This window comes from Melitaea cinxia, chromosome 4 (genome assembly GCF_905220565.1).
Source record: "Melitaea cinxia chromosome 4, ilMelCinx1.1, whole genome shotgun sequence".
NCBI lineage: Eukaryota > Metazoa > Arthropoda > Insecta > Lepidoptera > Nymphalidae > Melitaea > Melitaea cinxia.
The window spans coordinates 18,814,244-18,884,902 of record NC_059397.1 but is presented as its reverse complement, the minus strand read 5'-3'; the positions used below and the strand labels follow the sequence as shown (position 1 = coordinate 18,884,902).

Below are 70,659 nucleotides of genomic sequence, written 5' to 3'. Positions count from 1 at the left end.
AGATAAGATATGTTCAGAAATTACAAAGGAATGATGTGTATACTTTTCCATCAATCAGTATTTTATAAGGAAAAAAAAAATGTCAGCGTCGGACCACGTCCTAGTTTTACTAGGCAGTTACAGGACTCACAGGACTGTCGATCTGTAGTAATAATGAAAAATCGCCTGTGGTATTATTATAATGCATGCCTGATTAACAAAAGGCATGGGCATTTTGAGCCCGTGGATGTATATTTTTAAATAAAAATAAAAATAAAAATAAATGTTCATATTAGATTTGGTACTGATCATTCTTTTAGTATATGTTAACATCTATTTATGGTACAGACAACGATTCATCGGCACGGTCGAGATTACAACCTCAATAAAAAAATTAAGACAGTAGGAATTACACATATCTCATAATAAACTCTGAACTTAAATCTATACAAACACTAATAATACGACAAGTATACGGTGGTGCCATTATTAATACAGATAATTAAAGTGATTACTGTTCTATTCCCGGAAAATATACTCAAATTAGCACTAGAGCATGATGGGGCTACTACCGGAAAGTATACTCCAATTAGCACTAGAGTATGATTAAGCTCTTTTCCCTTTACTGTATAGATTGAAGATCTTACTTCGTCCAGCTGTGGTACGTTACGAACTGTTTCAGTTTAAGTCACTGAGGTAGGGCACATCAGGTAATATCCCCATCTGTTGATTGTTATCTGGAGCAGCACGTCTGGGAACCTTGACCTTGGAGAGGATTACAAATAAATAATACTGTTTTCCAGCAGTGTTGTGTTCCTGTGGTGAGTAAGGTGACCAGAGCTCCTGGGAGGAATTGAAGGGTAGGGTCGGTAAAACGATTGCTATGTTTTTAGTATTGTAGTTCTATTACGGTAACCGCTTACCATCAGGTGAGCCGTACGCTTGTTTTGCCAACTTAGTTGTATAAAAAAAGGTTAAGTTAGCCTAAAAGCTTTTCCCAACTAAATAATGTAGCATAAAAATATATAAATGGCTTGTAATATACTCTTATCCGAGTGTAAGGCAACAGTTTATTATCTGTGTCAGCATTATGTAAAATTAGGCTTGTTTTTCCCTATAATAAAACGGAATGAATTTATTTTTATACGCAGTACCTGAGCAGAGCCGCCATGTTTGTACTTTTTATTACACACGTGTAAGGGAAGATGTCTCTTTGAATATTATTCTTGCAAATCTGTTTCAGTAAATTTTACGGAGAAAACAAGGAAATCGTGCAATAACTTCTTCGACATTTACTTTGATATGAATGTCTTTGTTTTTTGGGTGGACAATTTTGGTTCTATTTCAGTTAGTGTTATCTTCTTTTCATTGTGATACAATTTGGAAAGTGATTAGCTGTTTGGCTGATTTAGATTTTATAAGTTATGTAGATACATTTGAACTTGGTTTTAAATATAAGAGTGAAAATAAGTAACTATTGGATAACATTTTTAATGTTACAATAACGGTAATGTTAACATAATGTTTTTTGGAATTGAAACATTGCAAAGTAACGCACCCAAAATCTACATCAATTTTAACATCAATGTCAAATAATAAATGTGTGAAGAAAACTTAATAACCGCTCTGGTGTTGTGGTACGTGTAGCCACCTAAAACACCGACAGGTTGCGGATTCGATTCCCGCTCGAGATGGATATTTATACAAATATTTCTTTCCGGTTACGATGTCCTTGTGGGTCTCGCCATCGTGCATCGGAGAGCACGTTAAGCCGTCGGTCCCTATAGTTATCATAAATACCTAATAGTGATCGTTACTCAAAGCAGGGAACATATATCTGCCAAACCGCAGTGGAGCAGCGTGGTGGTTTGAGCTCCAATTCTTATTCTACATGGAGAAAGAGACTTTTCCCAGCAGAATGTTATAGGCTGAATCGTGTCAAATAGTTAATTTTCAATTTTTAATTTTTTTTAAATTTTTTAAATTATTTGTATTCTGAATTTTTGAATTTTTTGATATCTGATTTTATTTTTACTTTATTTAATTTTATTTTTATTTATTGATTTTTTTAATATAATTTTGTTTTGTTTTTTTATTCTACATGTTGTTTTGTTGTACTAACCCAATATGGACTTTAAATCTAGTCTGAAATAAAGTATTATTATTATTATTATTATTAAATAAAAATGCATTTTATTGTATTTTACTCAGCAATAAACGTGAATAACATTACCTAGATCCACCATTTCTATAATATCATCGTCAATGGTTCATAACACACGACTATCGAGTCGTGTGGGATACTTTAGTTTCAACTGAGCGTAAGTGCTTTTTACGGTAAAAACTTATAGATTTCAATTTAGATATATATTTTTGAGCGTTCATTTTACTGCGTGAAATGATATTTTAATGGATGGTAATAGGAGTTTAAAATGGTTGTAAAATAACAGTTATTTTTAACATTTTCGTTCATGCGAGACTTTTAAAATTAATGGTTCTTTTATTAATATTAATTTTTATTTCGTTTTTGGTAATAAACGTGATTTATATAATATACAGCGTGTGAAAATATGATTTGATATATAAATGTGTACCTCTTTAAAAAGGAGCAACTTTTTTGATGTCATAGTAGTTTAATATGAAATGTTTCGTCAATCATTTCGTGTTCTGCTAATGTGATTTTTAGCGTTATATTTTAAACCTATGCTGGAATTAGGTTTAAAGATTATTTATTCTCATAAAGACAAATAATATCACTTACATGAGAACATAATTTAAAACATAAACAAACAATTAACAGAACATTCGTTGTCGTACTTACATTTTTCAATTGTAAAAATAATACACAAATAAATCACTGAACACAACCCAACCAGATACCCCGAATCAACAACACCACGACTTGAAACTAACTACATATTATATATTCCATTCTACATATGTACATACTTAAACAGATATTTTTGTAACAATATAATTATACAGTCGCTTTTTAAATAGATTGAATGACTCAATATTTTTTATGTGTGAGGGTAATTTGTTGTAAAGACGCGCACCGTCATAAGTTATTGCAGTTTGACCGAACTTGGTACGGGTTCTAGGCAAAACAATGAGACTTGCGCGTCTAGTGCAGGGGCGCCCAACCTTTTTGCTGCTATTAAATTGTAGTTCGGTATGGACGTTTTTATTAATAGTTTTATGTATGAAAGTGCAGGTGCTGTAATTATATAATTGTTTTATGCTCATTAACTTAGTTTCGCGATAGATTTTTTCAGTTGATGTTCGAAATTTAAAATTGAATAACATTTTTATTATTTTATTTTGTATTACTTGTAGTTTTTCCAATCGTGTTTTGGCAGTACTTCCCCAGATTTCGATTAAATATAATAAATGTGGTTTTATTAGGGAATTATAAATCGTGAAACGTAGTTTACGTGGTATACACCTAACATTAGTCCGTAAGGAAGCATGAAGTGATATCAATTTACTTATCAAGTGATTAATGTGAACGTTCCATGTTAAATAAGTATCCATGTGTAAGCCAAGATATCTTTCATGAGTTTTTTCTTGTAAAGGTCTGTTATTTATTGTGAGAGGTGTGTAATTTGGTATTAGTTTGTTTTTAGCTTTGAATAGTATATAACTAGTTTTAGAAATGTTAATAGTCAAAAGATTGTACTGAAGCCACTCATGAAGGACATCGAGATCGTATTGGGCCTGAGCTATAAGATCGTGAATTGACGAACCAAAGTAAAAAAGGCATGTGTCGTCAGCGTAGAGAGTGATATTACCGTTTAAGCCAAGTTCATGCATGTTATTAATATAGACTAAGAAGAGCAGAGGGCCTAGTATTGATCCTTGTGGAACTCCATAAGACATAGGTAGTGGGGGACATTGGGAGTTACAATCAATTTTTACTATCTGTAATCTGTTCTCAAGGTACGATTCAAACATCTTTAAAGCTTTACCGACAATACCAATGGCTTCCAGTTTCTTTAACAGCAATTTGTGACTAACGGTGTCAAAAGCCTTTTTTAAATCAATGAATACTCCCAGTACAATGTTTTTTTTATCAATATTATGTTTAATTTTGGTTACCAGATCAATTGTTGCTGTGAGTGTGTTACTTTTAGGCCGAAATCCATACTGCCGGTCAAAAAAGAAATTTATAGAATTTAAGTAGTTCAGTAGCCGTGTATGTAGAACTTTTTCAAATATTTTTGATAATATTGGCAAAACAGAGATTGGTCTATAATTTCCGGGGTCTGTTTTTGTTCCTGATTTATAAATAGGTGTAACTTTAGCTATTTTGAGTGAGTCTGGAAACGATCCGTCCTGTAAAAGTTTGTTAAAGCTAATTGTTAATTGATTTTTTGTTAATTCTTTAACACATTTGATTACTTTTGTACTGACGCCGTCCACACCGACACTACTATTTGATTCAAGTTTGTTAATGATGTTAAGGATTTCCCTTTCAGTACATGGTTCAAAGTCATTCATCTGAGAGTATCGTAAAGTTGGTTTTGGCAATGCGTGAATATAATTATTATGGAAATTTACAGGAATCTCATTCGCTAAACATGCCCCTATGGTAGCAAAAAAGTTATTAAATATCTTACATATTTCATTAGAATCAGTGACTTCTACTGAATCAACAATAAGTTTTGAAGGAGCGCACCTCTGCTTTAATTTATTATTCGCCAAGGTATTCAGCATGTTCCACAATTTTTTAGGAGTTCCACTGTGTTTTTCAAATTCTTTCTCATAATATAACTTTTTTGTTGTTCGGATCAGATTGATTACTTTTTTTCTTTTGGTGTCAAACTTTTCTTTTAGGTTTTCGTCGTCTGGGTTCTTCTTTAGTTCTGTCCACATTTGGTTTCTTTCATTGATTTCTGCTATTATGTTTCTGTCTATCCATTCCTTTTGCGGTTCATTGACAATTTTCGTCTTTATAACTTTGTGCTCTATTGTTAGTTTTTTAATTAGTTTCTCCAATTTTGTAAAATCATCGCTTAATTCCCGCATTCCAGATTTTTCCATTGATTCAAAAAGTTCCTTGTAATTGATGGCTTCGTATTGATAACGTTTCCTGGGAGGTGGTTTTATTTTCTTGATTTCCACGTATAGTTGTTTGTGATCAGATAAAGATGAGTTGATGGTTATCACATGAAAGTTATCTTTCTTTAAGTTGGTGCTTATATGGTCTAAGAGGGATTTTTTAGTTGATCCTTCCCTAGTGCAGTACTTTTTGGTAATTTTATTTATAATCGTGTATCCTGTTTGCTTCAAAAGCTGATTGTACTGGTCGGTTTTTGAGTTCTTTGTAAGTAAATCAATATTAAAGTCACCGAAAACTATTGCTCTTCTTCTATCTTGTAGTTGCGATTCATATACTTCGAGAAATTGTTTAAAATCAGTATTTCCTGGATTATAAACGATACCCACTTCGAGTGCATATTTCTCCAATTGTATCCACAAATAATTATTACCTCCCACATACACTGACTCTGATAAACTATGCTTCAGATTATTATGAACGTATGCGGATACTCCACCTCCTATAGTATCGGTTCTATAGTTGTAGTAATGAGTGTAGTACGGTAGTTGAAATTGCAATGCTTGCTCTTCATTACGTATCCAGGTTTCAGTTAGTAGAACAATGTGTACTCTGTTCGGTATTGCCCGTAGGATACATTTGAGTTCGTCGAATTTTCCATCTTTTCGTATACTTCGGGCGTTGAGGTACAGGAACGTAAAGCGTGATTTATTGATTGGGAATTCCCGGTAACTGTCTAGTAGCTCATAAGTGTTACTGCTTTTGTTAAAGGTATTGATTATTGTGTTTACTGTGTGTAGTTTTTTGTTACTTTTATGATTGATGGTGTTCCATTAACATATTTGATTGTAAGATCAGTCTCACCATTTTCTTGACGTCGCTTCAGATCTTCTCTTAGTTTTCTCATATACTGTTGTTGAGTCGGTGTTTGGTCTGAAAATATTTTTCATCCATCTTGTAATTTATTTCTCTTGCGGAGTAGTTCTTTAGCAGGTTCTTTAGCCTCGAAGCATACCTTGACACTACGGCTCTTGCCTGGTTGGAATTTGCCAATTCTAAAGACCTTTGACGGATTTGGAATGCCAGCGCCTACCTGAGAGATTATTTTAAGTACTTGAGCTTCGTCTTTTGTTGATCTTTCGTTGGAGTTAGAAGCAATTGGTTCAGGTAAACCAAGCAGTATGATATTTTTGTCTCTATTACTACGATTTTGCATCTCTTGTATAATTTGTTCGCTAGCAAATAATTCATTTACAGAGGTAGTGGGTGAAGTTTTTGAGGACATTTTGATGCTTTTTATGTCAGCTTCAAGAGATTCTATTTTGACTTGCATTGAATTAATTGTTCGCTCGTTTGACGATTTTATGTCAGTAATTTGGTTTTTGATATCGGTGATATTCTCTTGCATGTTTTTCAATATCTGCTCATTTGACCCTACATACTTTTCTAATAGAGAGCCGATGCGAGATATTTCCGATCTCATTTCTTTTAAGTCTTCTGAACACGAGCACTCAATATCACAAGGCACTTTTCGTTTCCGAAATGTGATTGACGGTTCCGAACCTACATTACTCATCCTCGACAAATCAGGGTGCGACCCACCGGTTGGTGACCTCTGGACGCTCATGTTCTTTGTGTTACGTCAATCAGTGCTTCGATGTACCGCAAAGAGTGAGTGAGTTAAAAATATCAGCTGTACGTGTTCCGCGGGGGTGAGGCCGGCCAGTGGGCGCGGTGGCGGTATCGTTGCGGGGGTCCTCTTCACTGATGCGCAGGAGCGTAAGGTCACACTACGTCAACAGTGCACACGCAATTTAGAATTTTAACTACTCTGATGTAAAGAAGAAATTAAACTTGTATTGATTTAGCACAATTTTAAAAATACTTGTACACGTCTGCTCAGTACGACAACGAATTCGAATTTAAGTCTTTTAAAGACTTTTTTTTTAATTCATGGCAAAAGGCTATAAATTCGTACTATATAATAGCTGAAAAGTTTGTTTAAGCGCGCGCGATGAAGGCTTTAGGCTATATAATATCACGCTACGACCAATAGAAGCTGAGAATTCATAAGTAATGTTACTAAAACGGGAATATATATTCTTTATTGAAAGCTTCCATTGCTTCCGTGCGTAAACGTTTAAATCTTAACAAAAGCTATGAATTGTTAAAAAAGTCCGCGATAGCATATGTCTATCTCTTATTATTAACTTATTATAACATTTTTTTATGGTAATCAAGTTTGTTCTAAAAAAAGTATTAGTTGTATGTAAAGTCAGTTTACGGACGATAGTTGAATGGAATTATTATCACTGAATTATTTCGAGCTGCTAGCTCTGACGCCGCGCGTGAAGAAAGATAAATGTGTCACAAGCTAACGCTTAGGTCAATCGTGCCTCTCAATCGCCTGTTCCACGCTCTCGCTTGCACGCTCAGGCTCAGGCGGAACGTGACACTTTTTCGTGCGTGCAGCCGGTGTTCATCGATTTATAAGACGTCATCAAGTTAATAATGCACTATTTGCGAAGATTGTATTATTTGATTTTATAGACATTATATAAATCCTTACCCAAATAAATACATTAATCATCACAAGTATTTACTTTTGTATAAAATTGTCTTTTACATCATCAGATTGCAATGAATGCCATATAATATATTATAGTTTTAAAATAAAAGTAATAGTGACGAGTCAACATCGACTCTATATTTACAAATAATCAACTGCAACTGTACGTAGTCTGCACCACAAACCAACTGTTACTGTCCAATTCCGTGGTACTGTTATTTCGCGTATTATTGTAGCCTCCGACCGCATATTGCAGATTGTGTCCGCGAAATTGTTAAATACTATCGGATTATCTATACGAATTATTCGCGCGTATGTTAATGTACAACGCAATGCAGTAGTTACTTATTAAAAGTTACGTGTGAATAATTAAACTTGGTACCGTTTTACTACCCTACTACTATTAGTACGTACTGGTAAAGTACGTGGATTAAGCTCAGATACTACGTGGAAAAGGGGCCAAGCCCATGAAACAGGATCATAGCTGAATCGTTATTGGTACTTGGAAATGTATTAGGATAGATATTTATATTTATTCGTTTGTTTCTGGTCTAAGTGTTTGTCTCTGTTTGCTTTTCCGATAGGTTGTTGATTGACGAACAGAGGTCCTGGATTCATACACACACACACACACGACACACACATGTCGTAATACATTTCGCCATCAAACTGTGTTGACACTTGCGAATTTGTAAATTCAACACAAAATTTAATACGCTATTTTCCGATAGGTTGTTGATTGACGGACAGAGGTCCTGGATTCATACACACACACACACACGACACACACATGTCGTAATACATTTCGCCATCAAACTGTGTTGACACTCGCGAATTTGTAAATTCAACACAAAATTTAATACGCTATTTTCCGATAGGTTGTTGATTGACGGACAGAGGTCCTGGATTCATACATACACACACACACGACATACACATGTCGTAATACATTTCGCCATCAAACTGTGTTGACACTGGCGAATTTGTAAATTCAACACAAAATTTAATACGCTTTTTTATTTTAATAAGTAAATATTATGAAAAAAAATATATATACAACCTCTCTTAGATGAAACAAGCAAAAATATTTCAAAATTCAATGTTCAATTTTCTAATATTTCAATTAATTATCATACAGACTTAAAATATTGAGTAATTTTCTGAATATTAAAACGCTATAACTGGTTATTCTATCAGACATTCTATTCAAACGACATATACTATTTCTTTTATTCGTATTTATTTAATTACATAGCGACATCCATTGTTTAAAAATTACTTAAATTATAGTTTTAATTGTTGATAAATTGTAAAGGAGAACAGCGGGAACAGCAGCATACGGTGTACTAAATTCTGATATATTTATTATTTGAAGCCCCGCGGAGAAGCGTCTTATATTTTATCGTTTCATGTTTACATGTATATTATAGTTATATACATTTTTGTAATATGACGCAGTATATGAATAATATGAAGAGTAACCTTTTTTGTATAATTATGATGTATTTCATCATTATCATTACAGCCTATACAGTCCACTGCTGGACATAGGCCTCCACAAGTTTACGCCAAAAATAACGTGAACTCATGTGTTTTGCCCATAGTCACCACGCTGGGCAGGCGGGTTGGTGACCGCAGTACTGGCTTTGTCGCACCGAAGACGCTGCTGCCCGTCTTCGGCCTGTGTATTTCAAAGCCAGCAGTTGGATGGTTATCCCGCCATCGGTCGGCTTCTTAAGTTCCAAGGTGGTTGTGGAACCTTGTTATCCTTTATTCGCCTCTTACGACACCCACGGGAAGAGAGGGGGTGGCTAAATTCTTTAGTGCCGTAGCCACACAGCACTTATGTATTTAGTAACAAATAATTGTGTTTGCTCGCAAACGAAAAAACAAACCGACTTCAATTACATCGACAAGTAATAACAACGTAAGCAGACGAAAAAAATTAACAAACGCACTAGTCGTCACTACGATTTTCGAGAGTTTCCCTATTGAGTAACCTCAGCCTTTTTTTAAGTCGGTTAAAAAAAGTGTACTTAAATAAATTAAAAAAAGTTATGGACTTCTGGATCTTCTAAGACTTTAAACTTAAAAAATAAACAATGTAAAAAATGAAACAAATAATAAAACTATATTAAGTAACCCGTTCGTTATCAAAGTAGGATATAAACAATGAAAATATTTTATTATTATTTATTATTATTATTCTTGGGCTTAATGGCTTTCAGTTGTGCCCTGTCACAACTGGCACTGTCGATTTCGCCAATGTCACGTGGGATAGAAAAGACACGAAGGAGAATGATCAGTGTGGTTGAGATTGTAAGTTATATTGATTATTGCAGACAGAGAAAAAAAAAATAGTCAGGCTTTTGTTGTTAAACCACAACCTGAAACAACGGACAATAACATTAAAAATACATATAATATTTGAGTTATATTATATATTATACACACTAAGAAAAGAAAAAAAACAGGACGTTCACATAGTCTACCTACAACTTAATTTTGTTAATTTCTATATATTTACACAAAAATGCACAAAAGGGACTAAACACAAACGCTAACAAACATTCAACATTAATAGGTCGAGGAATTTCACTGGGAAGGATGTCATAGATAGGATGAAGGAGTTTGGGGCAATTGAAGAGGATGTGGGACACTGTACCTTCGTCAAGGCCACATTCACACAGCGAGTGGTCGCGAACTCTTATTTTTACCAGGTGGACAGGTGAGCACGTATGTCCAAGACGTAAACGACAAATTGTGGATGTGACTCTGCGGCTAGCATGTCTATAAAGAAAGAACCAAGGGCGTCTTGGAATGTCAGGTTGAATTAATGAGTAAAACTTACCCTTCTCCGATTTTGATGAATTCCAATGTGAGTGCCAGGATTTGTCCATCGAGGATTTGGCTAGGGAACGGAGGTCTTGAGAGGAGATTTCAAAATGATTGATGCAACCAGACTGTACAGCAGCTTTAGCGCACGAATCTGCTGTCTCATTTCCAGGAATGCCAGAATGGCTTGGAATCCAGACTAGCGCGATTTGAATGCCCTTGTGATGACACGAGAAAAGAGCCTCTCTTATCTTTAAAATAACAGAAGATCTTAATCTGCTACGAAAAGGATTATCTTTAATTGCATAAAGGCAGCTAAGGGAGTCAGTCAGAATAACAGTCTGTCTTAAGTTATGGGAGAGGGAATAAAGGATAGCTTCGAGTACTACTAGTCACTACGATTTTCAAGGGTTTCCCTATTTAGTAACCTCCGCCTTTTTTTTAATCGGTTAAAAAAAGTTGTACTTAAATTTAAATAAAAAAACTTATGGACTTCTGGATCTTCTAAGACTTTAAATTTAAAAAAATTAACAAAACTCGAAAAAGGAAACAAATAATAAAACTATATTAAGTAACCCGTTCTTTATCAAAGTAGGATATAAACAATGAAAATATTTTAACCTGTCTCCATAACGTCGAACGTACAATACGTTTGACGCGAATAACTGTAATAGAACGGCGATTTCAAGAATATATATTTTTATCGCACGGTCCTATACGGTTGTCGTACTTCAAAAGCTATGTCTCCCCATCGATGGTTATTATGATACGTATTTTATTTCAATAGAACCCGCGAAATGTGAAACCGATAATACGTATAAAAAACCGTTCGAAATACCTTCACTCGATGATGTTTTAATCAACAAGTAATGTGTGTACAGTATCATATGTATATTTTTCAACGTTTAAAATTAAAATTGAGGTTTTCAATATTGCCCTGAAAATTATAAACTTTTTATTTAACTTTCAACTGTATAATTTATGTTAATTTACTACCTTATAGCTCTCGGCTTCGTCTGCGTAGGATAACACAGTTTCGAATGTTCCGTTTTCTTTTCTCGAAATATGACTTTTTGTCACTCAGTAATAACGTAACATTCTCATTAAAAAAAATTTAAAAATCTATTCTTTAAATTTTGATTCTATGCATTATAAAAAAAAGAAAAAACCTATATCAAATTTCCCTCTTTATATTTACATATATCCAAGTAATTGCAGTCCACTGCTGGACATAGGGCTCTCATCTTCATCCAGCCTCCATCTTACGTAGATAGTCGGTTCAGCGGGCTGGAGGACCATCCACACTGCATTTGTGCGTGTGTGATTTATATTCTATTATATACATAAATATATGTATAGAACTACATTTAAATAAAAAGCTTTATAGACTTAAAACGAAATACTTCACAGAATTCTTTTTCTTTACCTTTACATTAATTACACAATATTTAAGCAATCAGAATTAAGTTATGCTCTGTTCTTCATATTTTTAATTACTGTAATTGGACAATCTTCTCCCGTACAACGTAACAAATAAATAAAATAAATGAACGTTCTAAGATCTACTTATATTATAAAGCTAAAAATTTTGTTGAAAAGTTTGTTTGTTTATTTCATCGCGGTAATCTCAGGAACTACTAGTTGGAAATCAAAAATTATTTTTGTATTGGATAACTCTTTTACCGAGAAAGGCTATAAACTATATTTTCCTCAAAAAAAAACCGTGAAACCGTGGAGCACAGCTCTGTGCAAAGAACCAACTCTCAACTACTCGAAAATTTTTGGACAGTCAGAAGAAAATCGTGACACATTCATTAATAATTCTACCCCAAAATGACACATTGACAAATCAACCGACCCTCTCACACGAGTGCCTCGTCCATATTTTGACATCAAACCCTTCAAAAGAGTAAATATAATAGAAAAATATATTTTTAGGTAAAAAATGCCCAATTCAATAAATATGTTTAGTAATTTAATCAAACTATTCGATATCTTAGGCAATTTAGACTTAAAATCTTGTTAGGTTTTGATCAGATCTATCATATATTTTCTGTAAGATGCGAAGCTAAGTTTTAGTTTCTGTACTGACAAACTATCTTCCACCAAAATTTGATCAAAATCCGATGAGTACCTTGAGTTTACCCTGATAATACATATTTCGATGATTTTTTCTATGACCACTTTCTTTGTGAAATGAAATGTCAATGAAAAATTGAAGTTGGCCTTTTTACGTATACTGTACTTGGATGTATATTTTAACCGACTTCCAAAAAAGGAGGATGTTCTCAATTCGACTGTATTTTTTTTTTCATGTAGGTTACATCAGAACTTTTGACCGGGTGGACCGATTTCGACGAATTTTGTTTTAATCGAAAGGTGGTGTTTGTCAATTGGTCCCATTTAAATTTATTTGAGATCTAACAACTACTTTTCGCGTTATATTTAATAATGCGTTTTTACTTGACGCTTTTTTCGTCGACCTACGTTGTATTATACCGCATAACTTTCTACTGGATGTACCGATTTTGATAATTCTCTTTTTTGTTGGAAAGGGTCCCTAGTTTGGTACCATGATAAGGAAACCAGGATCTGATGATGGGATTCCAGAGAAATCGAGGGAAACTCTCGAAAATCCGCAATTACTTTTTACCGGGTGTACCGATTTTGTTAATCTCTAATATATATAAAAGCGAAAGGTCACTCACTCATCACGAAATCTCCGAAACTATAACACCTACAAACTTGAAATTTGGCAGATAGGCTCCTTATAGGACGTAGACATCCGCTAAGAACGGATTTTACGAAACTCGACCCCTAAGGGGGTAAAACAGGGGTTGCAAGTTTGTATGAAAGTCCTATGTTTTTGAAGTAACAGACTTGAAATTTAAAATGTACGCTCTATAGATGATGAAAAGGTGTCCGAATAATATATCTTTAGAAATAAACTCCCTTTTGGGGTTAAAACGGGGGATGGTAGGTTGACTCACTCATCACGAAATCTCCGAAAATATAACACCTACAAACTTGAAATTTGACAGGAAGGCTTCTTATAGGGTGTAGACATCCACTAAGAATGGATTTTATGAAATTTGACCCTTAAGGGGGTAAAACGGGGGTTGGAAGTTTGTGTTAAAAGTCCCATGTTTTTGAAGTAAGAGACTTGAAATTTAAAATGTATGCCTTATAAATGATGAAAAGGTGTCCAAATAATGTATCATTAGAAATCAACTCCCTTTTGGGGTTAAAACGGGGGATGATAGGTTTACTTACTCATCACGAAATCTCCGAAATTACAACACTTACAAACTTGAAATTTGGCAGATAGACTCCTTATAGGGCGTAAGCATTCGTTAGGAACGGGTTTTACGAAATTCGGCCCCTAAAGGGGTAAAACGGGGGTTGAAAGTTTGTATGAAAGTCCTATGTTTTTGAAGTAACAGACTTGAAATTTAAAATGTACGCTCTATAGATGATGAAAAGGTGTCCGAATAATATATCTTTAGAAATAAACTCCCTTTTGGGGTTAAAACGGGGGATGGTAGGTTGACTCACTCATCACGAAATCTCCGAAAATATAACACCTACAAACTTGAAATTTGACAGGAAGGCTTCTTATAGGGTGTAGACATCCACTAAGAATGGATTTTATGAAATTTGACCCTTAAGGGGGTAAAACGGGGGTTGGAAGTTTGTGTTAAAAGTCCCATGTTTTTGAAGTAAGAGACTTGAAATTTAAAATGTATGCCTTATAAATGATGAAAAGGTGTCCAAATAATGTATCATTAGAAATCAACTCCCTTTTGGGGTTAAAACGGGGGATGATAGGTTTACTTACTCATCACGAAATCTCCGAAATTACAACACTTACAAACTTGAAATTTGGCAGATAGACTCCTTATAGGGCGTAAGCATTCGTTAGGAACGGGTTTTACGAAATTCGGCCCCTAAAGGGGTAAAACGGGGGTTGAAAGTTTGTATGAAAGTCCTATGTTTTTGAAGTAAGAGACTTGAAATTTAAAATGTTCCCTCTTTAGATGGTGAGAAGGTGTCCGAATAATGTATCTTTAGAAAGAAACTCCCTTTTGGGGTTAAAACGGGGGATGGTAAATTGATTCACTCATCACGAAATCTCTGGAACTATAACAGCTACAAAGTTGAAATTTAACAGGTAGGTTCCTTATAGGGCGCAGACATCCGCTAAGAACTGATTTTACGAAACCCGACCTCTAAGGGGGTAAAACGGGGGTTGGAAGTTTGTAAGAAAGTCCTATGTTTTTGAAGTAAGAGAGTTGAAATTTAAAATGTATGCTCTATAGGTGGTGAGAAGGTGTCTAAATAATGTATCTTTAGAAATCAACTCCTTTTTGGGGTTAAAACGGGGCATCGTAATCTACATATGGATGTGTGACGAGGTGTCCAAATAATGCATCGTAATCTATATATGGATGGACAAAGATGAAATTTGGTAGTGAGGTAGATTATAGTTAGTAGACGTCCGCTAAGAACGGATTTTGCGATATTCCACCGCTAAGAGGATGTAATGGGGGCTTATAGTTCGTACGAAACATATAAAACACCTATAAGTTCGCTTAATAGGTTATTTATACTGCAGCCTAAAAATAAAACTAAAAGTGTGGTGTATAGAGAGGTTTTATAAAGTTTTTATAAAATTATACTAAATTGTGCCTTTTAAAAAATTACTCAGTATGATAAGCATTTCAAGTCACTTAAATAAAAAAATAATTTGCGTTAAACAATTAGTGTATTATAAAACAAAGTCCCCAAAAGTGTATGTGATCGATTCCCTCAAAATCTACTGAACAGATTTTCATGCGGTTTCACCAATAGAGAGAGGGCTTCAAGAGGAAGGTTTACGGAATAGCTAAGCCGATCTTGATGAAAGTTTCACTAGAAGTTTGCCGGAAAAACATTGTGACAGACTGATTTCAACGCGGGCGAAGCCGCGGGCACAGCTAGTTTTTAATAAAATCGAAAGCTAATGTTTATCATGTGGTCACATATAAATTTTATCGAGATCTGATAACTACTTCTTGAGTAATCTTTGATAACGCGTAGTTACTTGACTATTTTTTAGTCGATCTACGTTGTATTACTCGTCGATGTAATCAGTTTTTTTTTCGTTTGCGAGCAAACACAATTATTTTATTTTTTTTTTCAAATATATAAATCCACCTAATTATCTCGATACATCTCCCACGTAACAAGAATGTTAACTTTTTACCAATGTACTCCGCCCGTCGTTATTTATAGGAGCTAACAATCAACCAAGTTAATCACCAGCCCGCGAGCTAGGAATACCTTCTGTTAATTTAAGCGTACCACACACGCGAGAATAAATAGAGGCACGTCTTGACATAAAGGCACTTCCTTCACTTGCTGCTACGAGATAACGCATTAATTTATGTATTGAAGTAATTCTTCTTTACGCAAGCTTGACTTGAGGAGTAAGCTGGTGAATGCGTGACGAGAGCGTTACAAAAAGTGTGATCAGGCGAGGCGAACGGAAGTTGAAAGGGAGGATATAAGTAAGTGAAGATAGAAAAAGAGAGAGTTATGTTTCGTGATTTTTACTTCAGTCGTGTGGTCCAAAGCACACGGGTTTTTTTACATACTTTTACACAAGAATACGAGCACAATATATGGCACAATATATGAAAGTAATCAATGTGTATGCCAATAATTTACTTGAACAACTTTATCTAAAGAAAAATATTAATTACAGCTCGAAAAAAAAAAGTCATAAATAAGAATTCGGCTGTTTCTTGCTTAAAAATTAGCGCTTTTTACTTTTTCACAGAAAATTTAAAGAAACTAGAAAACACTCAAATAATAGAAGTACTTGATAAAATTTTTAAAGTTTATTGGTTAGTGGTGTAATTTAGACAACTTTCTATTTAACTGACAACGCACATGACAAACATTTGTATTGGCCATACAGGTGTTTGCCGTGGTCTGGGTGTTTGAGCAGTCCTTGTGGGTTTCCCCACCGTGCCTCAGAGAGCACGTTAAGCCGTCGGTCCCGTTTGTTATCATCTACGCCTGTTAGCGATCGTTAGTCATAGTAGGGAATATATCCGCCAACCCGCATTGAGCAGCGTGGTGGATTAAGCTCTGATCCTTCCCCAACATAGGGGAAGAGGCCTATGCCCAGTAGTGGGATATTACAGGCTAAAGCGCGAAAGTGCTACTTAACTGACAGCTGCTACAACTCTAACGCTCTACTCGAGAACACATCATAATCATCGTTATTTTACTTTAAAATGAATCTAAAAATATTAATAGTATATTTATCGTGTCAATTCAATAGTGTAGCAACGTTGTGAAAAAACCTACACGCATCAGCGGTAATATTTTGCAACGTATTTCTATCAACCCGCATTGGAATAGCGTGAATTAGGTTACCATTATCCTTATCGCTAGCAGTTGAAACGTTCCCATATTTCGGATTTCAATAGGATAAGACTAATGTCAATTTCTGTAAAAGAAAATGATTTTTGAAGTAACTTCTTTACGCACGCTTAGCTTGGGAAGTAAGGTGTTGAACGGAGCAAGAAACAGAGGTGAGAGCATACATTTTCTTTCTCTCTTTCTCTCATAGCTAGTTATGTTGTCCAAGGTTGTCTGGAAGAAATCGCTTACTTAGCGATAAGACCACCTTTGTGCATAATATTGTTTTGCAAATTTTATTTTTAAAGATGTATGTTATGTTAGCTTGTAATATGCACTATAAAGTATATTCCTTCTTCTTCTTCTTCTTCTAGGTTTCGTATATCTAAAACACAGTGCAGACCTATTGTGAAGAAGTTTTACTTCAGCCGAGTGGTACACTCGTTTTTTTTATATGATTAGAATGACAAACAAAGGTACGGCACACCTGGTGGTAAGTGGTTACCATAGCCGATAGACACCTGCAACGCCAGGATTAAATGATTTTAACAATATTTAAAAAGTTTGTTATTCGTCACTCAGCACGAGTCAAAAGTCATCAAAAATCAAGGAGTCAATCAATATTCAAGGAGGCTTCAAAATCACTTACTATTGTATAAATTAGTATAATTTTTGAATAAATTGATTATTAGTGTATGTGAAGCAGCTCATCCCAACCATTGCGTTTGCAATTATTAGTTAGTTAGTTAGTTAGTTTAGTTAGTTTAGTTAGTTATTATGTTGTATATGTATGTGTATTTGTACTCGATAATTGATATTGTTCTAGGTGACACTAATTGTCACTTCTCTGTGTACACTTCCCTACCGCTTTCACTACGCTGTGCCCTATATGCCCAAAGGTTGTCTGGAAGAGATCGCTTATCTAGCGATAAGATCGCCTTTGTACACTGTTTTGTTCATTGTTGTTGTGTACAATAAAGAGTATTATTATTATTATTATTAATAAAAGGACAAATTACTCAAAAACACAGTATATTGTATATTTACCACCCATCAATTACACCCTATTTTATGTATAATTCAATTATTATTCTGTCAAGTTCAATTTTGTTATAAAAACGTTCTAGCTCTATAAAACACATAAGCCATAGTGGTCTTCTCAATTTTTTAGGTAGTTCGTCAAACCCCGATGGCCAATACGTGCGAATTGTTACAAATTGACAAACGGTTCGACCGTTCAGGGCCATTTCCCTCACGTGTACCTTGTTTTACAGATTGCCGGCCGATTCCGCAGCGTTTGTTATGAAAATACCCTCAGGGCTGCCAAATACCTGAAATTACTGGAGTTGTTCGGTAATTTGCGGCAAATTTTAAAGTTTTGTTCATTTATTTTATTTTGCACGAAATATAATTTGTTACCAGAATATTGTACGGATTCTTAACTTTTGTGAAATCGCCGAAATTATCTGGAATCCGTTGTATTTAAAGTTTAATTGAATCTGGTCTGATTCGTTAAGGTGGTCTGATTTGATATAGGTTGCGATGCCTGTCATTGTTGTAACCTTCAGGATTGCCAAATATTTTAGAACAACAGAAAGTATCTTCTAAATAATTTTAAAGATATGCGCTCGGATTTAAAATGGCTGGCGATGCTCTGGTATTAAATACAAAATTAGCCGTAAAGCTACTATGTTGGAATAGCTGAAATAGTCCAGAGTTCGTCGATGAATTTTAAACTTACGGTACCTTAAGTATTTGAATATATTATGATACAGATTGTTGTTATTTGAGAAATATAAACTCTAGAACGTTTGTTATGTGTAGTGTAGTTTCTTTTACAAAAAAAAAAAATAATTAGTAAATAATAAAATAAATATTTACAACTCACACACGGTCATCTGTTCCTAAAGTAAGCAACTTAATGCTTGTGTTATAGGTAACAGCCGACTGGTATAGCGACATTTTTTTTTGATAAACATAAATATTAATACTACATATATAAATAAATACACCCGGACTCGGGGTGGAAATCGAACCCATAATCACCGGAACAGAATGCAGGGTCATTTCAAACTGCGCCAATGAGCTAGTCAAAATTAGTCTAGTGAATGATAATTTTATTCGCGCTAAACTCCCAGTCCAGTTGCGTGGCTGATTAAGATTTAACCTTTTTCCTAATAGGAATCTGATTCCCATTAGGGTTATTTCAGAAATTTAGAAGTTACAGTTCAGTAATACTACACTGAGCTATAACAATCTATATGGATTTCAATATATCTATCTTCTCCGAGGTTTTAGAGTTAAAATATCAAATGTTCTTTGCTAGCCGTTTGTTAGGATGGAAATTTTTGAGTGTGATTCCAACTCATATTAAAAATATTTTATCGTTTTTTTTTTTTTTAATATATTATTTTTGATTAAAATGAACTTGTCACTGTTATAAACTAAATTATTTGCAATTGTGACGTCACAATATTATACTATGATAACAACATCTCGACAATTAATAAAGAAGTTGATACGACAAAATATATAGGAAAGATATACGTGGAATGAATACGGGAAACATGAGTATCTTAATTAGAAATGTAATATGTCTCAAAAGACAAATAGCGTATAATAAAGAAATAGCGCTCACATCCATCACACTGGGGTTCCGTCACATTGAAGACTGAGAATTACCTACATATTTCCCGTCAAGAAATGGAATAGGCCCAAGGTTTGCTGAATTTCCGGATCTCAACTCTCTCGTCATCCATGACTGCACTTGTAAACAACGTTCCATTCAACTTCAGCATACAATTTTAGACCCTATTCAGTTGTAAAAAGGCTCGACACAAGTGTACATGATAAGTTTTGTATATTACAGTTTCGCGGTCCATTGCTTTTGGCAAGTGTCACTGTCTGGTGACAATACGCCGTTATTACTATTAGTAGGAGATCCGAACTAGGGACAAACTTAACCCATCTGCTTAATGGATGTAAATTATTTTACATTTATTTTAGTATATTAGAAAAAAATGGCAAAAGGGTTGGCTGAATTTTTTTTAGGCAGACATTTAATTCCAGATTGAAAAAAAATGTTTTTATTTAAAAATGCATCTACGAATTCAAAGAATAAATTAAATACACATCGAGATCATGTAGCATGTAAAAAATGCAAACGTTGGGTTATTTTTTATTTTCCTTGCATAACTAATGGGTTGGCAGGTAAAATGAGTAAATTAATATTTATTGATACTAGTTAATTTCACTTGTGGGTATATGTTTTATAAATAAATCTTACATCAAAATTAGCGCTGTTTCATTGCGAATACATAGGGTTGCCTGCTAAAAATCTGGTTTGATTGGCGGTTGCCGAGTGTAATATAACCTGGCTAGGATTTTACAGCCAAAATTTTCGCGATTTATCTTTAACATAATCAAGAAGATAGTTATTTAATTTTTATCCATCAAGCAGATGAGTGAATATAACGGTGTAGTTCGGATTTTAGACTACACTTAATGTCTGTGTGTAGCTCGTCCGTGACGTCACAATACCGGTAATGTAGAATTACATAAGGCGGAACTAGTAGGATCTCAATTTGAATGTCTTCGAACTTTGTTAATTGATGTTGTAATGAATTTTAATATTATGTACTTGCATGTAAAACAATATTGTTAATTGTGTGTAACTTAGAGTTATGGGTTGGCAAAATTATCTACTTTTCTACAATCTTAAACGTTCTATTGAGGCCTTAGGCTTGATTAGGCTTAGGCCTAGGTTGACTTGGAGTTAATAAACACCTTTAATACTAAATAATAATATATTTTCTTTCTTATTTTAACCTTCAAGTCGTCAGGTAGTTTAAAATATGCATGCAACGTGTATTAAATTATAATAATAGGACATTATATCGATGACACTTCGGCGTATTGATCACAGAAGCTAATGGGCTAAATATCGCAGTTCTGATCCCCGCACATGACAAACATTTGTATAAGCGATACTGATGTTTCTGTTGGTCTGACCGTTTGTGATTGCTTTCTGTGTGTTTTCGAATTCCTGACAAAGTATTAACATCTTAATGGGGGCATGGAAAGTAAAGCGTTTATTTATAGTATATTTTCAGAATATAACAGTAATTTATTTTTTTAAGTAAACCTTCTTTTCGCATGCTTGATTTGGGGAATAAGCTAGTTATTGCGTGATGAGTTACGTAAAGTGTGGTCGGGCGAGGCGAACGAAGCAAGAGAAAGAGAGAGAGGTGCGAGCACACATTTTCTTTTCCTCTTCTCTCATAACCACTTACGTTTCGTATTTGTAAGACACAGCGCAAGTCTATCGTGCAGAAGATTTATTTCAGTCGTGTTGTCTAAAGCACACTCGATTTTTTGCAGATTCTCCTTATTTTAATTTACATTTCTTCTCGTCTAAATTCAATTTTTTTTCTTTTATTGTTTCCATTGACATATTTTTGAATACGTCTTTCATGAAGGCAGTGTTTGACATTGTTTGCATTATAATAAAAATTTTGCTCACTACTGGACATAGGCCTCCACAAGTTTACGCCAAAAATAACGTGAACTCATGTGTTTTGCCAATAGTCACCACGCTGGGCAGGCGAGTTGGTGACCGCAGGGCTGGCTTTGTCGCACCGAAGACGCTGCTGCCCGTCTTTGGCCTGTGTATTTCAAAGCCAGCAGTTTGATGGTTATCCCGCCACCGGTCAGCTTTTTAAGTTCCAAGGTGGTAGCGGGACTGTATTACCCCTTAGTCACCTCTTACGACACCCAAGGAAGAGAGGGGGTGGTTATAGTCTTTAGTACCGTAGCCACGCAGTATAAAATGAAAAAAATTGCTCACTTTATCTTTATTTAAGATTCCAAAGTACTGGCTTCAAAACCGTGCCTAGCCTAAGCTAGGGTAATAATTTTGGAAGTCCAATTACTTTCCCTCAACTCCGCGAAAAATATAAATAATATCTAAGTGCCTATGCGTACATCGTAAAAATTAATTAGAATTTATATGAACGATTATTAACACGACAGTCATTTATCATCAAGTAATCTAATTAGGTTAATAATGTAATAATTATGTAATAATAACTATAAATTTAGTTTTTAATTAATTAATTAATTAACTTGTTTAACGTTTTAACCTACAAATACATATTATACAGTTGAAGTTAAGCCAAAGAGGTACATTGAAGACGTTATTAATCAATAATTAGCTATGCGTGTTAAGTCTATTACTGTCCCATAACATTTTTTTTTTAATTTTAATTTTTTTGAAGTAAAACTTCCTTACGCACGCTTGACTTGTGGAGTAAGCCGGTGAATGCGTGACAAGAGCGTTACGAAAAGTGTGATCGGGCGAGGCGAACGGAAGTTGAGAGGGAGATATAAGTTAGATGGAGCTAAAGAAGTTTTACTTCAGTCATGTGGTCTAAAGAACACTGGTTTGTTTTTTTATACACTTTTGGGATGTGAAGAATCAGGGTGTGATAGCGTCGGGGTCACCAGTTTGGGAGGTGTGATGGACAGGGTGTTAAGTTCCTCATCCACTACTGAAAAGGAAAGATCCTCCGACCAGACGGTGTTGTGTCTGGTGGGCTACCGCCCAGACGGTTGTTGTCAGGATCTTGTATATATATACTCAATCACTTTGATAACTTTGATAGCGCGATGTAGGATACGTCAGTTTTCTCTAGTTTTACATGTCGCGTGATAGATGTCGCTACACACTAATACAATGACAAAGGTCTTTAATTTGATATTTATTGAGGCTAGGATATAGCAGAAAATATCCTGCTTAAAATCTGGAGCAGCACAAATAGGGAAGTACCTTAACTTTACAGAAGGCCACACGCTGTATTAGCCATGAGACCGCCTGTGGCAACTGTGTCAACTTGTATTTTCCTGACGTCATGTATTGATAAACTATAAATGGGTGTGCGAAAGTATAAATAATTAAAAAAAGACATCTTAATCATAGGTGACTTTATAGCTCAGGATTTAGGAAAAAGTAGATTGAAAAAAATATGATGATGAGATGAAATCACGGGTATATTATTATACATCTGGTCACTATTTAGGCTATGACATATTACGTCACTTCACGTCGTTAACGTCAATATGACCCAATATTAATACAATAACCCGTTTTCACTTGATATCTGACCAAATATTATATTAGTACCAGAAAATAATGAACTATGAGAGTGTAATTTAAAGGCAAAAAGAAAGCGTATTATATTTCATACAGCTATAACGACTAACATCGTTCAGCCCTTTGAAGCTGTGAGCGTAACTTATTAAGAGTAATAAAACTCATAAATAAGGCTTAGAAAATTAAACCCAGCCAGGGACAACCATTGTCCGATGACAATGTCGAGTATAACGTCTCCTCAACGTGGGATATTTTAAAACACTTTTGAAGAACTCAAGATCTCGAACATTCTTCTAGTTTGTAACCGATTTCATAAAAGGGGGTTCTGAAGTCTCATGTTTTTTTTATGTGTGTGCTGTCTCTTAACTTTTTACTGGATGAACTGGGTTGAGTGGATGTAATCGACAGCTAGTGTGTGTTGTGTTGTGTCGTTGAAATTTAATAGAAATTTGACGATTATTTTGTGAATTATTCCTAATAATGCAAATTTAACTGACAATTTTTTTCAACTACCTACGGGTGTGATATTCTCGTTTTGTTATTGATGGAAACTGAAGTCAAATATTTCATATTTTTTAATTATAACCTTTATAGATGATGCTTATCTTGAAAAAGTCTGTCGACCGTGCGTTTTGTATTGTCCAAGTTACAAATGCACTTGTTAGAGGGATGTACTTATTTTCTACATGTTACGAGTATTTCCCCAGCGATATACCGAAGTAGCAACAATGCATTTCCTTGAACAACTATTTCTTTAGAAACATAAAAGTTTACGACTATTTTTAGGAAGTTAAACGTTACAAATGGATGAAGAACGAAAAATATAGTGACTATTCGTAACGCAGTAAATAATTTCCTTAAGAGGAAACGTATTTTGTTATCGAATTTGTTTTGAAATATTTCGTATGTCAATTTATACTGATGAAAACAAATTCTAACTTTTAGAAGTTACACCGTACCGTTTTGTAGTTACACTGACAGTATCACAAAGACTAACTTTGGGTTCTTTTTTTAAGAACTTGACAATATAAATAAAATATTTATAATCAAATTTATATTTTAGTGTACGGCGTTTGTGGCATCAAAGAATAGAATCACTATAAAAAATATAACAAATGAATTGAATTAGTTTAGTTTGTAAAACTACCCACATTATTGTTAATTGACTAAATCTGTATTCATACTTAACACTCCGGACAAATCCCTGCCATTTTTGGAGTGCATTAATGTAATTTTTTTTAATGTAAGATGAGTTTAAATCTATACTAATATTATAAAGAGGTAAAGTTTCTAACTGTGTTTGTTTGTAGGAGGTAATCTTCGGAAATACTAATCCGATCATGAAAATTATTTCACTAATAGAAAGTTACACACTATTCAGGAGTGACATTATAGGCTATATTTTATTGTGATTGAACAAAAGATTCAGTAGAAAATATGTAAATCAAGCCGGTGAAATGCGAGCGAGATGAAAACTTTATAAATTTATAATAAATAATATAAGGCTTATTACTAGACTTTATTAGTAACGTAAAGCCTTAGAGCAGTCTCCGTTTACTGAAACTCGTTAAATGAAAGATAATACTGATTCTTATTTCGTTAACTTCGATATAAAATTATTTACAACTTTTCAGACATTTTAAGCCCCATTTTTACATAAAAACCTTTTTAAAATAATCTGTTCGTTTATTATTTTATCCCATGAAAGGATTATTTTAAGGAAGTTTATCCTAAGTCACAGATTTTTCAATGACGATGTCGTCAAATTTTTCTGTACATAAATATTCTCCAGAAGTGATTCAGTACTTTAAAGTCAAATTTTAATTTTTTTATGAATATTTAGACCATGCCCAATCAAGTATTGGCTACAAGACATATCCAGCCTTTCGAAAATTCACAACGTCAGCGCAGAATTATTTAGAAGCTTAGGTATCATGGGCAGCTAATATTTATGATATAAGAAAAAACAGAAAAAATTAAATAATTGCAGTTTTGACTTTATACCGATTAATAATCCAATAAAAACTGTTGACAAAACGTCTTCGATGTAGAGCAGAAGATCTTGTTACAGGTTTATCACAAGTATAAATGATAATCGCGTTAAAATAGTACATCATAATAATTTCACCGAAATGCTTTCACAGCCATATTCGATCAACAAAAGCCTATCATGACCTGTGAGTTATAAGGAGGGTCAAGTCCATTTCCTTAGAATCACTTTTCTATTGACTTTCAAATTAAGAAAATAACCTAGGAACTAATTCGTTTTAATTAAATTAATTGCTACTTAGAATTGAATAAAATATCACTACATTTTGTTTTATTTGTATCATAATATTAGAGTTATTTGATGAATAAACACATCATTAGCCAAAAATGTTTCGAACAAACGAACAAATTACTGGCAACATATGTGATAAATGATACTCGAAGCTCGATCATCGACTGAACGATGACTCCGCACATTCTTCACTCCTAACGAGACTTACTATTAAGTTCAAATCAATATGCTGCACGTCAAGACTGCAACATACGGACGAGAATTTGTTTAGCTAGTGATAGTGTTTTGTCGAGTGAATGGTGTCAACCATTTCAATATTTAATTGAAACCCTACCTCAGCAGAAAATACAAGTAACTTCCTTAACAACTAGAGTACCCATCTGGGGAACTTCCACCTCCTAACTAATTATGTTTTCAAACATAAAAAAACTGAATACAAAAGAAATCATCAATACCAGTACACCCACTAAAAAGTTACAAAGTAACACATATTGAATGATTGCATTTGTTTGCAAACGAAAAATAACCGACTTCAATTACATCGACAAGTGATACAAGGTTGGTAAACGAAAAAATAGTCAAGTAATACGCATTATCAAAGATTACTCATAAAGTCGTAATCAGATCTGGATGAAATTTAAATGAATTACATGATAGGCACCAACTTTCAATTAAAACAAGAATCATCAAAATCAGTACAACCAATAAAAAGTTATACCGTATAATACAACGTAGGTCGGCGATAAAATACATACGATAGATATAGCCCAAAAAATTGCTTGTCAGATCTCCATAACTTTAAATGCGACTAAATGACACCCCCTCTCTTCCCGTGGGTGTCGTAAGAGGCGACTAAGGGATAACACAGTTCCTCTACCACCTTGGAACATAAAAAGCCGACTGATGGCGGGATAACCATCCAACTGCTGGCTTTGAAATACACAGGCCGAAGATGGGCAGCGGCGTCTTCGGTGCGACAAAGCCAGCCCTGCGGTAACCAAACCCATCCGCCCAGCGTGGTGACTATGAGCAACACACATAATGCGCCATTTTTTGGCGCAAACTTGTGGAGGCTTATGTCCAGCAGTGGACTGCGATAGGCTGAAATGATGATGATGATGACTTAATGAGAAGCGCAAAAAAATTACAATAGAATTGAGAACCTCCTCCTTTTTTGGAAGTTCTGAACCTGTCTCTGTTTTTGAAGTTAATTAAAAATATCATAGTATATTATGACTAAGTAATGTGGCATTTCTTGTGGTGACTTGGATGGCCAGAGCTCCTAGAGAGATCTAGGTATATCTAGGTGATGTAAGCGATCTTACAGGCATCCGTAGAAAACCGATGCCAACAGAATTACCGTGCGTTATTTTACCATTCTAGTTGTAAATAAATTAAATTAATTTTAACTGACTTAAAAAAAAGGATATTGTAATTATTTTTTTAGGTGTATCAATTTTGATAGTTATTTTTGAATTCGTAAGCTGTTGTTTTTTCATGTTAATTAGTGCGAGATATGACAAGTATTCTTTGAGGTATCCCTAATAATGCGAATCTGAAGTCAGATATATTAACTTGCAACAAAGACAATTATTTATTTAAATGATCAGATAACATTTATCTGTAAGCGCTCTCATACTGGTCAAATACTGTTTCAATTCATTTCAGTTCATTTTATAGAACAATATCCAAAGACTTATTTCAATATAGAAACACAAAAGCCAATAAAAACTATCGACATATAATCTTACAACTATTGAATCAAGGTCAATAACAACTATTTTGCATATTTCATTGAACTCGTCTGAAGGACAGACAGACACACTCAACTGTTACCAAATTGCTTGTAAACTTTGTTTTTGAGGTAACAATAACTTACAATTTAATGTTCTATCTATTTGATACATTATTTACTTATTTTAACTGACTTCAAAGAGGGTAGGTTTCAATTGGATAGTATTTGTGTGTATACCTCATAAGTTTTTACTGGGTTTACCATTTTGATATTGTTTTTGTTCGAAAGCTAGTATTTGTCATTTAGTCCTGTTTAAATTTGTTCGAGATGTAACTAGTGCTTCTGAATCGTCCTTATGTAATTTATAGTTGTTTTTTTTTTTTTGCGAGCGCTTAACGTTTAGAATTCATCTATTTCAATGAAAACTGCAACAAATGTAGACGACTGTTTTCTTTTCATAATTATATTTCATTAAAAAAAAACATAAGTTAAACATAGTTCGGAAAGTTATCCTGTAGGTAGATACCCTGTTGGTAGAATAAAAAAAAATGTAGCTATACCAGTCAACACAAGCATTAAATTGCTTACTTTAGGAACAGACGACCGCGTGTATATTGTGTAGATATTTATTTATTATTATTATTGTTATTTATCCGCAAACCCGCATCGGAGCATTATAGCTGATAAAAGTCCATCTTATCACATAAAGAAGAGGTCATAGCTCATTAGTAGCATTAGGCTATTTTATTAACCGACTTCCAAAAAAAGAGGAGGTTCTCAATTCGACTGTATTTTTTTTTAATGTATGTTACATCAGAACTTTTGACCGGGTGGACCGATTTCGACAATTTTTTTTTTAATCGAAAGGTGGTGTGTGTCCATTGGTCCCATTTAAATTTATTTGAGATCTAACAACTACTTTTCGAATTATATCTAATAATGCGTTTTTACTTGACGCTTTTTTCGTCGACCTACGTTGTATTATACCGCATAACTTTCTACTGGATGTACCGATTTTGATAATTTTTTTTTTGTTGGAAAGAAGATATCCCTAGTTTGGTACCATGATAAGGAAACCAGGATCTGATGATGGGATCCTAGAGAAATCGAGGGAAACTCTCGAAAACCTGCAATAACGTTTTGCTGGGTGTACCGATTTCTATAATTTTTAATTTAATCGAAAGCTGATGTTTATCATGTGGTTACATATAAATTTTATCGAGATCTGATAACTACTTTTTGAGTAATCTTTGATAACGCGTAGTTACTTGACTATTTTTTCGTCGATCTACGTTGTATTACTTGTCGATGAAATTGAAGTCGGTTTTTTTTCGTTTGTGAGCAAACATAATTATTTAAATAAGATTAGTCTGGCATATTCTGGTGTAAAGCAACAGATAATATTAACAAATTAGTTAAGTATCGTTTTCACAATTAGCGGTTGATTAATTTAATAACAAAACACATCATTAGCGAAACGGAAGGGATAGCTGATGCGTGTCTAGTTACTACGTCGTAATAATATTAATACAGTGTAGTTATAATTGAAGAGCTAATTAATTAAATTCGAATGTCTATTATCACTATATAGTATAAAACAAAGTCGCTTCCCGCTGTCTATCCCTATGTATGCTTAGATCTTTAAAACTTTTTTAATAGATAGAGTGATTTAAGAGGAAGGTTTATATGTATAACACATGCATAATATGGTAGAGAAACACTGATCATTTTAGAAGTTTCTAACTTGTCTTTTTTGTTGATAGATTCAGCATCGCACCCGTTCGTAGCTAGGGCGGGTCGCTAGTAATATTACAAAGTTGGAAAGTTTTTGTTTAAACGTGCTAGGAAATATTGGATCGAATGAGAAATACATTTTGTATGGAATAACCCAACCTACCAAAGAAGGCAGTGAAATCGCGGAGCACAGCACACACAGACAACCCGCACCCTACACCAGATCAGTTTTCGTAAATTACTATTTAGTGATTATCATCTTCACACAATTTTTAAAAGAAAAGTCTGGTTGTTTCGACATAAGAGTCTCAGAATTTAAGGTCGGAACCAATAAATTCTTATACCAAAAAAAATGCTGATTTAATTTTACGTTCATTTTGATTTTAATATGTAATTTATCTGATTGGTATTTTTGTTGCCTATACTTATATGATATGTGATTTGATAACTTAACTGTCACCACTTTCTAAATCTTTAGCATACTGTAATAAGTTTTTATATATGTTTAGTTAGGATTATTTATTAATGTTTTTTTTGCTATTGACAATGTTTCTGCAGTTAGCTTAGTATGTTTGGTCTACCTTTATTGTTATTTGAGTCGATCCTTACTTGTTTTTTCCTAAAGCTGACAATGCTTTAGAATAACAATGACGCCCACTCTTTTAATGGTGCGTGTGCTGTATCGGCGGCACCTAAACACCGACGGTCGTAGGTTCGATTCTCACTCGGAGTGAATATTTGTGTTTATACAAATATTTATTTCCGATCTGTTTGTTAATCCTTGTCGGTTTCCCCACCGTGCCTCAGAGAGCACGTTAAGCTGACAGTCCCGGTTATTATCATGTATACCGGATAGCGATCGTTACTCATAGTAGGGAATATAACCCCCTGCAGTGTTGTGGATTGAGATCGGATTCTTCTCTTACATATTGAAAAAGACTTATGCCCAGCAGTGAGATATTACAGGCTGAAGCAAAAGCTGACAATAATTGTTGTGCCTATATTAAAAATGCACATACTGTAAATTATTGATTAATTATAAAAACCTCTACACATACACTACGTGTTGTATTTACTCGTGGTCCTTAAATAAATAAACAAACATAGCACAAAATGCCAGAGTGGTTTTAGAATTAATCAGTTAGACATATAATTATTGCGTTTGTTCTAAAAACAACAGACTTTAATTAAAATCGACAATTTATAAAATGAGAACATCGTAAACATGTGGAGTAGAAAATAAGACTAAATACGCATAAAGAGTATAGAGAAAGAGGATACAATATCCCTATTACTTAGTGCGGGAAAGTAAGAAAATTAATTGATCTTATCTCCAGATGGGCCACGATCTTACGTCTGTTTAATTTTGCCGGCTATGTTTGAGTTTTATCGTTCTGTCAAACATTCTCGAGAAATACTTCCACCACATCTTTCTGATGTTTTTGTACTCGCCCTGTTACCAAATTTAGTGGTTAGCTTATGTTCCGTTACTGGATCGATGCTTTTTCTATAATGCAAAGGCTATAGCTTAAGAGATATAGAGACAATTAGCTGCACCACGCGATTTCACCCATGTAATTTCCGTACCCGCGTAAAATCCAATTCCGTGGGAATATAAGGAAAAGTAGCCTATATATTATTCTAGATGTCCAGCTATCTACGTACCAAGTTTTATTAAAATTAGCCCAGAAGTTATTTCATAAAAGAAGAAAAAATATACATACATCCATCATCATATAATATTAGTAGAACTGAAGAGGTTTTAGACAAAAATGCCTGCTTCCTTTCAAACATGCATGCAACATGTTAAGCATTCCCGCTGGGCAATTTCAAATTTATACGTTCTTAATTAAATTTAGAGACTGTTACATGAATGTCACGTCTGTCAGCTTTATTATTTATTTATTTATTGATTGATTTATTTATTTATTTATTTATTTATTTATTTATTTATTTATTTATTTATTTATTTATTTATTTATACTTTATTGCACAATACATTATAGAATTGTACAAAAGTCGGGCTTAATGCTAAAAGCATTCTCTACCAGCCAACCTTAGGACGTACAAGAGCAGACGTTTGTAGGTGTGCAAAATTGATTACCAGTAAAATTCAAATAAAGAAGAAAAAAAGAGAGGAAATATAGAGTAACGTTAGTGGCTTAGTATATACATGAGCAAATAATTCATATATAAATACCATAAAAATATAAACATACATAAACAGATACAAACTTGCAACTTTATTAGGCGATAGAAGAGATGAATGATTATTTTAAAGTGCGTCCTCGCATTCGACAATACAATTTGACAAGTTTTATTGATAGGATACGTCAAGCGACTTCCGTTGATTAGGGAAAGAGGCCTATGACTGGAAGTTGGATGTTACAGGCTGAATTGTGAAGAACAAAAGGAGAAGTGTTACAGTACACAACAGTAACTATCTACTATCATTTTTTTTATATCACTAGGTCGGCAAACAAGCGTACGACTCACCTGATGGTAAGAGATTACCGTAGCTTATAGACGCCTATAATACCAGAAGCATCGAAAGCGCGTTGCCGACCCAATCCCCAATCCCTCCCAGGAGCTCTAGTCACCTTACTCACCAACAGTAACACAATACTGCTTGAAAGCAGTATTATTTATCTGTGGTCTTCTGTAAGATCGAGGTACTACCCCAGTCGGGCTGCTTCATATTTTGAGCAGGAAATTCCTGCTGTGCCCTACCTCAGTTATCATGTTCTATTGCAAGCAAATATAAATATACGTAATAAAAAAGTCGGTGCTGCTAATATAATAAAAAAAACCAACAGCCAAAGTATAACAATAGGGACTGATTAATTACGAAACAACTGAACTTTTTCTCGAAAACCAATTTTACCGCGCATATTTTTTTACTGGGTTACCTCGTTTAAGTGTTTACTTCCTTACTTCGAATAGGGGATTATTAAACTAAGCTATGTAAAGCTTTATTTTATATTCAAAATCGTCTCTAGAAACTTTGACCATTTGTTAAAAAATAAGTTTTTTTTTTTCAATCGGCCATTTTAAATATGCTAGGGAATAAAATATTTTGATTATTTATAATTTAGATATGGACCAAATTAGGGCATGGTCGTTATGTTTGAATTCATCAATAATTGAATATTTTGAGAAATAAATGACTTGAATGTAGGGGAAACGTGTGTGACGTGCACTATATTGTAGATGTCAGGAATAATACAATCATCATATAAACGCTTCACACTCAACGGCCTCCAGTAGGTAGGATTTTCTCCCGTATCGGGGGTCCAGAAACACACAAAACACACAAGCACAAACGCCCAGACCACGATATGGCCCATACAAATATCTGTTGTGAGCGGGGATCGAACCCGCGACCGCCAGCGCAACAGTCAGTGCTGTGATCGTTGCGCTAACGCGTCGTCATATGCAATAACGATTATGATTTTAGTACATTCGGATAATTTATTAGTGATATTTTTTTATTCATTATAAAGTAAGGGATAGAAACAAATTAACACAGTTATGTGTGTTATCATTGTCTGAAAAATTATGTATTTGTTCTATAAATACTCAAAAGAACTAAAGAAAATATGATCGTCTAATAGTATAAGATCCGAACTAGACGTAATCTTCACCTATCTGCTTAATGGATAAAAAATAAATAATCATCTCCTTCAGTATATTAAAAATAAATCGCGAAAAAGAAAATTCCTAACTTAAAACTAGGCTGTATTATATTCGGCAACCGCCATTTAAACCTTCTTTTAGCAGGCACCCATATTCACAATGAAAGAGCGCATTTTGATGTAAGCTTTATTTATTAAACATGTGCCCACATGTGAAAGCCCTAGTATGAATATATATTAATATACCCATTTATACCCACCAACCCACTATTACCACATTATGACAGGAAAATAATAGACAACCCAACGTTTCTATTTTCTACAGCCTTCATACTGTCGGTAAGTATTAAATTTATTCTTTAAGCTCGATGCATATCGTCCTAAAGCATAGATGTATTTTTAAATAAAAATTAATATTAGTAGAGTTTGTAAGGCGCTTGAGATGCATATAGTGTTGCAGGCGTCTATAGGCTACGGTGATCGCTTACTATGGGGTGAGCCGTACGCTTGTTTACTGAACTAGTAGTGTAAGAAAAACAACTAAGAAAAGAAAATTTGAAGAAATACTAGTCGAAATCCTTTGCACCGATAAAACATACGTCGATCCAAATCCATACGATATTATAAATGGTTTATCAAATACAAGTTCTATTATGGAAACATTAAATATAATATGAAATCATATCAAAAAATCTTAAGATCAGTTATTCTGATCAGAAAACAATATTCTTCAAGTTTTAAAAAAAATATGGACAAATATCGCGCCACACACTTCAGCCTATCGCAGTCAACTGCTGGACATAGGCCTCCAGAAGTTCGTGCCAAAAATGACATAAACTCATGTGTGTTGCCCATAGTCACTACGCTGGGCAGGCGGGTTGGTGACCGCGGGACTGGCTTTGTCGCACCGAAGACGCTGGTGCCTGTCTTCGACCTATGTATTTCAAAGCCACCAGTTGGACGGTTATCCCGCTATCGGTCGGCTTTTTAACTTCCAAGTTGGTAGTGGAACTGTATTATCCCTTATTCGCCTCTTACAACACACCCGGGAAGAGAAAGTGTGGCTATATTCTTTACTGCCGTAACATTGTGTATAATTATTGTAAACAAGTTACATTTATCTAATTCAAACAATCCCTCTCTAAAATAATACAGTAAACGTTCATATTCAGCGAGTTTAAATTCCGGGCACGTAGCACATGGAAACCAGAGAAAATCGTGAGAGTGTATCCAATTACGGGAAGTTTCGCTTAGAAACCGTACAATTCTTGTGTAAAGTCTAATTTATATTTAAATTATAATTTGAATCTCGAGAAATATGACGATACACAACTTTTAGTTTTTTGTACTGAAAGGGAAAACCATCGCACGGCTTTTGGTACGTATTTATCATAGCTTGTAGATATTTGCTATACCAGGACATCACAATCTTGTTCCCGCTGTCAACATAATGCATCCATACATCCATAGAAACTCTGTATATAATAGAACTACCTACTATTGAAGGTGATTACTATTTGAAAGCAGCGTCATATGACTATAATCTTCTGTAAGGTATTTTATCCCAGTCGGAACGTGCTACATTTGAAGCTAGATATATCCGCTGTGGCCTATCTTAATTTTACTATACCATATCTTCATCATATTTTCTAAAAGTGTAAATGAATAAACTTTTTACTATTACTGCGGAAAACTGGAATTTCCGGCGCAAGCTTGGGGAGACCTATGTCCAGCAGTGGACTGCAATAGGCTGAATTAACTAACTGACTGAGTGACTGACTGATTGACTAACTATTATCTTAATGTGGCTTATTTTCCTTGAAGTATTTAAGCATGTAGGCTGGTTGTAACCAGTTAATGGTGATACGATTTATTTATTAATGTAATAGAAATATATAATTATATAGATTTAAAATATTGTTCATTTTTCTCATTATTTCTTATTTTCTAATTAAATTCGCTTTTTCATAATATTTATCTTCATAGTATTCCTAACAAAAAAGGCTTTTAACAAAAAACAAAAAAGAAAAGCGATGAATTCATCTTTATGGGGTTTGTTCATTTATTCAAATATTTTGTCAGAGAACAAACTAAAAAATGTACCCTGTTCAAAGATCCTGCCGGTGAATAATTAATCTAATTCTTTTCTTGCACCCTTAGCTGTATTTTTAAATAAAATTATATGAACCAAGACGTATACCTTATTCAAAGGAAGAAAACATTTATCTTACTCAGAGAGCGAAGCACGAAACGATGGGTGAAAGAATCCTTTAAAATCATCGAATCATCAATCAATCATAACTCCTCTAATTATGAGCAAAATTTTCCTTTCCTTGGATATTATTTAATACTAATTGTATACCGCGTTTTCACTCGCGCGAATTTGAGGAAAAAACATATTAAAATATTATAAATAACCTATAGCCTTGCTCGGTAAATGGACTAGACAAAAAATGATTTTTCAATCCAAACCAGTAGATCCTGAGATTAGCGCGCTTAAACAAACAAACTTCAGCTTTGTAATATTAGTATAGATATGGTAAAGTATGTATTAATTATAGCTGTTTACTTAATCTGGTTTTCAAAGTGATATTTTAATATATAATATATATTAAAATATATATTATAATATATATTATATATATTTTAATTATATTTTTTTTTATTTTATCGTCCAAATTTTTTAGTTCATTTCTTTCATTTCGCATGTTGCAAGTGTTCCGCGGTATTTGTGTTTTCATTCTTTGTAATGTAATTCTTTTTATTCACCAAAGTTTCACTTGCATCGCGGGTTCACAAAACCACATAATTCTTTTTTTTTTTTTTTCGTCTACGTCAATTTGATGACATTTTCATTCTTTGTATTTTGAAAAGACTAGCGAGGCTTACAAACAGCTTACTTCCATAAATAATAACTAAGACAAAAAAATTTAATAGTCTTATAAATATATAAGGCTCGAAAGTTACATATACGTTATACTATTATTAGTTTGTGGCTTTTGCGCTGGCGGTTTCGGGTTCGATCCTCGCACATGACAAACATTTGTACTGGCCATACATTTCTCGTGGTCTGAGTACTGTCTGTGAGAGAGTCTGCACAAACGTGCAGTCCTTATGGGTCTCTCCACCGTGCCTCGGAGAGCACGGTAAGCCGTCGGTCCCAGTTGTTATCATGTACATCTGATAGCGATCGTTAATCATAGAAGGGAATATATCTACCAACCCGCATTGGAGCAGCGTGGTGGAATAAGATCTGATCCAACTCCTACACGGGAAAAGAGGGCTGTGCGCAGCAGTGGGATATTACAGGCTGAAGCGAAAATTTACATCAAAGCAAATAATACAAGTTTTATTTTATTTAATATTCAAACAAAACCCTCAATATTATATTGAATTTATTTGTCTCAATTATAAAATGACGATCCGAAAGTGCTCGTGAAAGCCTTTTTGAATAACGTATTTTTGAATTGAACCAAATTTCAATTGCTGACATCAATGGTCTTTCAATAAATGCTAAGTGATTCAATTGACACTAGTTTTAAAATTTGATGGATATAAAAGTTTTTGACGATTGCCAAAGAGTCGTCGTAATAATCACGTTTTTTTTTTTTGCAACTAGTTGACCTCTTACCCATACTCTCCCCCATAACACAAAATTAAGATTTAAAATTATATAAATTACATTCAATTTATTTTGTTTACTTATTTATCTAGATAGGTAAATTTTGCGACAAGCTTTTATATAATATACATTGTGTGATGACGCTATATGTTGATTAAAAAAAAAGTTTTAAAGGAAAAGTTCATTTTTATATTTTGCGCATTAAAATTTTTTTTTTGTTTTTTAATTTTAATTTATTTTTTACTTTTTAGCTATCGCTGGACAGGTTTTTTGATCTGGTTTCTCAGCAAACTTTTCCATATCCTTTATACTAATATACTAAAACCCATATTGTAGGAAAGCATAAAAAAAATAATAAAAAGTTAGTTGTGGTTGTAGTTGTTGTAGTGTAGTGCCGTCTTTACAAGTCCGCCATATTAGATTTATAGTGACGTCAGATTGTAAGAGACCTACCCATAGATAAATCTTTCATGTAAATTGTAAAAAAATAACTTCAATTGTTTCTTTTTATATATATGTATCGATAATATTAAAGTTGGTTACTGTTTAAGATGTTTTAAAGCTGAAGTAATTTGCCGAGCGAGTTTACCTTTTAGGCAAAATGGTTATACTTTCGTAAATTAGAAAAATCAATATAAAAAAAAAAAAACTCGTCACAATTCCAGAAACGCTAAACCTTTAAGCCGGCGCCAGCAGAATTAAGTTTCATCCAATATTTTTCATCAACAATCAAGTGGATGGACGGAACTCCGATCTCTAAATATTATTCCCCGAACGAAGCACCAATTCATTAGACCTTATCAAAAACTTTCCGAAATTGTCTTTGATCTGCCTTAAAAAGTTATGTTCTTCGCATATTGAAATATATTAATCAAGGAGGAAATTTATTCATTATACTATTTTTAAAGGCAAAGGGAAGAATATTTTAAAGTAAATTTTATCAGCAAAAGTTTCAAATAAAAAATATCACGTAACAATCTAGGGTAAAACATGATTTAAAATCTATGGATTTTGATGGTATTTAATATTACCAATAAACATTATAAAGAAAGAAGGATATCACTCCTAACTCTTTCAGTTTTCTGTTTTAAATTGTATATATATATATATTTTCAGTTTTACCTTTTATATATTTTTTACAAGTGAAGGGAGATATTAAACTTGTGCTTGTCAATTTTTTTATAATAAAACCAATTAGATTTTACTTTTATTACGATATACGATGACCGCTCTGGTCTAGTGACGCGTGGCTACTCAAAGTGAATATCTAATTTAATATATAAAATTCTCGTGTCGCGGTGTTTGTAGTTAAACTCCTCTGAAACGGCTTGACCGATTCTCATGAAATTTTGTGTGCATATCGGGTAGGTCTGAGAATCGAACAACATCTATTTTTCATACCCCTAAGTTATAGGGGGGGGGGATTGAGAAGGTTAAAAAAATATATGGCTAAACAACGTTTGCGGGGTCAGCTAGTTTTTATATATTTATTTCCGGTTTGTGTCAATATCTGTCGTTGTCGGTCCATAAATACCTAAAAGCGATCCTTACTTATGGGAACTATATTTGGCGACCCGAAGTGGAGCAGCGGTGTGAATTAAGCTTCAATCCTATATGGAGGAAGAATCCTATGCCCAGCAGATTGATGCTATAGACTGAATTGTTGTAATCGTATATTAGTATGCATTTTTCATCTAATTCTTGTGATATATCAATTCGAAATGGTATAATCTTGATAATTTTATTACAAAGCTTTAGAATTCTTGTTTTAAATTCAGATTAATTCCATGTAAATTTGATTAAACCTATTGAAGCTATTCGAGGTGGAAAATGGAGTCCTAAATGGACTGCGAATTGCTCGCGATTAATGCAATCGTAATAGAGCAAACGTTTCATTACATTGTCAACAACTAAACCGTCCTACAGATTAGAATATACTTCACTAGCCTTGCCTTCCGGTTTATCACGCGTTAATTGGGAAATTGGTATATGGCCTTTCTCGGTAAATAAGTTATCCAACACAAAAGATTTTTTTTTATTCGAACCAGTAGATTCTTACATTAGTGCATTTAAACAAAGAACTATGAAACTTTTTAGCTTTATAATATTAGTATAAATATTATATTACTAGCTATACCCGTGCCATTAATTCGCTCTAAATAAGTATAATAATTATCACTTTACAAAATTGCAAAAAAGTATTTACGATTATAAGTATTTACGATATATAATATTTACGTATATATTACGTATTATAATAATAAGTATTTACGATATTTATTGAAGAAAAATAAATGTGGGTGGGAAAAAAATTAAAAATAGGAAGAAAGAAATTATAAATTTAAAAATAAAAAAAATATACGTAAAGGTAATATAAAAATTCTAGTTGTGATCGTTGTGTAGACATTGTCAGTGATGGTGTTGTGCGTACATATATGATTGATGTTTTAGATGCAGTTCAATAGTCAAGTTCGGAGAATTTGATGCCTTGAAATTGTACAACCAAAAAAAAAACTTAATAACTTAAAATTGTGCATATTGTTACCTATCAAATTTAAATGTTTTAGTAGAAATTTTCAAAATTCATATAATACAGCTTAAAACATAACTTAAAAATAATATATGATGTATTTGGATTTGGAATCTTACATAATAAAAGAACTTTAATAAGGAGATGTCTATTGACTGCTGCATGTAAAAAAGGTACTGATGGTTTAGTTCCCTTTGTTTTGTTTAATTAGTTGTACGGCTTTCTTCAATGTTTGTATGTATTTTTAGATGCCTGATGATGGTTCAATAAAGGATCGAAACGTCGCATGAATTGATTGGCACCTTTTGTCCACTTTTCTGCGAACCGTCAAAGATTATTTTATATATTGTAATATTTAATAAAGCCGAGAATATAACAGTAAGGCAATATCTATCAAGACATCAGGAATTTGAGTAACTTAAATATTGTGACTAAGTTAAGGTTTCTGATAGCACTGGGTACATTACCTAAGTTTGTAATGTAATTTTTTTTTGGAACGAAGTTCCTTACGGCAGGATTGACATTTGGCTGGACGACCGAACTGAAAAAAATGTGATACTAAAACCGTAACAAAAATATATAACGGAAGTGACGTAATGTCAGTCACGCGACTGTATAATATGACGTTTGTAAAACTAAAATATTACTAGTAAACTTTTTTTAAATTATTTATGTAATCTTATACAGTCGACAAAAATAAAAAAAAGATATGTTTTTTATTTCACTTAATAGTTTGAATTATTATTATTATTATTATTTCTTTTATTCAATATATTTTCTTATGATTACATTTTTAAATATATTTATAAAAAAGACAAATAAAAATATTTAAAAATATAAAAATAGTAGTCCTCCGATGGCAGGTTGAGGCCCAGGCCACCGGTAGTTAAGGTTCCAGGCTGAGGAACCTCCTCACAATGCGGGCCGTTTCAAGCAACACTGCCTTTTGAATCCGACCCTTGATCCAACAGTCAAGTGAGAGTTTCTTAAGGTGTTGGTCGAAACTCTTCGCTAATAGACCATTAACCGATACAACAATAGGAACAATTATTGTTGAGTCTACATTCCACATGTCGGTAATCTCGTGGGCAAGGTCTAAATATTTACTTAATTTTTCTTTTTCGGCCTTTACGAGATTATCGTCATGTGGAACTGTAATGTCAAAAATAACTGTAATGTAAATTATTATTATTATTATTACTTCATTGCTTGATATTTTTGCTACCTTATTACCTATATTTTATTATTGTTGTAGTAAATGATATTGTTTTTGACATTCGATAGGTGTGCATATATCATCTTATGGCGAAATAAATGTTTATATTCAATAACAACCATATTACTAATATAAAGACTTGTTTAGTAAAATTAACTACCTATACGTACATAACTGACGCAATGAAACTACTCGTAGTTCACTGACTTGGCACTAAGTACTATCGCAAATGGTTCAATAGCTGTAGCGACGAACATCTATCTACCCATTCATCTTTTCATCTTAACTACTGGTACAGTGGTGACAAAATTGTCATTAACGTCAACGACGGTGGTATTGATTCGCGGCTAGTATGAGTTCGGAAAAATCGTATGTAAATCTGACTAATATTATCCTCTAATCTAGACGTCTGTCCTTGCGGTTATTACTTAATATTCCCCGAATTGTATTATTCATTTAAACTATAATGGTAATTATTTTTGTTATAAAAATAAAATAAATCAACTTAAATTTATATCAATAAGTAATAATGTGAGATCATCGTTAATGTAGGCAGTCTAAAATATAGTCAATTAAATACGAATTGTTGAAATTGATTGATTGTGTGAAACAAAAAGTACTCGCAAGATTTTTCTCAAATTTAAATAGAACTTCAAAACAAGCTACGCTTCAGCCTGTAATATCCCACTACTGGGCATAATTCTTCGTGTAGGAGAAGAATCAGAGTTTAATCCACCACGCTGCTCCAATGCGGGTTCGCGGATATATTCCCTACTATGAGTAACGATCGCTATCAGGTGTACATGATAACAACCGGGACTGACGGCTTAACGTGCTCTCCGAGGCACGGTGGGGAGACTCATAAGGACTCCACAAACACTCAGACCACGAGAAATACCTGTATGGCCAATACAAATGTCAAAACAAGCACTGGCTTTTAATTATAAAAAGGAACATCAGTAAAAAATCCGTAAAAAAATTGGTAAAAACTTTCATGTACTATTTTAATATCTACAAAAGTACACAATCTAAAATGAGTCGCTTTCCATCCATTTGTTTCATTAAAATATATAGATTGATCGGGAAACAAATACCTATATTAAATTCGTATAATTAAGTGACACGTTTTAAGCAGAAGTTCTACTTAATTCTCGATTATTTCCCGCTATATTACTAGCTAGAAGTATTTACATAGTCTTGATTAAAATCTATTTATATCTTACCAAATCCTGTCTCATTTTAATTATTGTTTCCAAACTTTGAGATACCGAACAATCTATCTCTCGATTGTGTACACTTTCGTTATACAAATAATTGTATTTGTTTAATTTTATTGTATAACAAATACAAGAAAATCACATCACAATATTGATATCAGCTCTTGATAAAATTTAATATAGTTATTCAAATATTGTTTTCCATTGTACATTTATATTGTTATTTTAATAAAGATGAAATGATTGTTTCATTGTTCAAACGCCCTAATCATTAAACTAGATAATTGTGTGCGAGCAAGCGATAAAAACTCGACTTCAATTACATTGGCAAGTAATAAATACAACGCAAATAGACTTAAATATAGTCAAATACAAACGCATTATTAGAATAACCTCAAAAAGTACCTACTCATCAGATCACGATTATATTTGAATGGCACCACATGACAAACACCACTTTTCGACTAAAAAAGGATTGTCGTAATCAAGAAAAAGTTGACTTAACACACATAAAAAATACAGTCGATTTGAAAACTTCATCCTTTTTTGAATTCGAATAAAATATCTACATACAGTAGAAACAGTATTAAAAACTCCATATCATTATTCCGCTATGTACTCATTCACACTCAAATATAAACCTTACACATACGGAATATAAACAGGATTTTCCATGAAAACAAAACTGTGTACACTTTTGACTAAAATGACAGACAGCTTGACCTCTACTTCTATAGGGAAGAGAAACACCGATATCTTCCTGAATTATGCTGGTTTTTTATAGATGTTATACATCAGCTCTGAACGTGCCATTAACGTATAAAGATTATAACTTGCTTTCCCGGGTGATAGAATCTATGAGAATATTCAAACCTCCAAAATATTTGTACCAACACATCACAACAGTTTAATAGTAGAATCTTAACAACCTATTTTAAGGTTTCTGTTACAGTTTGTAATGGATATGGGTTAATAGTGAGGCCTAACACAATTCAGGATCACGATTCAGCCTGTCATATCCCACTTCTGGGCATAGGCCTCTTTCCCCATGTAGGAGAAGGATCGGAGCTTTATTCAACATGCTGCTCTACTGCGGTTTGGTGGATATATTCCCCACTATGAGTAACGATCGCTATCAGATGTCTATGATAACAACTGGAACCGACTGCTTAAAGTCCTTTATAAGCAGAAGGTTGAATATATCAAAATTTATCAATGAGGTACCTGTATAGATTAGATAGCGTTGTCAGCCAAATAACACGAAATTTACCCAAGGAATAGCAAATTTGCTGATCCTAAAGAAAGGTGGAAATTAAAAGATTTTAAGTGAATGTTAAATGTAAATTAATTACATGTAAATAGTAATTCATTCGACTCTTGCACAACCAAACATAAAACATTTCAAACTATGCGATGTCCATTTGTATTGTCTCAATCGCCCGATGAGCCAATATGTATCGGGACACGCTATCTATTCTGGCACTGATGTCGATAATAAACGCTACGTGGCCTACCAATTAATTGCTATGGGAACAATGTTTAAAGCCTTGCTCTCTGATCGATGGTGATAGCAATAAATTTATGCTTTATGATGCCTTTCACAAAAAATAATCTTATAAATAATAAACAAAAAAATAAATATCATAAACATACACACACGGTCGTCGTTCCTATGGTAAGCAACTTAATGCTTGTGTTATACGTAACAGCTGATTGCCATAGGAACATATTTGTTTAGTTTTTTTTTTTTTTTTGATAAAAAAATAAATAGAAATCCAACAAAAACAAGTTGTCTGGTTTAGAATTTGCAGTTGGACGTTACAGGTTGATTCACGTCAATTCGAATATAAATAACTTTATGAATTCTATCGTCACCCTTAATTATCCACAGTCTGTTCATTCGCTCGAATTAATGATACTTACAAGAATTAAAATCAAATTAAATATGTAAATGAGTAAAGAAATCCAACGGCTGTTCATTCCAAACTTAAAATTCCATATTCAAGTAACGTGCCTTTAAAAGAGCTAAACGTGAAGCTCCCTCATTCGTGCTGGCTCAATTAGATAAGTAAACTTCGCAGAATTGGTATCAATAGAATTATCGAACACTTTGAGTTTATGTTTCTATCGTGTTGAGTGTTTTAACCGACTTTCAAAAAGGAATATTCTCAATTCGACTATATTTTTTTTTTATGTTTGCTACCTCATTTTAAATTATTTTTAATAATGAGTATCTATCTACTTGACTATTTTTTTTTTCTACCTACGCTGTATTACTCATCATTACAGCCTATACAGTCCACTGCTGGACATAGGCCTCCACAAGTTCACGTCAAAAATAACGTGAACTCATGTATTTTGCCCATAGTCACCACGCTGGGCAGGCGGGTTGGTGACCGCAGGGCTGGCTTTGTCGCACCGAAGACGCGGCTGCTCGTCTTCGGCCTGTGCATTTCAAAGCCAGCAGTTGGATGGTTATCCCGCCAACGGTCGGCTTTTCAAGTTCCAAGATGGTAGTGGAACTGTGTTATCCCATAGTCGCCTCTTACGACACCCACGGGAAGAGAGTCAAAGTCGGTGTTAATTCGGTTTTCCGCTTGCGAGCAAACACAATTATTATTGGTCTATTTTATCTCGCTAGAAGTTCTCAAATTATGATAAAATCGCTTATAGACACATATTTATACAATATTTTTGCTACATAAAATGGTTAATTTGTACATTTTATCTCTTCAGCGTAAGGATAACATGTCAGTTCTAATTTGAAGTCACACGCTACTCTTAAGAGGAAAGGGTACCGAAGAGACTTTTCAAAAATAGGTATTTGAATAAAATGTTTCTGTCGCGCTGCATGCCGCTACCGCGCCCCGCGCCATCTCCGCTCCGTTTTTTCTATGTGTGACTGTCGTGTTGTTAGTGTGCGTGCGCCGGCTATTCAGCTATTAATTGTTGACGATATTTTAGTATTCGCACTTTCGTTTGTGATTGACTACGAGTACATATAGCGCATAGTGCCATTTTTCTGAATTTGGCTTGTTTTATTGAATTTGTTCTGCATCGTATTGCTGTGACTCGGCTTACTATTATTGAATTTCGTAAACTACTTATTATTATGTTTTATTATTTTGACTTGGATACTCTTTGTGACTTGATACATGTCTATATTTTTGTGGGTAATTATCGAAATACTTAGGTACTTTATTTATGAATTAGGTATGTAATTACATGGTTGAGGTGTGTGTAAGAATGGGTAATGAAATACATACATAATTATAGTGTATACATGTAGTACATAGTATAAGTGTAAGTATAGTATATAGGTATATGTAATGTAGTACATACATAGTATAAAATGTTTATCTTAGTACCTATATAATTTGTAATGTCTCATGTTTCTCGCAGTTATTAATACATAGGTATAGGTTATATGTATTAATTAACATATAATTGCGGCGATATAACAATGATTAAAAATAATATTATAATTTAAAAAAAACAAGAAAAGCCGCCTGCGTGAAGAACAACTACCTATTAGAAAGTCAATTGAAAAGGCTGGAACAAGATAAAAATTCAATAATTACACAAAGATAGCTAAATAAATCACACCGATTTCACACATTATGTACTGTACACTTACAAAAATCATGAAGGCGACTTTTTCAATTATTATTTTATTTATGTTTTTTTAGTTAGGCAAATTACGTAATCGATTGAATTTTTTTAAAGAGTGGTTGATTAACATGACATAACATAACAATACACTTTATTGTACACCTACAGAAAATAATAATACGTATCAGATTGATTTTTAGCCGACTTCCAAAAAAGGAGGAGGTTCTTAATTCGACTGTACTGTGTGTATGTTACTTCAGAACTTTTGACTGGGTGGACCGAGTTCGACTTGTACGCAAAGGAAAAAAAGCCGACTTCAATTACATCGACATGTAATACAACAAAGGTAGACGAAAATATAGTCAAGTAAATACGCGTTATTAAAGATTACTCAAAAAGTTGTTATCAGATCTCGATGAAATTTAAATATGGACTACACGATAAACATCAGCTTTCGATTAAATTAAAAATCATTAAAATCGGTACACCCAGTAAAAAGTAATGCGGTATATCTCAAATAAACTTAAGTGAGACCAAATGACACACACCACCTTTCGATTAAAAAAAAATTGTTGAAATCGGTCCACTCAGTCAAAAGTTCTGAAGTAACATACATAAAAAATACAGTTAAATTGAGAGTTTCCTCCTTTTTTGGAAGTCGGTTAAAAATAGAAACCGATTTTACACGTCTATAGAATTTCTAAGTCGACAAGCTTGAACAGTGAAAGATTTAGTATAAAAGAAAGAGGAGTGAGAGGGAAATTCAAGAAGTAAGCTTTCCTCAGAACGAAGACTACGTTCATTGGAATCACTAAGAAATTTAAATCGTCGTTTTAGATAAGCAGGTACAACAGGGTTAAAAAGAATAAAGTAAGTTGAGAATATACGTATTCCCGCAGTAGGGAATTGGGTGTGTAAGCAAAAATTAGTAAAATGTTATCCACAATGTCACTTAATCTTGTGCTTCCTGAAAAAAGGAATAAAAAAACTGTCATAACTACCTATAGAGTTTTCACTTCAGAAATGACTGAAGTCTGAAAAGCAATCCCCTTTTATTCGAGTCAAGCGTGCGCCAAATTGTTGATAACATTCTGTATAGTATATTTCGGGATTCAGTTAATCATTATGAACAATGAATTAATCTTTTTTTTATATAAGAATGGGGCACACAAGCAGACGAAGCCATCTGATTTATAACAGCTACCGTCGCCCATGGCCTTTAAAGAAAACATGTAGACACTAGACGCTTGAAAACCCCCAAATTTTAGCAAGGTCATTCCACAGTTTGAATGTACGCGGTAAGAATTCGCACGAAGCTCGCACATTGGTTGCAAACCACTGGTGGATACAATTAGCACCACTAGACTTCTTGACATCAAAGAATGCAGACAAACGACACTGCTCATAGTGCACATTACGCATCGCGTGCTCGCACCGTGGAATGCTCGATGGTGCTTTTCCCTCATCGTCAAGAGTTGAATTCGACGCAAAAAGAGTGCAAAGAATTTTCGCTTACTTTTTCGCATAATGTGCCAGAGAGCCTTCAGGTTCGCGCAATGATGGAAGTATAGACTAAAAAAAGTTACCTTCGACGCTTTTGTAAGAAACAAAAGGCAAGCAAGGTTCCATTTGGAAAGCTCAATAGTCTCTCGCGAATTCTGCTGTGTTTGAACTTTGCCCTAGCGATTTACTACCTGTATGACCTGGAGGCAGCGTTGAATCTCTTCTTCAGGTTATGCACCTGTGAATCCCCCATATAGATGCGGGAGATTCATAGGAATTCACTAATAGTATTGGCCTCACAGGCTGAAGCGAACGATCCCCTGCATCTATTGCTGCAGGTCAAGGCTAATAACTCTCCAGCTTGGAACTACAAGCTCTTTAAATTAGCTTAAAATCCGAAATTCAAAACATTCATTCCATTAAAGAACTCACGGAATTATTACTGATAAAATTCAATAGCCTTGCATCCAGTTTTCCGGAGGTATTAACTTGATGTTTTTCAAAACCAAAACTGATAAAAAATTATCTAAGGATTTCGATGGAACAGGAACAGCTACAGCAGACTACACTCACTATTGTCTATTCTAGGAGGAAGTAATAACTTGTAATCAATAAATATTTATTTTAATTCAATGCAAGCATTTTTTTGTGAGAAATCTTTACCCATCATTTGCCTGCCCCCCCCGCCCCACTAATTTTGATACAGGGCCCCAAGTTTCCCGGGGTTTCAAGGAATGCTACGCCAGTGGTGCCACTCCAAGTCCAAATACGAATCGCATAGGTACATACATAGATTTGACCAAATGTAATAATCTGCTCCTCAGTAATGTCAAGAAAACAACTAAACAATTTTTTACCGATGAAAAAAAACCGAGGAGGTTCTAAAGTCGCCACGTACCTATATTTATTTATGTTTGACCATGTATAGCTTTTTACAGAGTATTCCGAAATTGATGAAAAAAAAAATATTGGAAAGAGTAAGAGTAGTTATTTAATGGAAAGAGTAAGAGTAGTTATTTAATTTTGTTAATACGAATTTTAGAAAATATCGACTAAAAATTACATCACTAGTGTATCGATATAATTATCGACTATGAGGCAATCACTTCGCTGGCGTATATACGTATTGCTTTGACCCTTCCCTCCCCCAGACCTATCCCCCAAAAAGCAAGAAAGGGACAACTGCAGCTCAGACCGTTTTAGGTATATAATTTTTGACCAAAACAGTGTTTCGTAGTCGACTGTTTTCTCCTCAAAACATAGCAATTTTTTTTTAATTTTTTTTTACAAAAAAGAAGAAGCCTTCGGCTATGCCCCTATGTTTTCGGTTTTTTTAAAAAATATGCATATATTTTTTTTAATGAGTGTCTGAAAATGTACAAAAAATTATGCAATATTTCGAGTTTTTGAAGTCTCCTAATTCCTATGACAATAAGAATATGAAAAAAATCAAAACATAGGGGCATGGTTATGACAGCAAAGAGTTCTATGTCACAAAAATATTTGATCTAGTGCCATTATCCAGGGAGAAAACAGTCGACTACGTTTGTATGGAGAAAGAGCCGGTACCCTTTCCTCTTAACTATTAGCTTCGCCCTTAAAAACATATCGCCATTTGAAAGATACAAAAAATTCTTACAAAAACACTCAATAATCAATTTGGTTATATCAAGTCACTATTGCTTTAACAAAAGAAATATTTAAACCAACTAGTTTATGTACAATTTAAATTTTCTGTGAAACCACTTCCAATATGCGCTGTTCTCTCAGCATCACAGTAACACATGTTCAAGAAATAAATTCATGTGCGGGACGCCGTCGAGTTTTATAGTCGGGAACAAAGTTGTCGGTTATAGCGTCTTAACATCTCTAACGTCTAAAATGACTGTCGTTATTAAGATCCGCCTCTCGAAAGGGATAAGTACTTTTTGAGATGCGGTTTACATTTATACAGTTGTTCTTGGCTTGAAGAGTTTACGATGTTCATATACGAGAAATATTTATTTTGTTAAATTCTTTCTCTCAAATTTTGGTACAATTTCAGTCTTATGTGACAAGCGATGTTTGCTTTTATGTCAATAGTCAATTATATGAGGTTGGGCGCAGCAAAAGTAACATGCAAAACAAATAATTGAACAGAAAAAACAATAGAAAGAGGGTAAAATTGCTAAAATTTTCGCTCAGTGTCATAAAATAGTGACATTTAACAAGCGCTTTGGTATAATGGTATAGTCGCCAAAAACACCGACGGTTTGCAGGTTCGATTCCCTCTCGAGATGGATATTTAGTTTTGTACTTGTTAAAATATTTCTTTCCGGTTTAGATATCTGTCCTTGTGTCTCTTCATCGTGCCTCGGAGAGTACGTTCAGCTTTGGTAAAGACGAATATAAAATGCATTTGTTTTGATTGATCTGTAAATATCATCATCATCATCATTACAGCCTATACAGTCCACTGCTGGACATAGGCCTCCACAAGTTTACGCCAAAAATAACGTGAACTCATGTGTTTTATGTGTTGATCTTTAAATATAATATATTTTTATTACACATATGAGTCTATAACAAAACACATCTATGCTAATATTATTAAACTAAAAAGTTTGTTTGAACGCTCTAATCTCAGGAACTACTGGTCATTCGAACAGTCAGAATTAAAAATTATCTAACACGAAAATGTGTTGAATAACCCATTTAACGAGCCAATTGTCGATTTTTTTTTTTTCCTAATAACTCATAGTAACTTGAGTGTTCCTCTAATGAACATCGAAGATGAAAAAATTAAAAAAAAGTGCGTGCGTACAAAGTACACGTCAGAAGTGAAACTTCTTTGGCTAACTAATTTTTAAATCTCCTTTATATTTATACAAATCTAAAGCTTTAGATTTTAGTTCCAGCGCCATCGACAAAAACGTTGCCGTTTCATCAAAACGTTGTCGTTTCATCCGTAAAAATTTTTACCTTCCTGCGCTTAAAGAAGTTTCACTGCAAAAATCTTTATTTCGAAATATTAAACAAAAACCGTATACACATGGCACATTGACATCAATATCGTTCCCGTTCAGCGTATATGACATGTGTATCGGCCGTTCACAATACCCCGAAGCCATTCTTAATAAACCTGAATTGTAATGAAACATGCTATCGTTGTTCCATAAATACAACGTCCGACATTATTTTTTTGTATACAACTAGGGCGGCAAAAGTATACCGCCAAATGGTAAGTTACCGCTGCCACCTTGGGTATCTTTAAATCAAGAGTGAATAGGCATCTTCTAGGCAAGCGCGCACCACCTTAGGCTGCATCTTCACTTGCCATCAGGTGAGATCGCAGTCAAGCTCTAGTCTATATATTTAATAATAATAATAAAAAAAACCTACAATACTTGTCACATCAACAGCGCGTTGCTGACCCTAATCCCGTTGTCAAAACAACGCATCTCCAAAAGTTTTGACTTCGTACTCACTAAACATCACAACACTATGTACGTATGTAAAACTGAAAAAGTTGTTTCATTATAATAAGTTTACACTATTAGCGATGACTGAAAAAGTAATAGACAGATTTTGATTAAATCACGGACCACATGACTCGCACCACCTTACGATTAAAAAAAATTGGAATCGATCCACCCAGTCAAAAGTTCAGATGTAACATATATACAAATAAAATATATACAGTCGAATTTAATACCTCCTTTTTTAATCGGTTAAAAAGTCTTTTTTTATTGGTAGCTTTTGATAATGCCAAATGATTGCATATTATGATCCTTCCAATGTCATATACAATAAAGATTACCTAAAGATGTTTGATCTGTGTGGTCAAGCATGTTGTAGAATCTACATTCCGAATCGATGGTTGACCATTTTGTACTTTTAACGATAATATAAAAAAAGTTGTAAGATGACGATTCGAAGGTGCTTTTGAAGCCTATTTGAATAAAATTATATTTGATTTTAAAGATCTTCGTAAAATTGAGAAGATAAAAAAAAAATAGTAAAATCTTCATTAGCAATACATATTGTTCCTAATTAGTTACTGCTGTTTTACAAGATTTGGAATAAGTTCGTGAAATTCCACATGAAAATATTGAAAGAAACAACAAAATCATCGAATTCAAACCAAAATGCGATCCCTTTCATGCAAATAAAGAGTTCAAACATAATTGCATTCATACGGGTGGGCGTTCATTATTTGTACAGCCCGCATGCAAGGCAAGGAAACGTTTGCTATTACCGTCAAAGCGACGCCGGATCACGTACAACTGATTCATCTTGCTGACACCCAGGTTTTGATTAGCAAGCGCACATCTCTTATGTCTTTAGAAAATGTTTCTTAATATCATATTGGTTCATTTAAATTACGGTTTATATTAAATTTTAATTACCACTTGATTTTACGCGACGTAGGTACTGTTGTCATTTTAAAACTTCCCACATTTTGACGATGTTGCAGATGCCATGGTGTTATGGTATTAACGAAATATCGATGTTTATTAGCATCAAAATTAAGTGTGTATAAAACTAAATGAAAAATCGATAAATTCAGGAAAAGGGACATAACGGTACGAAGTTCGCTGGGTGAGCATTATAAGATTAAAACGATAAATTGCTTACTATTTTAAATATAAATTTGATAGTAAAATGAATAACTATTACTGAGATATAGCAGAAATATCCTGCTCATAATACGGAGCAGCCCGACTGGGGTAGTACCTCGACCTTAGAGAAGATCACAGCTAAATAATACTGCTTGCAAGCAGAGTTGTTTCCCTGTGGTGAATAAGGTGACTAAAGCTCCAGGGGATTTTTACCTACCTAGTTCTATAAGAAAGGATCGCAATCACAGAAAAAAAATAACCTAACTTTTTTCAAATAAAACGAGTGACACAAAAATAATCAATGTTAACTTTTTATTGCGAAATTTATACAAATTTCTTTTTATTCAAATTATTCAGACACTGATGATCGACAACAACGGAAAATATTTATCTGCTTTCAACTTTATCAGCTTGTTTAACGTTTTTGTATCAGTTTTATTTTTTTACTGATTTTTATTTCCGTTAAACATTTTGAAACTTATAGGTTTTTAGTCATTTGTAGTTTAGGTAATGAGCGATGAAATAACATTTAACTTAACTATACTGTGAGCTGGTCAGGGTGATCTGTGCATTGATTTTTTGAAATCAACTTTTTATGTTTTTATTCTATCTAAAAAGCTTTAACTGCACGTTCGAATCGTCATAATATCGTTTTAGCATCCCCACAGTACACCTAGAGTAATAACATTGGCTTTAAATTTCTTTTAACAGAATATTCAAACGACTTGTTTATGCAACATGTTACTAATTTTGTACTAAAACACAGTTTATATATTATTTTTCAGAAGAGTAACTGTATAGTTTCTTGCCGATTCTTCTCTGCAGAATCTACATTCAAAACCGGTGATAGCTTTACTTCTACAAATATAATAATTTATTTTTAAAGTTTTAATTTGTAAAATGACGATTCGAAAGTGTTCTTGAAGCCTATTTGAATAAAGCTGTTTTTGATTTTGATTTTGATTTTGACTGACCTTTCCAAAAACGACCTTTAACATCCTCACACCCACAAATGGTTAAGTCTAATAGAAAACTAGTTCAGCTAAACAAACTTAATCCACTTCTAGCGTCCCGCTACTAGGTGAAATCCTTTTCTATTTAATACTAGTCCAAAATAAATTTATCTAACGTCATCGTTATCTATCGTTGTCGTTATCAACAACAAAAATGTGAAGGAAAGTAACAAATACCCATTATAAGTTGACAAGCCCATTAGCGCAGTTTGCAGTACCCTGCTTACTGCTCCGGGGGCTGTGGCTATTACTTTCAGATGTATTTATCGAAAGAAAAAAAATAAACCGGATATTACACACGCCGGATATAACACAAGCATTAAGATGCTTAGGAACCGACGACTGTGTAGGTATATTATAGATGTTTCTTGAAGTAAAACTTCGTTACGTACGCTTGAATAGGGAAGAGCTACGAAAAATATGATCGGGTGAGATAAACGAAGCAAAAGAAAGAGGCGCAAGCAAACATTTTCTTTCTCTCTTTCTCTCATAACCTTCGTATATCTAAGACACAGTTCAGGCCTATTTCTAAAGAAGTTTTACTTCAGTCGTGTGGTCTGAAGCACACTCGTTTTTTTATATACTTAAACATACAAATTGCCATTAATAACTAATAACTACAATAGTATCGTTTTGCCATATCACGTTGTATTTAATCGTTTCGCATAAAATCGTGTCGCAATGCTTACTTCAGACATCGCTTACAATAAGTAGCCTTGAAAAATCCGATGATATAAAAGATGTACAGACCAAATTTTCAACCTGAAACTGCGTCGGACATTAATTTTAAATAGTATATGAAAAGAACAAAAGAAAATATTAATTAAAATAGCGGTGAAAATAACAAAAAAAAAAAAAATAGTTGAAAAAAACAAAAAAAAAAATGTATTCTATATTAAAAGAATACTCTTTTGTAACGTAACATATTTCACATAACAATTTATTGTAAGGCAGGACAGAAAGGGCCTTTGTTTTTTAGCATTATTATGATTTGTGATTATGTAACGCATAAGTAAAGAGAAATGACGTAACATTTCTGTGCACGATACCATAACGGAGGCCGTTCTTTATTATCACGAAAAAGTTTTTCGTTGTTTTCATAACTCGTCTTATGAACTTGTAACTATATTTTAAGCCAAACGTATCAACGAAGTATCGTAAAATAGGTTTTATGATTGGGCTTAACTTTCTTAAGACCTAACTTCCTGATCTTAAGCGATAACCGTAGCTAATAGACACCTGCAACACCAGAGGCATCGCATGCGTGTTGCCAACCCTACCCCAAAACCCCACTAGCAGCTATTGTCACCTTGCTCACCATAGAAGCACTGTTTGAGAGCAGTATTATTTAGCTGTGATCTTCTGTAAGGTCGAGGTACTTTCCCAGTCGGGCTGCTCCATATTTTAAGCAGGATATTTCGGTCACCAACCCGACTGCCCAGCGTGGTGACTATGGGCAAAACACATGAGTTCACGCCATTCTTGGCGCGAACTTGTGAAGGCCTATGTCCAGCAGTGGACTGCAATAGGCTAAAATGATGATTTCCTGCTGTATCCTACCTCAGTTAAAACCTGAATCAAATTGCCTCAATCCTTTTGCCTTTAATTTGCAAAAGCTTCGTTTTATTTTACAAGGGTTGGGTCTACATTCATTACGCTGCTCTAGTACTGGTTGGGGGATAAGTAGCCTTACCCTAAGCAGTAATTGTAATCAGATGTCTACGGTAACAAGTGTGGCAAATAGGTTGATTACAAATTTTACCACTGAGTGATAATAGTAACCACGACCATTTTCGCCGTGTAAAGTAGTTACAAAGACGAAATAGTTTTGGAATTAGGTAAAATCTCTTCCTCTTTCAAATATTTAACCCCCTACTACCTAATGGAATTTGTCGATAATTTGATAATCTTATCACATAATTAACCCTACTAATAGAGTAAGATCGTTCAGGGGTTAATCAATGTAGTACCTATAATTACCTTTCTAAGAAGAAATTTATAACTATAAAATTTTCAAAACGCTATCAATTATATACACTTAAGAATTTATAACTTGTGAAGATTACATTGATATGACGTCATATTCATCTAATATTATATCTTATATATAAAATTTAAGGTAAATAACATTGATTGAGCACATAGCACATAATATATACAATTATTACTATATAAATAAGTTAAATTACATTAAACTAAAAAAAAACCTTAAGTATATATATATATATATATATATATATATATATATAACAATAACTAAAAAATATTATTAAAAGGAGTCCCTTTAGGCAAGGTTCCGAAGATACTGGCAGCGTTCCGCCTTTGAATAGCTAGACTAATTCTTTGTCCGAAGTAGCTGCCAGCTCTTCGGTCTCCTGTGACATCGATTAATATTAATAATATTCGTTTTATATGTTATGTAAATAAGTACATTTTATCTTCTAATTAAATAATTACATCCAATTTGAAAATAATGCATTCAAAACACGTTTCCTCTAAGAAAGCCTTTACATTAAATTCTCACTCCAAGCTAATTAACTCATACTGACATGTGGCACTTAACAAATTAAAATTGAAAATTTCGTTCTACTATTTTAGCTAAAACGATATTTTAGAATTTTGTGAATTACAACAGGATAAATAAGGTCTTCATAGGATTTAACGAGTTCTGGTTGCTTAGCAACTGTTACCTAGTTTGAATCTCCGAATATACTAGCCATCTTTAGAAGTGAGTTTTAATATCACTTCAGAATTTTGATATTAATTTTATCGTATTTGAACACAAGTACATACTTAACGTTTAATAAATTTATGAATTTTAGAATATTATGCTAGTCTAGTATCGAGATTAAAATGTCCGGAAAAGTATCGAAAGATAATTAATAAAAAATATTTTATTATCACGAGAAGAGGCTATATTCTTTGGAGCCGTAGCCACACAGCACCCCCTCTCTTCTCGTGGGTGTCGTAAGAGGCGACTAAGGGATAACAAGGTTCCACTACCACCTTGGAACTTAAGAAGCCGACTGATGGCGGGATAACCATCTAACTGCTGGCTTTGAAACACACAGGCCGAAGGCGGGCAGCAGCGTTTTAGGTGCGACAAAGCCAGCCCTGCGGTCACCAACCCACCTGCCCAGCGCGGTGACTATGGGTAACACACATGAGTTCACGCATTTTTGGCGCGAACTTGTGGAGGCCTATGTCCAGTAGTGGAATGCAATAGGCTGGAATGATGATGATGATGATGATGATGATTTTATTATCAAGCAAATTACCTTTAAATGTACACTTTATCGTGTGTCTCTAAAGAGGCTTCTTTAAGGCATTTGTTTGGAATAAATTTATTCCAGTTGTTCATATCTTACACATCGAAATTACCTTTTATATATATCGATACTCGTAATGATAGTCTTTGTCTCGGCATTTTTTTTGTGTGTGTGTTTCCGTATCCGAAGCGCACGTTTGCTGTACTTCCGGGGTCGTTGAATATGACTTATTTCTGAAACGATTTCTAAAAGGAAGAGGTTCTAAATTCAACTGTATTTTTTTTCTTTGTGTGCTGTTTACCTCATAACTTTTTACTGTGTTGGCTGATTTCGATTGTTCCTTTTTTTAATCGAAAGGCGGTAATAGTTATGTGGTTGCATTTCAATTTAATCGACATCTGATTAGTGCTTTTTGAGTTATCTATACTAATATTATAAAGCTGAAGAGTTTGTTTGTTTGTTTGAATGCGCTAATCTTAGGAACTACTGGTCCGATCTGAAAAATTATTTCAGCGTTAGATAGACCATTTATCGAGAAAGGCTATAGGTTATATATCATCATAATGCGTATTTACTTGACTATTTTTTCGTATACCTACGTTGTATGCGTTTACGAGCGAACAAATTATAATTACGTATATTTATAGAAAATAACTAGCTGACCCGGCAAACGTTGTTTTGCCATATAAATAATTTTACTAAAATGGCTATTAAAAAATAAGGGTTGATCGTAGAAGGGTGAAAATTGAGGATTGTATGTATTTTTGTATGTTGTATCATAAAAAAAAATAGAAATTAAAAAAGTTGTCTAAAAAATAAAAATAAAATTTAAGGGTGGACTACCCCTAACGTTTAGGGGGATGAAAAATAGATGTTGGCCGATTCTCATAGATACCGGATAAGCACAAAAAAATTCATCAAAATCGGTCAAGCCGTTTCGGAGGAGTATGGCAACGAAAACTGTGACACGAGAATTTTATATATTAGAAGAAATTCCGCTGAATACATCATTGTACCAAACATTCGATTAAGTGACACATTTTACATTAAAATAAATGCAGTCTACAAATATAATCCAAGTAAACGCAGTCGCATTCACGAAATGTTTAATAAGAGGAAGCTATGATTCAAACACTCGGAGTAACTTATCACCTTATAAATTAATTCCACGGACGACGGTGTTAAGTTCCCCGCCAACACAAATTTATTCACCTTGATAGCTGTGTTTACTTTAATTCGGTGAAAAATTTAATATGAATGAGGCACCTTTACTTGGATAATTACATGTATTTAAACCAAATAAAGTTGAAAAGTTAAATATTAAACATTATTATCATGAAAATGTATGTACAAAAATTTCATTTAATATTCCATTTACTAACTCACAGAATTAAATGCGTAGTTTTTTTATATAAAGTATTCCAGTAAGACTGTAGTACTCTAACCATCATACATGATTAGTAGTTCTGCTTACCACAATTAAATAACCATTTTTTTATATCACTAGGTCGGCAAACAAGCGTACGGCTCACCTGATGGTAAGCGATTACCGTAGCTTATAGACACCTGCAACACCAGAAGCATCGCAAGCGCATTGCCGACCCAATCCCGAATCCCCCCAGGAGCTCTGGTCACCTTACTCACCAACAGGAACACAATACTGCTTGAAAAAAGTATTATTTTGCTATGATCTTCTGTAAGGTCGAGGTACCCCAGTCGGGCTGCTCCATATTTTGAGCAGGGAATTCCTGCTGTGCCCTACCTCAGTTAAAACCACCAGTTAAAACCATATCAATAACAACTCAAAATAGACAATATCAAACGTCTTGATTTAAATAAACATTTGACCAATTGTTGGGACCAGTGCCCTGTGCCGTGGTGGTTCCGCGTCCGTGTCCTTAACACCAATTACTAAAATCACATGTCTCCAATTATCTAATCGTAAGCCTACATTAAATATATTTAACTATTAGGAAATTTTTAAACTCGAAATATGTAAAAGCAAGGAGAAACATAGATATATTTTAGAATATTATGAAACACTTCGTCCATCATCAGGCAAATATACCAGACAAAACAAAACTCATAAGCACCATCGCTCAAAGTACCACCATAAGCCAGTGAAAAACATCAGTTGTGAGTTTTAACGCCGTTCCTCCAAAACCGCCGCCTTATATTTTATTCATGGAGCGGGTCCAACGGCTCGGTAATACGATTCTATGATCAAAGATTTAAACAAGTCACTTTAAAGCTGGCCCACGAACTGTGACATTTGGAAGTTTCTTTTTCGAAGTTTCATTGTATCTCTTTTAGTTTTGGTGAGGCTTCGAACTAAATCACCTGAATTTTGATGCCTGTTTGATTTTTGAATATACTAAAACATACGAGGCGTTGGTGCAATGGTCACAGCACTGGTTTGTGACTGTTGCGCTGGCGGTTGCGGGTTCGATGCCATGCAAAACGTGACAAACATTTGTATTGGCCATGCAGATATTTGCCGTGGTCTGGGTGTATGTGCAGTCCTTACCGTGCTCGGAGAGCACGTTAAACCGTCGGTCCTGATTATTATCATGTACACTTGATAGCGATCGTTACTCATAGTAGGGAATATATCCGCCAACCAGCATTGAAGCAACGTCGTGGGTTTTCCGACCTGTCTCCTACAAGGAGAAAAAGGCCTATGCCAAACGGTGTGTTACAGGCTGAAGCATATTTTTCGTTTTATAGTAGACTCTGTATAACTGACACCAGCTTGTTAACATCTACGATGAAATCAGTGTGAACATTATATAGTTGTGTTTTGTAAGGTAAGAAAAAAAATTAAATAAAAAAAGAAAGAGAGAAAAAATAGACGAAGAAGAAAAAGAATGTCGAAAGCTATTGCGAGCATTTCGTCTGTTACAATGTCTCACTCTCTCTTTTATTATTGTTTTATTGTTACTCTTGCATTCCTTCTTGTGTTTTGTGATTCTTTAACATATTTTAATAATTTGTAATAAAATATGTTAAAGTTTTACATTTGAATAATTTATATTAGAACACATTCGCTTTTATTTTAGACCAAATCATACACAGAAAAGATAGACTTATAGCTAGCGCAAAAGCTAAATATTATATTTCAAGTTGAATACGTAAATAAAATATCGGTGCTGATTCCGTAGGTACCGAATTTACTTTGTGTAATTACCTGTTTTGTAAAGGTCATCAAAAATTTACAACTTCACTCGCTTAGCGGTTTTATCTTCTTTTACAGAGAAATTATACTGTTGTTAAAATATTTACGTTCCGAAATTTAAAATTTAATTACAACGTAAAACTTTTTAGGTCGTTTTTGTTAATATTTCTAAAACAAATCATTTGCAAAAAATACAAAGACCAAGGAACGTGGGAAAAATGAATGTAACAATCGAAACTTTTTAGTCATTTTTTTTTTATTAAATCGGCAAAGAAGCGTACGGCTCACATAATGATAAGCGATTACAATGCAAATTACAAGCACAATGCGGACCCTATCCCCAGTCCCCCAGGATATCTGGTCACCTTACTAACCACATGAATATAAAACTGCTGGAGAGAGTTATTATTTGGCTGTGACTGTAAGGTCAAGGTTATTCCTCACTCAGGCTGCTCCAGTTTTATCCACATAAGCACATATGATATGTTCTACTGTTACAGGTCAATGGTTATTTTTGCTGAACAAATTGGTCGTAGATCAAATGTAAAATGTCACTACAATATATATATGACATGACAATTAAAACTAATCCCATAAAGACGAGATAAAATGAAACAAAAAATGGATAACAGACAGGATATTCAAATACATTTTTAAAACGCCGTCAGCGGGTCAGAAGTATCTGCAACAATATTTGGAACATCTGTTGCGTGATAAACACTCGGGTTTTTTTTTAATATTCTCGCTAAAAGCACAATTTTCCAGAAAATAAACCACTTAATACGTTATATATTTCAAGAAATTTTTAGTACAATTAAATTTGATTATTTAATGCTTTTGCTAGAATAAATCGAAATAATATCAAAAGCAAAACTTAGTTAAGCGTTTTGATATTTCTTTCATAACATTTCCTCTGTTCAAAAACATAACACAATCAAAACGCCAACTCTTAAAGTTTTCATTTATATTTTAGTATATTCAATGAGTGAACTGTGTGTTCTTAAAGAGAATGAAGATTTTTAAAACATTTTCCGCTAATAAAAACTTTTATAAGAATATACGGAGCATTGAATTTAATTTCGTATGAAACGTCGAAAGTTTATTTTTTAAATTTTCAGACACTTTCAGTACTTCGAACCGAGTTGTTTTTTTTAAAGATTTTTATTCTAAATAAGACGTTAAAATCAAAATACAAATATATAATTGAAAAATGTCAATAACTTTTAAATATAAACATTACAGGCTTGCATGATGTTCGACAGCTCGTCTGATTACTTGACATTTATGATCAACAATCAACGCGTTATCTTACAGCCAGATCTTTCCCAATAAATATTAAAAGTTAAAATAATAATTAAGTCGATTAAAGATTTTTTTTTCGTCTTTTCTTAAATACATTAAAAAAAATATAAATAAATACCTATACATCTGTACAATAATTATAAACTCAATAATTATCAAAAGTAACTGTTTAAACAAGAATATAATTAACGAAATTTAGTTTCAACAGGCCAAACAACATCGCGAACATTGCTCATTAAAATAATCATCAACACAGTTACTAATTACGTATATTTTATTAATTATTAATTTAACAATGAACACGCGAGCTAATTACCCGACGGTCTATGAAGCTAGCTTGATTCAATAATTAATTGCGAGTACATTTTGCATTGTACGGCTTCTACATCTAATATAATTAAACATAGCTCCGGGTGTATGTTACTGTAACACAAGATGCTATGATAAAGATTTACTACAAATAGATAAGTATAACTTATTACATTATTTATTAAATAAAAAAAGTATATATAGATATGCATTATTTTATTTTATTTATATTGACTTTTTGATAGTAATATTTTTTAAGTAAAACTTTTTTATGCACGCTTGACTTGGGGTCTTGAGCTGGTGAATGCATGATGATAGTGTCCAAAATATCTTAAACACGTGCCAACATAAAAAAAAAACTTGTTTTCAATAATATTCCGACCTTATTTTTTTCATATCATTCGTTTATTCGTTCACGAAACTGGACAAGAAGTAGTCGTTAAGATTCTCGTACGTCATCTGAAATTTTTTACTTCGCGTTGACATTTATCATGTTACATACACTGACCTAAATTCGCGATAGCTTGAAACAACTATACCTACGTCCAGTTTTCGGTCAGTCGAGGTCAACGTACGCGTTAATATACGCCCTTAGCCCTTACATATATACTTGAACGTATTGTTAGATTTAAAGGTCGAAAGAAACTAGAGAGGAGTAAGACATTTTTTATTCAAATGTGCTGTAGTGTACAAATTTCCTGCTTAAATTCTATTGGCTGGCATTTTATATTTAGGTTGCTTAAAGGTGAACTATGTACATGCGCACTGACATGAAATCGACGAATAAAGTGTATTAAGATATAATACTTAAATAAACAAATTTGAAAATAACATTAACAAATTGATCCGTCGTTTAGTTAGGATAACTGACTTCATATGATGACCGCTGGAAACATTACATACTTTTTGACGTAATCAGTTTTAACGATGCGAGTGGGTCCGCTGAAATACCGTTCGATTGTCACGCACAGCACCATCACCGATGAACAGAATAGAATTATCATGGACAGTAACCAGTACCAACTGAAATGAAGGGTGAAATTAAATGGTTTGGTTTACTAAAACTATTCATAAACGGGATATTTACCATATTTTTTTATTTTCATTTTGCGGAGATTTCTCGTGAACAAAACATGCGCAGTTAATGTCGAAATATCTCGATAAAAAACCAATTCTCAGCAAAATGAAAATAGAAAACAATAGAATATAGAATAGTTTTAGTAATAGAAGTAACCATGTTAATCTAAAATCTTATATGGTTCTTTTGTTTGTTGTTTGTAGGGTACAACTAGGAAATATCATGCTAAAAATGTGGAGTAGCTGAATGGGAAAGTGCCTTGACCTAACAGAAGATCACAGCTAAATAATACTGTTTTCAAGCAGTGTTGGTGATTAAGCTGACAAGAGCTCCTGGGGCGAATTGGGAATAGGGTCGGCAACACGCTAGCGATGCTTCTAGTGCTGCAGATGTCTATTAGCTACGGTAATAGCCATCAGGTGAGCCGTACGCTTGTTTGCCGACCAAGTTATATTTAAAAAAAATACATGTAGCGACATAGTTCGTACATCAAACATAACCGCTCTGGTGTAGTAGAGCGTGTGCCATGTCGGCGTATACACACCGGTGGTTTGGAGATTCAGTTCCCGCTCGGGATGGATATTTGTGTTTGCACAATTATTTATTTCAGGTTTTGGATGTCTGTCCTTGTGTGTCTTCCCACCTTGATTCGGAGACCACATTTAGCTATCGTTCTCGGTTGCTATCACAAATACCTGATAGCGATCTTTACTTCTAGTAGGGAATAGATCACCCAACCTGTAGTGGAACGTGCTGGAATAAACTCCAATTCTTCGCCTACGTGAAGAAAGAGACCTATACCCAGTAGTGGAATATTACAGGCTGAATCAAAAATCGCAGTAAGTTCCGTAGAGTCAAAAGGTGTTACCAACCCTTTTCTGTCAGCGTCCCTCGGTCATTACTTACATAGCCGGTCAAATAATGTCACAGCCTCAGTTTTAAGCGACCTTAGTAAGAATTCCGGTAACCGCTGGCCGTTCTCTAGCATAGCAGAAATATTCGACCAAGAGTGATCTTATACAGAAATAAAAAGCAGATCATCAAGATAGAAGGGTAAATTGTACATTTTTTAGGGTTCCGTACCCAAAGGATAAAACTGGACCCTATTACTAAGACCCCGCTGTGCATCCGTCCGTCCGTCTGTCACCAGGCTGTATCTCATGAACCGAGATAGTTGCCGCTATTACAACAAATACTAAAAAACGGAAAAATAAATTTAAGAAGGCTGATTATAAAAGCGACAGCTGAAGGTTGCAAAAAAAAGCAAAGATTTATTAAAATTAAGAGCGTAGAGCGTTTCGACACAGGCTCCCATACATTGTTATTGTCATTGTTTGAGATGTTTAAAATTTAAATTTCCTATTTCATACTGTATTCGAAGTATTTCATTTTATATATGAAAGTAATATTATATAATTTATCTCATTTTACCGAGCGAGTTTATCTATTAGACAAAGTGGGTATAGTTTTATAAATTAGACAAGCCATTTCAAACGTATCAAGTTTCATACTCTACAATTAAGTTTACATTTCGATGTCATCAGTATTTATATGTTACTAGCAAATTACCCGTGGATTCGATCGCATTATAATTTTTTTTAAATATCTTATGTTGTGTATATGTATGTAGTACCTCCAAGAATATGTGTACAAAGTTTAGTAGTTTTCGCGTGAAAGCGTAACAAACAAACTTCAAATTACATTTATAATATTAGTAGGGATGTTATGGTTCAAAAGGTAATACAAGTTAAGTCTTTAAGATGTAAATAGTGAATGGAACAAAAGGAGAAGATCTGTGATCTGTACATGAGAGGGATTAGAAATTAATCCGTCACCCTTCTCTGTTGAGAGTCCGCAAATAATTCCTCTATCGATCGGGATAAGCTATAAAAAATGATAAGTGCCTTTAAGTAGTTAACAAATAGATTTTATCTCTGGATTTATACAACAATGTAGATTTAAAATTCTCAAATTTTGTCAATACCCATACTATTTTATTTTCAATTTTTTATATTATTATATTTTTATTAGTAGTCCTGCTCACTTCAAATATAATTTACTTCAAAACGTGTTTCAAAATCTACTAACTAAGATAAGTAAGTATCAAAAAGTTAAATATCTTTAACTTTTTCATCATCATCATCATCATCATTATCATCATTTCAGCCTATTGCAGTCCACTGTTGGACATAGGCCTACACACGTTCGCACCAAAAATTGCGTAAACTCATGAGTGTTGCCCATAGTCACCACGCCGGGCAGGCGGGTTGACGACCGCAGGCTGGCTTTGTTGCACCGAAGACGCTGCTGCCCGTCTTCGGCCAGTGTATTTCAAAGCCAGCAGTTGTGAATGGTTATTCCGCCATCGACCGGTTTTTTAAGTTCCAAGGTGGTAGTGGAACTGTGTTATCCCTTAATCGCCTCCTACGACACCCACGTGAAGAGAGGGGGTTTAACTTTTTAACCAACTTGAAAAAAAGGAGGTTATCAATTTGACAATTTGATTTTGTTGTTTTTACCCATATATTCGTTTATGTTACCTTGAACTTTTTTACTGGGTGAACCGATTTAGATGATATATTTTAATCAAAAGCTGGTGAGTGTCATGTGATCCCATTTGAATGTCATTGAGATCTAACGAGTAATTTTAACTAGTAATGCGTATTACTTGACTATTTTTTCGTCGACCTACGTTGTATTATACCTCATATCTTTTTACTGGTTTAACTGATTTCGATAATACCTTTAATTCAAAGCTCATTATTGTCATATGATCCCATTTTAATTTGATCGAAATGTGATAAGCAGATTTTAAGTGATCTTTGACAACACATTTACTTGACTATTTCTCGTCTACCTTCGTCGTATTACTTGTTGATGTATTGAAGTCGGTTTGTTTTTCGTTTGCGAGCAAACACTATTATCTTAAGCTTCGTTTCCTTTGAATTTACTTTTAAAGAAAGACGTCATGTATTTGACGGAAGTTAAACTGCCTGTAATTAACATTAACCCGTGCTGTCACCGATCGTAGTCTTGATCACTCCTCAAACATTCTAATCCGATCGATTCCCTTCCGCCTCGAATGTTCAGTCCCGCATTAAATGTTTAAAGCGTTTGTGAATTATTTAACGCTTCCGCTCATTTAATGCAATGTCTTACCTTCTTGCTTGTCGACAACTTTTCCAATTGTTTTAATTCCTGTTCGTAAGTATTTTGTTGTAATTGATTCTATAATTCTGTTTCGTATTTTCCGTGGGTAGGATAAGTATTTTAACCGACTTCCAAAAAAGGAGGAGGTTCTCAATTCCTATGTATTTTTTTTGTATGTTACATCAGAACTTTTGACTGGATGGACCACATTCGATTTAAAAAAAAAACGAAAGGTGGAAAAATAATTTTTGGAAATTATTTAATTAATTGGCACCGACTCCAAAATTATAAAATATTTATTTAATCATTTCTGATTAACTAAATCAAAATACGAATTACTTTGTACTGAGTAGATTTATTTTTCACTTTTTAGTTTCCTTTTTGAAGTCGGTTTTTTTTTTTGTTAAAAATTATTTTATTCATTTTTATTTTTAGATAAGTTATTATATTGCAAGAATTTCTAATTTACTTAATAAAACCGTGTAGTGTCGTGGAACACCAGATAGGAACGAAGTTCCTTATTATAAAATATTAATTTCAAGTTTTATTCGAGATATAAAAAAATAATTACTTGGGTTTACATTTTTATTATGATTTTTTTATCGATAAAAATCGAAAAACGACTTTACAAAATTATTTTAACACCATTATTTTATTTACAATGAGTTATAAAAATATATATTAACTATCGAATGATATAATAATAATAGCAAAATGCAATAATAATAACAGTCATCACTAGACTATACATTAGACACTGTATAGCCCTCATACATGACTATACATAAAAATCTTACGCCGCAACGAACTTAAGGAACTTCGTTCCAAAAAAACAATAACTACAAATATTTCGTACATAAAATATTAGCTATTATAATTATATTTACATTCCATTTATTTACACAACGAAATTGTACCAAAAACGATATCAAATAAGGATTTTATTATATTTAACAGAATTAATTCCTTTAGGGATTAAAAAATTTGTACGAAATCGTATTGGGTTTATACCGAGTCTGAGTTTAGCCTCATAGAAGATACTCCCATGAGGGCGAAGATAAACGCGACCTGAATAATAAGGATACTGGAAAAATATACTGACATTGAACAATACTGGGCAAATATTTGTCAATAAGCCCCCGTTTCAATTACTATACATTTATTTACATAGGACTATGTCCACCTTTCATTGATAAACTTGAATTAGATAAGTTGGATATTAATAGGATTTATTTGACAATTGTTATACAGAGATGTCCCTGAGGTTGCGGAATGGAGATCAAACTTTCACAAGTTTGTATTGTTAACATTGGCATGAATGATTTTTCAGTTGTGTGATAGATAGAGATTAAAAATTATCATATTTTTAATCTCAGTTTTAAGAGAAACACGAGTTAGTGGTATGGCTTATTGCAGGTCATATTACTACTGATCACAATATGACTATAACGGTTTAGTTACGGATTATAATAATATATAACGGTTTAGTTACGGTTAGTTACGGGTTTCTGTAAAGAGCTCACTATAGACGGCGCCACGGTTCGCTTAAACCGAAAATTAAAAAATTATCATATCGAAAATTTCGCTCGAGCGGGTGCATCGTTCCATAGCTTAATTGGCTAGAGCGCCGACACGGCAAGTCGGAGACGCGGGTTCGAACCCCGCTGGAGCGGTCAATTTTTGATATGATATTCAAAAATGTTTAGAATTCCTAATGTGGGTAACACAAAAATAAAAAAAAATCTTAGATATTAAAAATAGCACGGTGTCGTCTCCTGTCAAAGATTTTCATTGTAATATGAAACTTTGAATAGTTACGGGTTTCTGTAAAGAGCTCACTATAGACGGCGCCACGGTTCGCTTAAACCGAAAATTAAAAAATTATCATATCGAAAATTTCGCTCGAGCGGGTGCATCGTTCCATAGCTTAATTGGCTAGAGCGCCGACACGGCAAGTCGGAGACGCGGGTTCGAACCCCGCTGGAGCGGTCAATTTTTGATATGATATTCAAAAATGTTTAATATATAACGGATTAATAACTAGCTGTGACCCGCAATTCACCACGGGTTAATTTGATGACAAAAATAGACTAAGTATATACTAATATCGTAACGCTGAAGAGTTTGTTTGTTTGTTTATTTGCTTGAACGCGCTAATCTCAGGCGCTACTGGTCCAATTTGGAAAATTATTTCAGTTTTAGATAGGCCATTTATCAATTTTTTCCCCGTGTAGGGACGGGCAGTAGAATACAATTTCCTACGGCCCGGCAAGAAGGCCTGTCGTAAGAGCCGACAAAATTCTTGAGGTGGTAGGCTTCGGCCGTGGCTTAATTACCACTCTCAGGGTAAAGTCGCGCCGCCAAACGGCCATTGCCGTGTTCCGGGGCGGGTCCCAGAGCAGCCATTTGGGGGATGTGTCTGGGTAGTTGTGGCACTCTATGTGACCGATTCTGTCTGCTCATCACTACCGCATCGGGTGCCTGGCTTCGGAGGGTAGCGGGATCCGAGGCACGGTGCCGCCGCTGGCCGACCGTAGGAAGTTGGGGGCCCAAGTAGCAGGAAAGCCACCTGTGAAAGGCTGCCCCGCCACCTGACGAAAAATCCCAGAATGTCCTACCTTGCCGGTTGGCGACCGGAAGGGAGGACCAGGTAGCCATTCTGGGGGGGCTCGGGCGTCCCCGCAGTCTCCGCGTCAGGCTTCCTCCGTGCAGCGGTGTTGAGTCTGACACCTGGTAGGTAGGATGCCGCCTCGTCCAGTTCGCATTCCCCAGCACCTATTCACTCCCCATGAAAGCACACAAGAATAAAAAAAGGTATACACAGCGGCTGCACGTCCTCCCACTGAAAGTGCACCTCTCTAACATCCGAGGTCTGCACTCCAATCTCGAATCTGTCCACCACCACCTAGAAACAGAAAAACCGCAGCTGCTGTTCCTCACTGAGACGCAGATCAGATGTCCGGCTGACACGGCGTACCTCAGCTACCCCGGGTATTCTCTGGAGCACAGGTTCATACCTCGTGCCGGAGTCTGTGTGTACGTCCGTGATGACATTTGCATCAAGCGTCTTAAGCACCTTGAGACATCCAGTTACTCCATCCTATGGGTTCTGGTGGACACAGGACAGGAGAAAATCCTGTATGCCTGTGTCTACCGTTCGCACAGTGGAGACGTGGAGACAACTCAGTTATGTGACCATCTTACCCTAACGGCTGATAAGGCTCGAGAGCGTTACCCTTCGGCACAGTTAGTCATCCTGGGGGACTTCAACGCCCATCACCAGGAGTGGCTGTACCCATACCAGGCGACCGACTATGCTGGGAGAGAAGTGCGTAAACTAGCCTTGACGCTGGACCTCACCCAGCTTGTAAATTGTGCTACCAGGGTACCAGACGTAGACTCTCATACCGCCAACTGCTTAGACCTATTTTTAACAACTGATCCAGACAGGTACTCAATAACAGTTTCTGCACCACTGGGTACTTCTGACCACTGTCTGGTAAAATCAATATCCGTCTGTTCCCCACCCGAAGAATCCCCATGTGGCCCAAGACGGGTGTGGCGATATAAGGCAGCGGATTGGGATGAGCATTCTGCAAAAGAGAAAGCGGATTTGTTTGCATCTCTTTTTGCTGAGAACTCGCGTCTGGATGTTGCAGGAAAAGCTCCACCAATCTCAACTCGTGCTGACTGCATTATGGCAGAAGTACGCATACGCCAAAAAGAGATCCTTAAAATCCTGCAAACTCTAGACGTGAACAAGGCCAGCGGACCGGATGGTATACCAGCGATAGTCCTGCGTACCTGTGCCCCTGAGTTGTCTCCACCTCTTACACGCCTGTACCGCCTGTCACTTAAGACTGGCAAAGTGCCGAAGTCTTGGAAGCTTGCCAACGTGCAGCCTGTGCCCAAAAAAGGTAGTCGTGCAGACCCTGTCAATTACCGTCCCATCTCGGTCACATCCATACTCTGTAAGACTATGGAACGTGAACTAAACAACAAACTCTTGGCCCACTTGGAAGGTAACGATCTCCTCAGCGACCGGCAGTACGGTTTCCGCCAGCACCATTCGACTGGGGACCTTCTAGTGTATGCCACACATATTTGGAGTGAGGCCATTGACAAACACGGCGAAGCACTTGCCGTGTCTCTCGATATCTCGAAGGCCTTTGACAGGGTTTGGCACGCGAGCCTTATAAGCAAGCTTCCTTCATATGGTATTCCACCTGGTCTTTGCACTTGGATTTCTGACTTCCTGAGCGAACGTTCAATACAAGTTGTCCTTGACGGGTACTCGTCGGACCAAAAGGCTATCGACGCTGGTGTTCCTCAGGGATCAGTCTTGTCCGCTACCCTCTTCCAGCTGCATATTAACTAACGCTATATGGGCTAGTCCCGAAATAAAGATTATTATTATTATTATTATTATTAACGATCTGCTCGTCCCCGGTACCTTTGGGTACGCTGACGACTGCACAGTGACGGACACTTACTTTTCGAGTGCAAGGGCTAGTAAGGATGTTACCCAGTCTTGTCGAGAGGATATGGTCAGCCGCTTGAACGTCGCCCTCTAGGCAGTCTCCGAATGGGGCGATGCCAATCTGGTCACGTTCAACGCTACAAAAACACAGGCGTGTGTGTTCTCCTCTAAACGGAGCCCTTTACACCTGGCTCCAACTTTCCGGGATGTTTCTGTGGAAATTACCGACTCCCTACAGCTCCTCGGTGTAGAGCTATCGTCCAATCTGAACTTTGGGCAACACATCGAGTCCAAAGCAAAAACTGCAGCAAAAAAACTAGTTATTCTCTCTAAGGTCAGGCGATACTTCACTCCAGAACAGCTGCTTCAACTATACCAAGCACAAGTTCGGTCTTGTATGGAGTATTGCTGCCATCTTTGGGACAAATACCAAATACCAACTGGCAACTTTGGACTCGGTGGAAAAACGAGCTAAGAGACTCATAGGTGACCCTACTCTGACAGACACCAAGTTGCAGAGTCTCGATCATCGGCGTAGGGTAGCTCGTCTGTCGGTGTTCTACAGAATATATTTCGGTGAGTGTGCGAAGGAATTACACGATCTAATTCCCCCAACAACCTTCCGCCATCGGGACACTAGGCGCGGTCGATCGTTCCATCCTTATGTCATCGATATGCCACCTACGCGCACAAAACGCTTTGGCTCTACTTTCCTGATGCGCACAGCTAAGGAATGGAACTCGTTGCCCGCGTCTGTGTTTCCCGAACGATACAATCTGGGTGCCTTCAAGGCCAGAGTGAATAGGCTGTTATTAGGCAGGCATGCTCCACCTTCGACCGCATCGTCACTTAACATCAGGTGAGATTGTGGTCAAATGCCTGCCTATTTGTCATAAAAAAAAAAAATATCAAGAAAGGCTATATATCATCACGATAAGATTGATAGGAACGAAGCACCAATGAAGAATATTTCAAAATCGAGGTTTTTTTTTTCAAGTAACTATTCCACGTGGACGAAGTCGCGGGCAGATATTAGTATACATATATTCTTACAATCAATAATTTCAGAATGAACGTGTAACAGACATCCATTGGTTCATAAATAACATCACAATAATTGTGCTGTGTGGCTACGGCACTAAAGAATTTAGCCACCCCCTCTCTTCCCGTGGGTGTCGTAAGAGGCGACTAAGGGATAACAAGGTTCCACAACCATCTTGGAACTTAAGAAGCCGACCGATGGCGGGATAACCATCCAACTGTTGGCTTTGAAATACACAGGCCGAAGACGGGCAGCAGCGTCTTTGGTGCGACAAAGCCAGTACTGCGGTCACCAACCCGCCTGCCCAGCGTGGTGACTATGGGCAAAACACATGAGTTCACGTTATTTTTGGCGTAAACTTGTGGAGGCCTATGTCCAGCAGTGGACTGTATAGGCTGTAATACTGATGATGATGATAATTTGTGATAAAAACTCACTAGCTTTAACGAACTTTTCAGTTGATAATTTAGTTTCTTGCTGATTCTTCTCTTCAATATCTACTTTATTTATTTATTTATTTATTTAATAAAAAGGTTTACCAACAGTGTTTGTACTAATACATTCATAAAAATTAAAAAAAAAGTCTAAAAACTAACACTAAATACAAAAACCAATTAAAGGTAAACACAGCATGCAAATATACAAAAAAAAAAAATTAAACAATTTTCCGAATATCAGTCAGTACCTAACTGTCACTGTATGTTTTCACTACAATCTAATAGTTACTATTGGTGAAACTTGGTCAAATAAAATAAGCTCTTCACGTGACCAAAATTCGCGCTGAATATGTCAATACTGGTGCTATATTGGTTGACTATTCTACAGAGTCTAGGAATAGCGGAGTTGGCTCCTAGGACTGTACGCCGAAGTGGAGGGCAAAGGGGTGTTATAGGTTTTCGTGGGCACCTACGAGGGACTCTAAAATTAATTTTTTGTAACAGTGGCGGACAATCTATTTTATTATTAACTAGTCTTCGGATGAAGATAAAATCTTTATATTCAAATCTTTCGCTCATAGACGGTATTTTAAAATACTTTAACCGCTCGTTGTAAGACTTCATATTAATTGATAATACTTTCCTAATTGATTAAAACTGTATTTATTTTTTTGAGAATAATAATATGTATATACTTTATACATTTCTTATATA

General features: G+C 34.6%; 1 protein-coding gene across 1 annotated transcript; it reads right to left on the bottom strand.

Moving 5' to 3' along the window:
* Positions 1-9,913: 9,913 nt before the first annotated feature.
* On the bottom strand, positions 9,914-63,545 carry LOC123670466. Its single transcript, XM_045603960.1, has 4 exons — positions 63,541-63,545; positions 60,662-60,781; positions 10,459-10,787; positions 9,914-9,994 (listed from the first exon to the last, which is right to left on the bottom strand). Exons 1-4 carry the CDS (start codon positions 63,543-63,545, stop codon positions 9,969-9,971), a joined length of 480 nt encoding a protein of 159 aa, XP_045459916.1. The 3' UTR covers positions 9,914-9,968.
* Between the last annotated feature and the right edge of the window lie 7,114 nt (positions 63,546-70,659).

Coding starts and splice junctions, on each gene's coding strand:
- LOC123670466 (XM_045603960.1), bottom strand. Junction 10,788..60,661: donor AAAACTGATTACGTCAAAAA/GTATGTAATGTT, acceptor CCATAACTTAAG/ACAGACTGTTATTCTGACTG. Junction 9,995..10,458: donor TTCATCAAAATCGGAGAAGG/GTAAGTTTTACT, acceptor CCGTTGTTTCAG/GTTGTGGTTTAACAACAAAA.